This window comes from Sycon ciliatum, chromosome 4 (genome assembly GCF_964019385.1).
Source record: "Sycon ciliatum chromosome 4, ocSycCili1.1, whole genome shotgun sequence".
NCBI lineage: Eukaryota > Metazoa > Porifera > Calcarea > Leucosolenida > Sycettidae > Sycon > Sycon ciliatum.
Window position 1 is genome coordinate 26,878,951 of NC_088646.1, and position 62,158 is coordinate 26,941,108.

General features: G+C 46.9%; 4 protein-coding genes and 1 non-coding gene across 5 annotated transcripts; 2 read left to right on the forward strand and 3 right to left on the reverse strand.

The window, feature by feature from the left end:
- Window positions 1-4,294: 4,294 nt before the first annotated feature.
- LOC135815355 (solute carrier family 35 member B1-like) lies at window positions 4,295-13,425 on the reverse strand. Its single transcript, XM_065328636.1, has 9 exons — window positions 12,894-13,425; window positions 10,528-10,625; window positions 10,162-10,289; window positions 9,616-9,646; window positions 9,141-9,244; window positions 6,497-6,550; window positions 6,060-6,183; window positions 5,227-5,333; window positions 4,295-4,998 (listed from the first exon to the last, which is right to left on the reverse strand). The coding sequence occupies exons 1-9, from the start codon at window positions 13,073-13,075 to the stop codon at window positions 4,762-4,764; spliced, it is 1,065 nt and encodes a 354-aa protein (XP_065184708.1). The 5' UTR covers window positions 13,076-13,425; the 3' UTR covers window positions 4,295-4,761.
- Window positions 13,426-13,579: 154 nt separating this feature from the next.
- Window positions 13,580-32,784, reverse strand: LOC135815356 (cilia- and flagella-associated protein 99-like). Its single transcript, XM_065328637.1, has 24 exons — window positions 32,354-32,784; window positions 30,242-30,313; window positions 29,100-29,172; window positions 27,850-27,944; window positions 25,805-25,858; window positions 24,808-24,866; window positions 24,363-24,463; window positions 23,740-23,801; window positions 22,710-22,733; window positions 22,375-22,446; window positions 22,039-22,085; window positions 21,511-21,694; window positions 20,800-20,900; window positions 20,217-20,331; window positions 19,689-19,778; window positions 19,186-19,244; window positions 18,834-18,916; window positions 18,210-18,262; window positions 17,599-17,739; window positions 16,757-16,840; window positions 16,402-16,481; window positions 15,898-15,992; window positions 15,524-15,636; window positions 13,580-15,123 (listed from the first exon to the last, which is right to left on the reverse strand). Exons 1-24 carry the CDS (start codon window positions 32,492-32,494, stop codon window positions 14,836-14,838), a joined length of 2,286 nt encoding a protein of 761 aa, XP_065184709.1. The 5' UTR covers window positions 32,495-32,784; the 3' UTR covers window positions 13,580-14,835.
- Window positions 21,316-21,435, forward strand: Trnal-caa (transfer RNA leucine (anticodon CAA)). Its single transcript has 2 exons — window positions 21,316-21,353; window positions 21,390-21,435. It is a non-coding gene; the product is annotated as a tRNA-Leu (tRNA).
- A 1,613-nt stretch (window positions 32,785-34,397) lies between the features above and the next one.
- On the forward strand, window positions 34,398-42,384 carry LOC135815358 (uncharacterized). Its single transcript, XM_065328639.1, has 12 exons — window positions 34,398-35,332; window positions 36,034-36,137; window positions 36,412-36,497; window positions 36,910-37,026; window positions 37,663-37,763; window positions 38,167-38,257; window positions 38,589-38,628; window positions 38,797-38,857; window positions 39,747-39,860; window positions 40,184-40,240; window positions 40,766-40,816; window positions 41,027-42,384. The coding sequence occupies exons 1-12, from the start codon at window positions 34,859-34,861 to the stop codon at window positions 41,945-41,947; spliced, it is 2,217 nt and encodes a 738-aa protein (XP_065184711.1). The 5' UTR covers window positions 34,398-34,858; the 3' UTR covers window positions 41,948-42,384.
- A 1,323-nt stretch (window positions 42,385-43,707) lies between these two features.
- On the reverse strand, window positions 43,708-59,267 carry LOC135815357 (uncharacterized). The gene is made up of 14 exons (XM_065328638.1): window positions 59,056-59,267; window positions 57,008-57,290; window positions 55,288-55,343; window positions 54,365-54,467; window positions 52,828-53,058; window positions 52,236-52,463; window positions 51,282-51,434; window positions 50,191-50,504; window positions 49,708-49,986; window positions 48,340-48,649; window positions 47,761-47,860; window positions 47,161-47,428; window positions 45,653-45,760; window positions 43,708-44,926 (listed from the first exon to the last, which is right to left on the reverse strand). The coding sequence occupies exons 1-14, from the start codon at window positions 59,074-59,076 to the stop codon at window positions 44,828-44,830; spliced, it is 2,553 nt and encodes an 850-aa protein (XP_065184710.1). The 5' UTR covers window positions 59,077-59,267; the 3' UTR covers window positions 43,708-44,827.
- Between the last annotated feature and the right edge of the window lie 2,891 nt (window positions 59,268-62,158).

The window sequence follows — 62,158 nt, forward strand, 5'->3', positions numbered from 1 at the left end:
CACACACACACACACACACACACACACACACACACACACACACACACACACAGCTGCAGTGAGGCGCGACGCTCCTCCTGTCACTGCTTGCACTGCGGCGACCGCGCACCTGTCAGTGGGAGTGCCTTCAGCTGCCAACATGACAGGACACATGTTTTAAAACCCGTGGTCACGCATGAACGGTGTCTTTACTTGTGGCTCTACGTACACTCTACATATATGCACATGATTGTAATTGCCCTGCATTGCACAATATTGCTAGTAATGCTACACCTGCAGAGCTATTTCCATAGTGGGGGAAGAGATGGATAGATGGAAGGTGCTCGCCTCCACTCTAGTCTAACACTCTACGCTACAAGCCGAGGCTAAACCTCTCGGCTAGCATGCTGCAAACTCTGTTGTAGTGTATGTGTATCTTACTTCCAGTTCTTAGTGTTCCTGATTTCAGTGATGGACAGAAATGAACAATGGACTGATATGTTTCTCTTCTGTCAACAAAAAAAGCAAAAAAAGCAAAAAAAGCAGGTTGAAGCGCACAATGGGATGAGTAGCGTCTGTTCCTGCAGTTGTGTGTTCCTTGCGGCCCTGGAGAAAACAAAACTGGCGCATATCATTGTGCTCAGTGTACCACCCCGACGGTGACTTCTCCCATTCTCTTCAAAGTCTTCATGAAGGGTTGTTGACCTACTATAGGCTACATGTACAACGACTATGTCACCATGTATGGCTTAGTGCTATAGCGTTTGTACAGTGCGGTGCGTTTACTTTCCTCAAGAATCCCAAACCTTTTTCTCTGTGCTGCGCCACAAAGGACGACACAGTTCTGTCCGCAGATTGAGTCCCAACCCTTATGTACTCTAGCTTTCATTCGCCGACAAAGACTACTTGAAGTGAACGAACGATCTTTTACTTGTCTTGTGTTGCGATGGAGTCCTGGAAAGTCTGACACTGATCTCAGTGCAAGGTATGTGCACTTTAGGCAACACCGAGCTAAGTTACTTGGCTTTGTTCCATTACATTGTGCAGCATTGGCAGTGCACGTTGGTTGAGGCATTGACTATGTTCTTGGCTGGATGATGGGCAACGGGCTACATTGCCGATCAGCAGTGTAACAACAGCCGCGGTAAGAACTGCTTGGCCTAGGGTAAGGCTCGTACACTACAGGAGGAAGAACATTCGGATTCGTCTCCTACTTGCCTACCACGTGCATACAATCACATGTATGTCATATGAACGTTATACTCATACTCTGAAGTAGTTTACTTTAATATACTAGATTTACACTGGATGTCGGTGAACCAAATCACTTGCACCACTTGTGCATGCAGCAAGCTGCTAGAACAAATCAGACGCGCATCATTACTTACAGGGTACAGTACTGTCAGTAGTATCTGATGCAGTAGCTGAAGACTGCACTGCAAGCTTGTGCACAGTATTCATGGTATTACAGGTAGTACTACATGTAGTAGGTGAAGCGCGAATGCAACTTTCCAACCCTTTCTAAGTTAGTTTAACCGCATTCGAGACGATCAACAATCATGATTACTTGAGAATGGGTTTGTTGACAAACCGTGAAACCATGAAGGAGTGCTACTACAATGTTGTAGTAGATCTCCGAGGCCACTACATGACACACGTACCGGTAATAATTGTACTGTCATCATGAGCTGGATTAGTGGATAGTGAATTCAACTGGATAATAATTACATTGTATAGAGTGAATTGCCACACATAGCGGTATCTACAAAGTAGATCTACGACAAGAGAAGTGACGTGAATTCAGCACCTTTTCTTGCGCATAAACTACTTGACAAAGCCTGAAGCTCAAGAATAAAGTCAAACAAAGTCAAAGAGCTAGACTAGAGTGAAAGGGTGAGGTGACTGAAAGCACGTGCATTGACCAATGCGTCACTACCGGCTGCTCAGCCTCGGCTAGCCAGCCAAGCGAAAAGCACAGTCATACAGTCATGATGTAGATCTACACAGCAAGCGGATGGAGCATAAGACATAACACTTGAATGGATGAGGAGAACACCGCTTGTGTACAGCGGTTGCACAAGCTTATCCTTGCTTTCATCCAGGGCCCCTGCTGCAAGGCCTCGAAAAGCCGGCATTGAGCAGCGACTAACTAATACTTTACTTGCGGCAGTGGGTAGATGATCTACACCCTATACCCTGATAGAACTCGACCAGTGAAAGACCGAATCGCCTTCTGCAGTAAAGAATCAGTACGAGCGACCTTTCGCATTCTGCAGCGAAGGGAAGTGCCTGGACACTGAGTCTGTGGATTTCGTCGTCGTGGTTGTTGCGGTTGTGGTTGTTGTTGGCAGTGGTGGTGGTGGCAGCGGTGTTGTACATACACAGCTGAGCAAGACAGGTGAAGAGGTATGTACTCGAATAGACTAGGCCTTTTCGACAAACCTCTTATGAAACCTCGAAGGTCACTTGGATAGCGAACGAGAATTCGGCTCGGGCTCGGCTCTTACGGAAGTGCAGAAGGTCTCTCGTCTACAACAGAGTAAAACAGCTTGGGAGCTTATAATTATACTCTTGGTAGCATGGACTTATCTAAAATTTACATGCAACGCTTACTTTCAAACTAACACTAACAGTCAGTTAGTTCCCTGGCCATTACTCCCTCACTTTGACCTTGAGCCGGAACCGGGGCCCGGTCCCGGGCCTAGATGCAACTGCACGTCACGATAGCGGTGGCTGCTGGTCGGTCAGTGACACAGGGAAGCTAGGATAAAGCAATTAGTTTAACACTCCAGAAGGCAAGCAAGATTGATCATGGTCCTGGTTCCCAACATCATCTCGTTACTATAGGCCGCTAGCCATGATTCTTGGCATACAGGAACATTGTGCTGACGTCCCGTTGTTGGCGATCCGTTGCAGGTGTCGATGGTATTGCTGATCTACTGATCTGTCCCCGGGGAAAATCGCGGAAAAATCGCAAAAAAGGCGGCATAATATGGCATAATTTGCGGTAAATATGCGGTGAATATTATTGATATCATCTCGCGGCGGCAAGTTTGCAGTTGATATGAGGCAATTTCAGTGAGTATGTAGTGAAATCAATCAGTTACAAGTCTCTGGTGTAAGCGCTCGGCATATTTGAGTACAAAGCCGCCACCGGATGAGACGTTGCTGACCGAACAGTGCACTGTGTGTACGTGTAAAAAAAGTAAAAGTAAAGTAAATAATTAATTATCGTGTCCGTTCCCGAAGGGAACTCACGACGGCCGCTTACATGCATAACACCCGATAAACCCTAGCGGCAGATGCAGCGCCTAACGGTGGGGGTGAGTGGATAAGTCTCACAACCACTGTCACAAGTGCCGAAAACGACCCCATTACATTAGCTGCATCCATGTACCCCTTGTGCCTGGCCATAAGTTCCCAGTTGACTGTGGGTAGCAGCACGGCTTGAAAAACCGCTCCCGCTCCCGTGTAGTGCAACAGAAAAGTTAAAAAAAACGCAGGAAAATCGCGGAAAACGCGGTCTTTTAAAAAACGCGGCCACGGAATCGCGATTTTCCCCGGGGACAGACTGATACAGATGGCATTGGTGGTCTACTGATACTGCCAAGAGTAAATACGCTCCGGAGCTTATGTACTCTTGCTACTGATGGTATTGGTGATCATCCACTGCTACAGATCTCAGACATGCCCATCGCGGAAGCGATGATAGCGAACAGCTATGTTAGACATTGCAACTTGTGCCGGGATTACACCATTCAACAGCTTGCAAGGCTGATGAATTGACCGCCACTATTTTTAGCCTGGTATCCACCACACAGCTGTTTGAAGTGACTTTTTCTGGCCAGTGAATCCCTATTTTTCATTTTTCCATTTTTTTCTACACACACACACACACCACACCACATACTCCGGCATACACTGGCTGTTGGTAACCACCCAGGAGAATGAAAGAAAAGTCAGGAAGAGTCTGAGAAAGAGAAGAAAGACGTGTGTCACACACACACACACACACACACACACACACACACACACACACACACACACACACACACACACACACACACACACACACACACACTTGTACTTGCTCACTGCCAAAACTGGTCACGTGGGTCTCCCCGGGAGAGGGGAGAGAGACTCAAAAGGAATCTTGGAAAGATGACTCAATTGGCCATTGAACCACCCAGCGGCCGACACCCCCTGAACACACACACACACACACATACACACACACACACACACACACACACACACACACACACACACACACACACACACATAGCTGTTGAGAATCCACACACAACAAAATTAATCCAAACCGAGAAGATCAAGATTGTCAAGTACCTAGTGTTCATGTGTTCATACGCAAAGCTATACATGATAACATGTCCTAAAAATGTAAATCTTACTAAAGCTGGGAAAGCCATTATACACACTAAATCTCATCATAGTCGAAGCAAGGATGAGAACCTCGAATAAAGTTGAATAAAAAAAGTTATATAATAATACAACCTGATGTTACCAAAATACTACGGTAAAAATAAATACACATCTACATGCATGAAGAGAACAGGTGATGACTGGGGCGGAAATATAATACGTCAACATTTGAATGGTAGAGTGCTCGACCCACCTTTGGGTCAAAATTTGAACGTATAGGCAATCCTAGCTATGAGTATGGTGCTTGCGCTGTGCTGACATCAACACGCACAAGACAGGTATACGGCGATGGCCTGCATTTTGTCTAATACTCTCTCCATATTGAAACACGGTAATGTGTCACACCGAGGAGGTGGGCTGGTGCCCAGGTAAATGCGTGGCCGTTGCCTTCTTCCGTTTGGAAAGGCTCTCCAGCAGCAGGGCAAAGAAAACAATGAAAACCGCCAGCCACTGCCGGCCGATCAGATGGTTGCCGAAGAGAACAATGGACAGGAGGATTGTCGTGAACTTGCGCAGAGTCGTCGCCAGTGAACAGACCAGCGGTCCGAAGTTCGTTATCGTCAAGAAGACAAAGCTCTGGGCACATACAACGGAAGCACCATACTGCAATGAGAACATACTCACAGACTCAAACAGGGCTCGACAAACAAGTGGATCTCTATGGCAATGGCGCCCTGTGAAAACAGACCATATTGACTTTGAATAGAATTATTCCCTATTTGCCTCCTTCAAAAATCATTGGAAATTAATAATTATGCTAGTAAATTAGCACCATAAGTGCTCAACAATATCAACTTAACTCACCTGTCCAAGAGCACTAACAAAGCTGAAGCCAACAATATCCCATATTACATACGGGTAGCGAGCCAGGAAGCTTCCAAATGCGATGCCTTCTCCAGAAATCAGCAACGCTGAAACAATAACACGGAGAGCCACATCCAGGGAAATGCTGTGGCTCGTTATGCACGACACAGAGGTCCTTGCCCGCAATGCAGGCATAGCTCCTTCAGCCCTCCAATTTAGTTGGTGACATGACCGCATCTCCTTCCAAGCTTCTGTGTCTGCGATGCTCGTTTTTCAAATGCAAACAGCTCGTTCGGCATATGCAATTATCTCGCACAGTATGCTCTTTACAAAATTGGCCTGTGGACCACCGCACTAAAGTATTTTCTCTATTCTGCACACAGTCGCTCAGAGGCATACCTGTATTGTAAGTATGTCTTATTACAAATATACTTGCCGCTAGGAAATTGTAGCAGATTTTACAAGTAAAAACTTTTAAAAAAGGCCAAGCCAATGTGCCAAAATGGTCTGGGAGATTGAAAACAAAGAAAACATGCCTATAGCGGGAAAAAATACGGCAGTACAAACAACAACAACAACAACAACAACAACAGCAACATATCTTACTCGACACTGACAATCGTGAGAAAAACAATCAAAATACCTGCGCAAACCAATGTTTCAAAATTGCGCCGTAGCCGAGTCAAAGACAGTCGCATTGGGTGTCAGCAGAGACTCAGCACGTATCACGCAGCCGGAAGATCTGCAACGCAGTGTTGTGTACAGAAACTGCTGTCTACATACACATGTGTACTCTTGTGAACTTGACAACATGCATGATTGGAAACACTCACCAGCAAACAAGTAAGCAAAGCCGTACGCATTCGTTGCATACATCAGCTGAAATGAAGTCACCCGGAACACATTGATCTTTTCTTGTACAGCGCCAACCAGGCCGTCGAACACCAGAGACAATGCCTAAACCATAACGTGGTAAAAAGGCAGACACACAGGAAAAACGTATCAGTAATCATGCCTATTAAATCATGCTTATTTATCTTTAAAGGAAATATATAACAAAACATTATTCCTTGCATGAGAGTGAATTACAAAGACTTTCTGTACACACCACCCTCAAGGATAAAGGCGCAAACAAACCTCCTGCATGTTCATGTAAAATGCCATAAATCACCAATCAGGCTCTCAGTAAATAACTGAACAGGAGGCTGTTGACTGATCCGGAGAAACAACTGCAGTCAGAGAAGCACTGAAGTAAGAATCAACACCTTACCAACAATGCCACACCAAACGTCTCACTGCCAACTTCTTTGGGCGGCCTATCTTTCTGCACAGACATAGAGAAACAGACAAAGCACAAATTTCATTGCAAAACAAGAAGTGGACTTCTTCACTTCATGATCAGAACCATCGCCTCGTAGGCCTGGGTATAGAATGAGATACGCCTTACTACCTGCACAACACCATGGCCACCACATTGCACAATTGCTTCCCACCACACAAGTGAATGCAGCGAGTGCCCTTAGTACTTAAAGCAACCCGACACGTTAGTACCACAGTCAACTGTATTGAGTCTATTGCCTTGGCAGTCCGTCACCACAATGCCCATGCACCGAATTCGCTACAAGCAATTATCAAAGAGTTGGTGGACAAGCCGTTGATTATTCACTCTCATTGTAATATCAAAAAGTATTCTTTCTAGACCAAAGAGTGGTATATTTGATAACATTTAATAACGATAGAAATTTTTACGATACTTCTCCAGACGTTTCGTTGTTCTGAACAACATCGTCAGTGGATAAAGAATGGAGGGCTTTGGGTGGTGGCACGGGTTAATAGGGAGTGACGGTGGTGAGATGAGGTGAGGTGAGAAGGTGAAGGTGGGAAATACATGTATCTACTTCCTCCGTATACAAAAACTTCGTGACTTTTTTTGAAAGCTGCGCACAGCTCTGGAATTGTTCCGTTTGACTCGGAATAACACTTGTGGCATTGTCTAACCTGTTTACAAGCTATATACAAAGAAAAAAGCAACTCAGACGAATGAGATTGAGTTTTTTCAAAGTCTTCGTCGCTCATGTCATTGTCACCTGACGACCCTGACTCCGCATCGCCAACAGTCGCTGCTTGCGCTCGCATTTCGTTCAGATTCTTGTCACCTGCAGTGATGATCCGACTTTGGCTACGTCCTCTTCATCTCTAGAGCTGTGTACGAATCGGTGTCGACTATATTAAGTTGTTCCAACCTGCGACCTCCATTATGCCGTGAAACGAGTCGTACAAGCACATCCACACGCTTCGCATTTTCTCGCCAGGATAATCCTCCCAAGCATTCTACAATGGCTTCGAGGAGGTCCCTGCAATTCCCCTTGGCGACAAAGGAGACGTCTGACTGGAGAGAGGCGAAGAAAGCCAGGCCATCGACATTCTGATCCTGAGTCTGCGCTGGTTGCACGACGACTGAAAAGTTTCATCTTGCCGTGCGAGCGAAACAAATCTATGTTCTCATGCTGCGTAGATCTATGGGGCCGCGCACTGCAAGTACGAGCCTGGCCAGTTTCAGGGCAGCGAGTGCCGCGTGATTCCGTGTTCCATACCAGTGCAGCCACGAGCTACACTTCGTCACTGTGTCAGTTTCGAGCAAGTAAGTGTTAGTTTTTTTTCATTTGACTCTTTGAGTTTCTGTCGGCAACGTCCTCACACGCATGGTGTCCGTGGAGAATCTGTTCGGGATCAACCGAACTAAACTCGACATGGACGTGGGTTGTCGATGACAGCCTTTGGCGCCGTTCGTTGAGCAGGTTCTTGCTCAAAAACACTGTTAAAAAAAGTCACGAAGTTTTTGTATACGGAGGAAGTAAGTTAATGGTGAAGGTTAGGTGCGGGTCGATACAGGTGGGAAGGGGTACACCCTTCGGGTAGAAGTGTAGGTTGGTAGAAGGTGTTGGTGTGCGTAGAAGGTGGAGTGGCGTAATGGAAGTGTCGGGTTGATAAATGTGGGAGAGAGTCTAGGTAGGGTGTGGATCAGCAATAGGTGTTGGTGTATGTGGTGGGTAGAATTGGCAAGAGGTGTGTGTGTGTGTGTGTGTGTGTGTGTGTGTGTGTGTGTGTGTGTGTGTGTGTGTGTGTGTGTGTGTGTGCGAAAAAGAGTAAGGTAGTGAGTATTGGTATGCGTGGAAGGAAGATGTGACAGATACCAATAGATACCAATACTCACTACCTTACTCTTTTTCGCACACACACACACACACACACACACACACACACACACACACACACACACACACACACACACACACCTCTTGCCAATTCTACCCACCACATACACCAACACCTATTGCTGATCCACACCCTACCTAGACTCTCTCCCACATTTATCAACCCGACACTTCCATTACGCCACTCCACCTTCTACGCACACCAACACCTTCTACCAACCTACACTTCTACCCGAAGGGTGTACCCCTTCCCACCTGTATCGACCCGCACCTAACCTTCACCATTAACTTAGATACATGTATTTCCCACCTTCACCTTCTCACCTCACCTCATCTCACCACCATCACTCCCTATTAACCCGTGCCACCACCCAAAGCCCTCCATTCTTTATCCACTGACGATGTTGTTCAGAACAACGAAACGTCTGGAGAAGTATCGTAAAAATTTCTATCGTTATTAAATGTTATCAAATATACCACTCTTTGGTCTAGAAAGAATACTTTTTGATACAAGCAATTATGTAAGTACATTTTAACATACGTGCAAACACACACACACACACACACACACACGCACACACACACACATACACACACACATATACACACACTGTCACATACATACACATACACACACTCACACTCACACTCACACACACACACACACACATCACATACAATGTACACACACAAACTCACACTAGGATACATAAATATTCCCACGCCAATGACGATGAGGAAGACGCAGGCATAACGCTGCGCCGAGTAACGTTTGCCTGCTAGTAGGACACCGAGCAGGAGAACTTCAGTGGAGTGACGCCGTACCGTAAACAGAAGGAAAACAACGACGAAACAAGGACAGGGACTTTTCGTTAAGGAAAAAAAGTAACCTACAGCCAACATTTCTGACAATACGGCGCAAAAACTGAAAGGTTGCGTCAAAGGACACGGAGTCCCATCCCTTCTACCACACAAAGAACATATACTGGCAATACCTTCCGAAGCAGTGCAAGAAGTAGAGGATGAAACAGTATGTAGAAGGAGGGGAAGGGGGGGGGGGAGGCGTGAGAAGAAGGAGAGAGGGAGAAAGCACGGGAGCTGATGGACACAGAAGAGGTGATGGGTTACAAACAATCACACTGCAGAAATGAAAAACAGGCAAATTTGAATTTACCTGAAATGGGTTTACATGCCTTCAGTAGCACCTGTGCAGAGAGACACAGAGACATAGATACAGCGTGGGTGTCTAAGCTGCCACATGCGTACTATCAGCGTGCAGTAATGTGTAAGACCAAGAGGCTAAGCAGCGCCCATTCAGATCTCCAAACCTACGGTGCTGTTCAATGAAGTCAAGCTGCTGTGAGTCGGCTAGTGCCAGACGCTGCGTAGCCCCCGGACCTGCTAATACTACGCTGTGCACTAGTGCAGGGCGCTGACATATCCATGAGCCCAACGTGTACGCCGAGCTCGACTGTATATGCATGTGAGCAGGCTGAGAACATTGGATACGGCATTATGATCCAAACAACATGTGTATACCTGGACACTAACAACACGACTGTAGACCAGGTCACTTACAACACGACTGTAGACCAGGTCACTCACAACATGACCGTGTAGACCAGGTCCCTTACAACATGCGTAGACCAGGTCCCTTACAACATGACCGCGTAGACCAGGTCCCTTACAACATGACTGTGTAGATCAGGTCACTACTAACCTGCACAGGGTAGGCAATGTACTCCAGCGCCTTATTGCTGGTTATCATGGCCAACACATATGTACTGGAGCAGATCGCGAAGAGATGAGCTGGAGCGTTATTGGGAACATCGGGCTGGATCTGCAACACTGCAACAGAGAGCACCGCCATACCCATAACTCATTCGACATTACTGGCATACAGCATAAGCATCATGCTATGCCAGGCCAGTCTAATCCAGAGATACACGTTGTGACACAATATCACAAAGCAAAACGGTGTATCAAGCAGATAATGCACATCATGCCGCCGAGTAACTGTCTACTAGTTCTGGCACTAGCAATGCACAGCTGTATAATAATCTGTTCAGTGTGTTGCAACACTTACCACCACCAGCAAATAAGCATCCGACCAAACATTGGCAGAAAACCAGTCCGGTGGCATATGTAAACCGCTCATGGTGCTCGCCGAATGAACCTCGGGTTCTGGAGACGGGAAGGAAGAAAAAGCCAGGTAGGAACGGCATTGGTTAATGTTGTTTCAAACGGGACAGGCCAACAGGCATAGCATGTAGAGTGACATGAGTCACACGACACATGCAGAGCTGCCAACCAACTGGGGTAGGGTGCGTGAAATTCGAAAAATCTGCCATGATCATGCTGATCACAGTGAGTTTCTGCGAGAGAGTGCTTTTTTATTACTCCGCTGCTCGCTAAAACGGGCTGGGAACGTACAACTGGAACACTACACCACGTGGTGCGAGTTTTCGCCGTCGGTGTACCCCAGGGAGTCGTACTCAAACTAGGGAGGTGACACGGCACAGAAATCCGTGTCACAGGGGTTGACTCGCACCCGTAACCCCTTGTTGTTATTTTTGGAATAGTTCAGTCCAGTCCAGTCCGAAAGGTCATACTCGGATCGACTCGCCTTCTGTACTTCACCTCCAAGCGTGCCGCATGGGTGTCTAGTTTTTGAAATTTTTGAGGCAGCACATTTCGTTTACAGCCCATCACTCGCCAGTATTCTTTGAAAGACTACCAGCAATTGTTTAGCTCCTGCCATGTCCGAACTACTTGATAGCAGTGATGGCAACAGCAGCAGTTATGAGACGGCGCGTAGTGTTGCGGTAACATAATTTACTGTTCAGAACTGTTCAGAGTCGGATCCTAGGTTAATCCGAATACTAAAAATTGACCCAAATTGCAAATAACACGAAGCTGGTTTTTGAAAATTGTAAGTCGCGTATCTTCCCCATTTCTTCTTTATGGCTTGCACAATACACCAATCTGCCTAAATAACACATTTATAGCAGGGGTTAAGTACCATACAAGAGAAGTACAGCCAGTGATATTGTCATGTTGAAATACTACAATTTTGAAACAAATTACACATAACACGAAGCTGGTTTTTGAAAATTGTAAGTCGTGTATCTGCCCCATTTCTTCTTTATGACTTGCACAATACACCAGTCTTCCTAAACAACACATTTAAGTAAAAGTAAAAGTAAATTATCGTGTCCGTTCCCGAAGGGAACTCACGGCGGCCGCTAACACCCGATAAATCCTAGCGGCAGATGCAGCGCCTAACGGTGGGGGTGAGTGGATAAGTCTCACAACCACTGGCACAAGTGCCGAAAACGACCCCATTAGCTGCATCCACGTACCCCTTGTGCCTGGCCACAAGTTCCCAGTTGACTGTGGGTAGCAGCACGGCTGGAAAAAACGCTCCCAGGCAGGACTTGAACCAGGTACCTTTCGTATCTCAATCATAGTCTTTGACCAACCCACTGTGCCTGCCTGGTACAACACATTTATAGCAGGGGTTAAGTACCATACAAGAGAGCTACATTGTACATCTAGTCATACTGTCATAAACAGCCAGCATTTTTCCTGCAGCAGTCACACCACCATCATCATTATTTCCAGGGAAATCCTCTTACATTGTCAGCTCCTACGTCGTTAGATACAATGTAGGGGGCTGTAGGACCGGCTCGTCAAAAATAGAGAACCTGAACAAGCGTGCTCGGGAATCGTAGTATGCCTGAGCACTCCAAAGTCCAATAAAAACTTGATCAATGGCAAAATCGTTCCCCACAGAAAAATTATACTTTGCGGGTCTTGCGTTGCACGCTTGGAAGTGAAGTACAGAAGGCGAGTCGATCCGAGCACTGTATGACCTTTCGGACTGGACTGGACTGAACTATTCCAAAAATAACAACGAGGGGTTACGGGTGCGAGTCAACCCCTGTGACACGGATTTCTGTGCCGTGTCACCTCCCTAGTTTGAGTACGACTCCCTGGTGTACCCCATAGAAAGGGCATCAGGAGTTGCACACTCTTGGGAGCTTATATGCTCTTGATATAAGTTGTAGTCTTTTTTCCACTTGCGCCATTCCCTGTACTATCCTTGAAGAGAAGGAAACGAAAACGTTCGATACCATAATGAGAAGTGCCTTGTTGACTGGATGTGTAAAATAATAGTGAATGCTTGCGAACCTATCTTCGTTTAGAAATAATGTAATTGTTGTTGTAGCAGTACTGTATCTATGCCAACAAACCTATAGGCCTAGTACATCAAGAACCATGTTCAGGCAGAAGAGTGTGCCATGTGAATACACAGCTACAGAACATGTCCAAAACAATTATTGTTTTTTGTTTTTGCTTTTTTCTTCTTCAGTTTTTCACTCAAACTCAAACTCGATCAATACCCTAGACTGATATACCAGGGTGCAAAACAGACACCAGACAACTTACACTTTCTCTTGGAAGATTCCAAACACCAGGTAGCACACGAATATCCCAGCTACACACAGCACCAGTCGTGCTGTCTCTGGGAGTCGACTGAGGCGATCTAAACACGACAGCATCTGGAGAGATATCCATGAGCCCCCAGAAGGAGCACCTCCACCATTACTACTGCCAACCGAAGTCATCATCACAATTCTGCCTTCAGTGATATCACGAACACTACTGAGAAAGTCCTACATGGGCTATAGGTTCAAAAGAAGAACTCATTGTGTCTTTGTTGATGCACACGTGTGTTTATCAAGGGCAAGTCAATCATGACCTCTACCGGCGAGTACGGCAGTAAACACTTCTACTACTACAACTATAGCTAGCCCAGCAACAGATAGGCAATGAGGTGGCCGGTATTTGGTGGCTGCAACTCCACCTCTGGATTTCGTATGTGTTGTTGAAAAGGCCAAAGAGAAGGTCAGTCGATCACTCCTTGAGTCCTTCCTACATCTCGCAGGTTCAGCTGATGTCGAGCTTTTGATTCATTTCTGTTACCAGCTACATTTTTCACTTTCCAAACCACGTGCCGTGGGAAACGTGTGGCATGGCATGTCGCAAAATAATTATTATTTAAAAAAGGGACAAAGTACAAAAGTATTTTTTCAATACTTTTCAACTCACTGCACATGTTTTGTTTGAAAACAGAAAAGAGAACTGCTGACGAGAAACGTATTGCTGAAAATGGCTGGGAAAGTGAAGACCGTGCTCAGAGAAGAGCTTGAGGATATGGAAGAAGATCCATTTGATACGATGCTGCAGCGTTCGGGCTGCTCAGAGTTCCACTTCAAGCTCCAGGACTGTATGTTTGAAAAGAAAGATTGGCGAGCTTGTCAAGAGGAAGTAAAGCAATTCAAAGCTTGCATGGATGAGCAGAGCAAAGAGAAAGCGACGCCAAACAGCGGAAAAGCCTAGGAAGAACCATGTACCTCATTACATTGTCGTAACCAGACCGCCGGGCAGAGATTGGAGGAACAATTGATAGTGGGATTGTTTTCAGTGACCTAACTACCAGCATGTGTTAATGATCAGTTCATCTGTGTCCTCGCATCATGCGCTACTGGGGACTTTGCAAGGTCTGAATTTGTATCAGAGAATGCCATTCAGTGCGTGCGATGGGACAATGAGGATGAAATCGAGCTTTCCCTCTTGGTTCTGGCACCACAAAAGGCTGGCGGCCGTATGTTGCACCAGACTGGACTGAACCCTCTCATCCAGTCATGCATTCAGGTCAACCCATTGCTTGATCACATCTCATACTCCGCTAGTGTGTGTGCGCTGGAGGCATTCTGCTGCGGTATGAGTCCTGTGCCAGGAGGCGCATTCGGCATGGAGCGAGAGCAAATGTGACTGCTCTATGATCACGGCCCAGAATGTCGGAAGCTGCTCAGGCAAGTGATCCAACCTGAACAAGCTTCTGTCGTCAGTAAGTCTGATTGACTGCACTAGAGCTTGGCTATACATTTAGGTACTGGTTCGGAGTCTACAACTCATGCACATACATTCACTCGCATACTAGCAGATCAGTGAAGCACAACACTTGTCAGCGGCTATACATGCATCGCTGTCGATGATGACAGACCTTACAGCAGTGACACTATTGACTCTTGATGGTTATTGCCGTTGAATTGTGATCAATCGTGTTTTTCATTAGTTTGAGGGAGGTTTTTTTAAACATTATGGAACATTTTCAATAAAACTTAAAAGGACTGATCAGACACACTATGCTTGTCTCAATTGAAGTATAACCATAACATGAAATGACTAAGGAAACTCAACGGGAGAATCAAGAGAGGAAATCAAGGCTGGGTTGCTACGAGTACGATGCATCATGCGTAGGAATGGTATAGCCATGTCTTGGGTATCGTAACAGCTAAACAAGCGCAGTATTCATGGCCGTATCCTAGCGGACTTTATAGCTAGATAGACGCTTTGTTGCAAGCGGCCGGGCTGGCGGTTGTAGCGCCTGAGTCTGATCTCGCCGCTGTCCCCTGTCTCTGGTGAGCCCTGCTTTGCTCTGCGAGGTGGGAAAGAGGTCGGTGTGTGTCGCCAAGGCGTGATTGGCGACGTGGCCGGTGCTGGCCTCTCGGGTTAGCTCGACTGCGGATGATGACCGTGCCCAGCTGCTGTTGCTGCCTATTCTCTGTTGGCTTGCTCCCAGGCTCGTTGGCCGACGAACTGATGACGTATTCTGTAGCAAAGTAAACATAGACGCAAAGGAAGAAAGTGTTGTCTTTGCTTGTACACTCCTCTCGGTCGACTGAAGTATTTTAACTATTTTTGCAGCTGGCTGCTCGCAGAACAGCTTGCGTTACTGACGATGGCATGGGAATCAGTTGTCACCTTCGTTTCTGCACCTAGCATTTGGTGCTTGTCATCTTCCTCATGCTTATTGGCCTGTGACCAATCGTATTTCCTTCTCGACATCGTCATTGTTCGTCATTGATCCCATCCTTAGCCCGGTCTGCACGCAACTTTGCCATCTCTGTCAGTGATCCAACCCCTATAGCTCAGTCTGCATGCGGCTAGCGCGGGGCACAGTTATCTTAAATTGAGTTGTTGAAGTGAGGATTAGGTAACCTGTCCCGTACCAGTGCCAACGGCTGTGGTGCTTGTTCCGTGTCCGGTAAGTCTGCCAGCTTCGATCCCCGGTTCCTTGACTGCACAGAGACTGCCTTCACCTCATCTCTCAGTCTTTCTTTCTCTGCGGAGCATAAAACACGAGCAGTGCACACAAACATATAGAGAAGGTCTAGAAGAGAGTTTTCTTCAGGCACGTACTTGGGAGCAGGGTACAGTAGGCAAGTGCAACACCCCAAAATACCTCACAGCATACAATGTGCAATGTGCGGGAATTTGAACACCTGTGCACGTCTTGGGCCGAAAATGAACCACTTGAAGGTCTTATCTCCAGTAGAAATATGTGTGTGTGTGTGTGGTGGTGGGGGGGGGGGGGGGTACTCACGGCGTCTCCTTTGCTCAAGCTGCTGCTGGAGGCTAGATACACCGTCATCATTGATCTCTGCTGCTTTCTTGCGTAATGCCTTTCTTTGCTGCTTTCTGTGGCCCAAAGAAAGAGTAGAAATTGTTTTGTGACAGCGCAGTGTATGGTTCACACATACATGTAGGCACAGGGCCATAGCACTGGGGTTCAGGTGCTCCGGCAAAATGGGATGTACTTGACTGGAACTGAACGTTGTTATTGACAACAGAACACTGTTTTGCACGAACCCGGTAGGTCAAACTATTTGAAAGAAGATCTGCCTATGGCCGGACCGGATACTACGGACCTGAGGCATGATCCTGAAGATCAGTGCAATATCAATATAAATGCAAACTATGATTGCAACAAGACTCCAAGCCCAGCAGAAAGGGACAGTTTTGGCCAACAGCATCTCCAATAGCCAGTGTTGCCTATCTACAAGCCCCGGGAGAGTGGAGGTCAACACAGCTAGCCGATAGTACTCACCTGTAGTTCTCTGCTCTGTTGTACTCCTCGAGATGCATGATTGCAGCTTGCTCCGTTTCTTTCAGCATGGCCGTCTTTTTCTATCCAACACCACAGAACAATAGTCGAGCTACTTGTAGACGTTGTACTTCAACGTACTTAGAGTATGGAACGAAACATACACTCAACATCATGCTGCTAAGCAAGGAAGGAACATTCCCTTTCTATTCAATTTTACAGAGATATGCCGGGAAAGACCATGAGACCTTACACTGGACACGATGCGTGCATATGTCCATGTGTGCTCATCAATAGTTTGTCGACTACGCAACACTGTGCCATGTTGTTCCCTGTGCAGTGTGCGTAATCGGCTTACCTCTTTGTCCTCTTTGATTGTATGCCGCCGCTGTTCCTCTTCGTGCTGAGCGACCAACTTCAGCTCACCGAGTCTCTCTTGCAGCTGTGAACACACCATGGAGGAGGATACAGATAGGCTTATTAATGGGTTCATTTTCTCGCTAGAACTTTCGTTCGTCAATCAACTACTTCAAAGAAGTATTACTTAGAGCATCCTCCTTCTCAAGTCACTCTGGAGATGAAATTAGGAGTAGCACCCCCTCATTGGATTTCTTTGTATTCTGTATCTCGTTATCGTTATATTTTCCTCTAGCCCTCTCGCTTAGGATGAGCTTTCTTTTTTATGGCAGCTTAAGCGAAGGCTATATACCTGCTTTATGCAGGTTGATGCCAACGCGAACAAGCAAAATAATAATAATAATAACCCCCTCATGGCGACGAGACTTGCAAAGTTCAAGTTAGCAAGGGACTATCAAAAAGACTCGAATCACACCGGCAGAAAACTGAGGGCTTGTCATTGTGCCTGGTAGAGTCTCAAGGAGAAGAAGACTATCGGCTTAGCACAGTCAGGGAATGGTGTGTGGCCGATGCTTCGTTATTCAATGCCATGAATGGTGTTTGATTGTGAACCCTTCATCCCAGAAGCAAATGCTGGTTTTCGTACATCGTGTAATTACTCAGCGTTATCAGCATTAATAGTACATGTAATATCAGCTTAGCACGGTCACGTAATGTGGCGTAGGACCCATGCTTAGCACAGTCAGGTAATGTGGCGTAGGACCCATGCTTAGCACGGTCACGTAATGTGGCGTAGGACCCATGCTTAGCACAGTCAGGTAATGGTGTGTAAACCATGCTTACCCCTGCCACGGACATCTCAATCAGTAGGCCATGATCTCCGGACGTTAGCCGATCAAATTCCTTGAAGCGCTCGACGGGGACACTCTCCATCGCCCTGATCTGCATGATCAGGTCCACGCGACGTTTCCGCTCTGCTTCGGCCTGAGCACACGCGTGTGGGTACATAGAAACAATCACAGCAGCAACAGCATGATGAGTCATTTGTGACATCCGGCTATCTTGCATGCCACTGGTGGTAAAGTGTATGGGTATGTAGACTGGGAATATCAGGTCCACGTGCTTGTTCATGAACTTCATACAAGTATGACCTACAGATTTAAAGTATATACATGTACTGGCATACCAGAACAAATGTTGGCGGCAAACACAGTAGCCCAGTACAATAGGCTCATACAATATGCGCTCTTGTACCGTACAGAATCAAGCGAGCATCATGCAGAAATGCACAGAGCCTATTGCCACATGCAAGGAGGAGCAACGTGCGGCAATCTACTGACATGAACCTGAAAGTACGCATCATAGAAGTATTGTGGCGAGCAATGAGCACAGGCATGCAAAAACGGATCCAGCAATACAATGTACACTATAGCACAAGTGAAGATGTTACACACCTCTTCCTTTGCTTTCTGCAGCAGCTCTTCATTTTCCTGGCTGAACTTCTTCACTATGGAGCACAACAGACAAGGAAAGAAAGGACATCAGTATACTCAGCAGAGCACGTCAGTGCAGCATTTCGAATTACATGACGTGTAGTGTATTGCAATGTACCAAGATTGAACATGACCAGGTTGTAGGCTCAAGGGTACCATCCCATGCACTGCAAGTTTGTTGAGAACTCAGCACAGCACCTAGAACATGGTACATTACAATCATATCTGTGTACAGTGCATTTCAAAACTATAGACGCGTAGGGTTTTTGAAATATTTCAAATTTGGCTGGACCTTTTTGAGAATAGTTTTCGGAATATTGCTCAGGATCGCTCCACAATTACTCTCATATAGTTTCTAAAGGATTGGATAACAGACGCCCAATTTGGAAAAAATTATGCACAAAGTGATCACAGATTTTATGTGGTATAGATGCTGGCATAACGGTTTTTGCCTAGGTACGCGTCTATAGTTTTGAAATGGACTGTAGCCCTGTAGTGATTGGGCTACACACAGTCATCATCTTATATAATGTACATACATGACCGCACTTGAAGTACAATCACTGGAGTGGCGGCGGTACTCACCGACTTCCTTGTTGTCCTGCTCCAGCTTTACCCTTGCCTCTCGCGCATGCTCATGCCCTTCCAGTATGGTGTCCACAATGCGCCTGCGTATCACAGCAATACCAAGAGAAGTTGCGGCGTTTTCGCAGTATCAAATCCTAATTCGTAAATCTTAGGTCAGTGAGGACTGGCTGCTCAATCCTACATGAATATAGGGAAAACTCAGTGTATTGTAGAGTACCCCAAGCAGCTTCAGTTGTGTTGCAATATTTTTTTTAAACAACAACGTAGTTCCAGTTCAAGGGTGGGTGTTCCGCTTCAGGTTTACTACACAGTACACAATATGCGTTCCTCGTAAACTGGATCCACACACCTCATTTCCTCTTCCTCTTCCATGCGCTTCAGTGCCATCTGGTGAAGGAGCTCTTCAGACTACACAAGAAAAGGAGGACAAGCAGAGGTTGGCAGTGTCAAGATCGACGGCAACAGCAACAGTGTTCAGAGCACAACCAAGTTCACATATCATGGAACTACAGTGTGTCGCTGATATACATTGGCCCAGTATGTCGTGAAATACCATATTTCACCGGTAGCAAGTCGACCTTATAATAATATTATGACTTGAAACCAAATTAGAAAGGGGGTAGTCGACTTACAGCCGGGGTTTAACCACCATTGAACGGGGAAGCCCCACTGAAGTATGAGTGATTGACTAATAACGGGTAAAATAGGCTGGCATTCCAGCTAAGCAGCATCGCAGCACCACTGACCAACAAGGATCATTGCTGCTGACTCTGGATGTCTTCAGGATCTCCTTGTTTATGCTGCACAATGGCTGTAGTCAGCATGCATCCTGCGTGGCTTATTAGTTATTACCTCGGCTTTGAGCGTGTCCGCAAGGTGATGGCGGTCCAGCTTCAATGTCTCCTGAGCGATAACAGCCTGCTCGAAACTGAGCAATCCTTCCTATAGTGCAGCACACAGATATAAGAACATATTTACTCAGAGCAAAAAGGCGTGTGCGTGTAAATGTGTGTATGAAATTCAGCCGCCCCATGAAGACTGCAGTCAAAGTACAGCTGCTGGGCACAGCATTCACAACCCAATATGGCATAGTAATCAATGCGTCCTCCGGAAACAGTCCAGATAATCATCAAATGATCAAGTGTGTCACTCGTCAGGCTACCACATGTAATGTGGTTTCAGGGTTCCTAGAACACGACAGCTAGTCTCAGCCAGCATTGTTCAGAGCACGGATGCCCTTCATCAACATGACTTCCATGCTGTCCTCATCTTCACTCATGTCCAGCACAACAGCATGCAGATCCTCAGCAGCGTAGCGGTCCTTTGAGACCACTGACCATGCCACTCCGGTGCATCGTGTATATAGCGTGCACACCTTACCAAGTGCTTCTTCTCGATGTCAGTCAGTCGCTGGTGAAGCTCCTGTGCTTCCTTCTCCATCATCAGCCGTTGGAAGCCCTCATCATCAACCCCACCTGCAGCTAGATCAGCAAACCTGTCAAAAGAAAAGGAGTTTCGAGATCAAAGAGATCAGAGAGACTGAATATGCAGCTTTCCATACAGTTTGCATGACAGCACACTATACCGTGACACACATCAAGTACTCTGCATGCCATGTATGTATGTATGTACTCTGCATGCCATACACGAATCAAATACACTACATGCACTTCCTGATAAATAACACCATGCGGACATACAAGACGGATAACCCCCTCCCTGTTCCCTCCAATCCCACCACAATGCACACACACACACACACACACACACACACACACACACACACACACACACACACACACACGTGCATGAAGGGCCACACTGCCAGGCTTATTCAGCAGCGACCGGACTACAGCCAAACTACACGTGAAATGAACTGAGTACAGCCCATGCAACTGATCAGTCTTAGTATGCTCCCTCGGCAGCAACAGCTAGAGCACACTGCCTTGCTTTTGCCACATACTTCTTTGCTTGCTCCTTCTCTCGCCGCATTGCTAATGCACCGCTTCGCATTATGGATGCTGCTGTTGACTTCACCGGATGCTCTGGGTTGAGGTTGGGGATCTAGGTCAAGAGAAGCCGGAAAAGAACACTGGAAATGAGAACGCGCCCTAACATAGGACTGAGCCGGTTTTTGTGGACCTCAGTAATTCATCTACTTCCCCGCGCAACTGCCGCCCCATCCAGGATTCGTATGCACACTTTTATGGGGAGGACCTCGTACACTGATGTCTATAACACATGCAGGATCTCACTTTATCCACTCAAAGCCGGGTGCTGACGATCAGTGAGCCGACTGAAATTGCACATCAAAGAGCAGTCAGCACTGAAAATCACTTTCAGGGTTGCTTGCAATGTCCAGGAGTCGGTTTACTGTTATCCTCAGTTCCAGACTTGATCCGTCATCATCACTGTCACACAGACACACAGCTACACAGTACATTGGTCTGGATGATCCTGGGCATGATAGAATGTGACTGTCAGGATGGCCGAGCGGTCTAAGGCGCCAGACTCAAGGTCTTGTACCTTCTGCAGTCAATGCAGATTGGAGCCTTCTGGTCCACGTATGTGGGCGTGGGTTCGAATCCCACTTCTGACAGATTTTTTTGTTGAATACGGAGCCAATGAAGAACAGGAAACATGCGATCGGTTTTGTAACAGAATACCGACTCACCTTTTGCGCTTTGAAGTTTGCTGGGACGTCTCGTGTCGTGACGTTTGTCCAGCCTTCTTTTGGTTTGCTTTGGCTACTGGCCTCTGCGACCCTGCCAATGTTACCGCCAGCTTTGCCATTCTTCCTGACATCTCTTGCACTGGATTTTCCAACATCCTTTGTTGTAGAACTCTGCTTTGCAGGTCTGCAAGACAAAAACAAAAACAAAGGACACCAATATGAACACCAGCTACTCCAGGCAAAGGAACAATATGAACACCAGCTACTCCAGGCACAGGAACACCAGCTACTCCAGGCACAGGAAGGTTGTCTGCATATAGAAGCTAAAGAAAGCTGCGCCTCACACCCTTTCTATGCCCCGGAGGCATCCCTGATCAATCTCTACCGCAACCATCCAACACATCATTGAATACTACTGCAGAAGCTCTTTTTGTTGAGGTGAGTTTCAGATGACATGTTTTAAACTGAGCAATATTGAGCACACTGATACAGAGAGGCAATGGGTGCAATCCGTACAACTACAAGTACCTGTGTAGGTCAGAACCAACAGATGTTTTTACTCTGAATGCCCCTTCCTGTCGGCACACAACAGAAGAGAACAAACACAAGCTACATGATCACATTACTCCAGGCTACAATGACAGCCATACTCTGCAAGCTACGGTACTCGGCATTCTTCCGTGTGTGCAGTGCTACTGAAGTACATGTATAAAGGATCACGTTTGAAACAAACAACTTTCTTTCGTCATGCAGGCACGCAATGCATGGCTGTGAGCACAAACTGCTGCAGAACACGGACCATTAGCACGGAGACGGGCAGTGGGCGAACAAATACGACGGCCAGCTCTAGAAGTAACTACGAACCTGGGCCCCGGCGATTCCCTTTGATTTTGCGTTCACCAGTACAAACTTGGTTGCATGGGTGCTGGCGGGAACCTGCAGCAAGGACCAAATCAGACTTGATGGTGAAGAGAGATACAACAGCTTACAGTACACCATATACTATAGATAATCATACTGACATGATTATCGTTTGTGTGCCGACCAAGTACTATCTGTGTACATGTACTGTGACAGTCATGTTGAAGAAACAGGGTAACCATGGTAACCCCGGTTGATGAGAGATACCAACGGTTACATGTAGTGAGGGACGGACACGGCCTTGCCACTTGCTAAGCTCCAAATATGTGTCAACTTACGGGATTGCAGTAAGAGCGCTTCTCCTGCACAGATCAAGCACAAAAATACAGCCCATGGATTATCAATAGGGAGGTTTAGTTAAACGCAAAGTTCATGCAATGGACCCACGTTCGCAATGTTAAGTTTAGTCACACGGAACAAACAAAAGCATGAAACGAAAGGCCCGCCTTTGGCAAAAGACAAAGCTTCGAAGCTCGCCGAATATTTTTCGTGCTTCGAAAACTTCTTCAGCTGAGCACCCTCACGGCTTACACAATGCGCTCCATTCTGATTTTCACCCACGTTCTGGCGGAATGTGGGTGAGCCTCAATACATGGTATGTCGTGAATCAGAAAACGGCTGTATGTGGGTCACTGAGTATCATCACGTGGTACACACACGTCAAGTACACACGGACTACGCGGGACTAAACCTCCATAATACGAGAGAGATCGTGTATGTACATGTATCACGACACACAAACCGCATCGAGCACTCCCACATGCATCAAGCACTCCCACATGCGGCACGAGATCAACATGTCACAAGATGAAAAACTTAGATCAGCATCCGTTCAAATAGGCAAGGATGTTCAACTCTGAATGCACAACAGCAAACCTTGGTGCATGCATTGACGTTAACACACAAAATTCAGATCCCATTTCATCTCTCGCTGCCCTCTGTGTAATCTGCTATCATCTCGAACAAAGTCGCCGGACTTGAACACACATGTAGTAACTGGCCTTTCTCCACCTGCTCCCAGTCCCGTGCCATCTCCACACTTATTCCAAGGGACGACGATAACTACATTTAGAAGACTTTATTGACACGACGACGAAACACAACTAGACAAGACGAACTCAAGACGAAGACTACTTTTTACACTACAGCAACACGCGCATGCATGATTGTACACGCGACGTACACAAAATAACGTACTATACGGTAGAAAGTCCGTCTACTACAACACAATTCTAACCAAATCCGTAAATAATTCGAGCCATATCTTAGTTCTGAAATCAGTTGCACAGTGCAATGACGCATACTCACGTATTGATCCGCCACCATTGTCGGCCTTGGCCGTGGCTGGGTTAGATTGAACGGCTCAGGCTCTGCAGGGACAGCACACGTGAATAACAAGAGCAGGTGTCACAGACACCACCTGGTCTGCTAGACCGGCGCTATTGTTTGGAATCAGACACATGTGTGGAATGTGCAAGGATCACTCTCATTTTCGAGACCACCTACTTTCACAGATCGCGATAGGCCATTTTCATTGCATGGGTGGGTGGAGGAAGCCGGATATCATCTGTGCTATTAACCATATAGTACGCGATGCTGAATCCTCACTCCCCCCCCCCCCCCCCCCCGTTACTCTGCAGCACTATTTCCTCATGATTGTTATCTGGTCAACACAGTATGGAACAAATTAGAGAGGTGAACTGCATGTGACATCATGCCGAAAGTCTAACCTGGCCATGCCCACAAAGGTTAGCTTTTTCTTTAAAAACCGTGCAAAAAACAAGATACATCAGTACCAATTCGAGATCACGACTGCAGAATGAATGGACAGTCCTATTGTTTGCTCCATCCAAGCATATCCTCGCATGTCACAATGCTGTATGAAATATACCCTCAGTATGAAAGAGGCAGCGCATGATCACAGAGCTTACTGGTGGGTACCGTTGCCTTCGTCGAATGATGAACAGACTTGTGAGACCTGTCCTGCTCCTCTTGCATCTTCTTGGCAACACCTTGGCCACTAGTCTTCCATCTATCAGATACAGATCAAAGACATTCATGGATGCAGTGGTTGGTCAGCACCGGAGCACCATGTAATTGTTACACTTGCCAGTCTTTCATTTGGGGGGGGGGGCACTTGCACCCCCCCCCCCCCTAAACATTTCGACCCAGGTTCAGCATGCACATAACGACTATGAATGACATGCACCAGCCATCCTACACATATGCGGCACGCACCCCCTAAAAGGGGGACCAGCTACGCCCCTGGCACTGTACTAATGCGCCGCTGCATTACTCAGTAACTGATTGCAATTCCAACCGGGAATCCCGCCCCCACCGTGGCACCAGCCCCACTAATTGATGGAGATGACTTACTCTTCGAGTGCTGGCATCAAGGACTCTGCCACGTACTGCTCATCAAAGTGCCGACACAGCTGCAGAGCATAACACAGTCATGTCCACTTTATCTTACAGCAAAAGGTACCACTAACATTGATTGATTGATAGATTTTTATTTAAGGATTGTCCAAAGGCCACAGAGGCCTATCGAGGGGCTCTCCTGTGTATTCACCAGGAGCATGTACATGCACTGTAAAGTGGTGATGCACACTGTGACAGTATCTTGCGGTACCAGGGTGTGACCGTCTACAGTATGGATATTCCAACCTTGTGCAGGGTTCACATTAATGATAGCTTGCATAGACCTCGGTCCTACCGGTAGGACCTACCGGTAGGACCATCATACACAGACATGCTGCATGGCCTCTGTTCTAACATTGACCAAAAACTTGATTCTTAACTGTTGCTCAGGGGCTAATGAAGGAGTCCACAAATTTTAGACGTGATCGCACAAGGCATACTACGAAATTCCATGGTAACAGCCCATGGTAACCATGGAAACGGTGTATGGAATTATGCATTCCACTGCCTTGGCAGACTAATAAAAACATTAGTACCTCACCACGATGTGTCATGGTCAAAATTCACTTTGGACAGAGTTGTTAGCGCTCTGACAGGAGTATGTGCGGCCATTTTGACAATTGATAAAATTGCGCGTATGCAATGCACTGGGCATAGCCTTGCATTTTGCGCCATTACTTTGCCTGACAAAGACCTCATCTCAACAATTGTTTCAAGAAATTTCTCAACCAAAAGCACTTTTGCAGCGCGATTTCTTGGGTCCTACCGGTAGGACGGCATGCAAGCTATCATTAAATAGCCCGATGGCAACAAGGATAGAGTTGTTGCCAGGTGAATATCATTGCTTTGAATTACGTACTGCAAGGCAGGTCATGGCCAAAGGGAAGGTGCAGCAGCTATGAGGCACACTAGACTGGAGACTTCACACATGCCTTACTATGGTTAAACATACCACGCTTTCCAGCCAATTCTCATCATCACCCATCAGAAATATCTCTGCCAGAAACTGGAAAGAAAAAATACAGACATGCATACACACACACACGCACGCAGTGCGCACACACACGCACAAATACACACACATATAAATATGCGCGCATGCATACCCACCCTCAGATGGCATTGAAAAACAGCAAAGCAGCGGATTAGTCCATCGCGTAGGAATGCTCGGTCCGACAACTCCAGATAGTGCACACTGGCTACTTCTCTAGCTCAGGCACGCCATAGCCACACATCGACGCATGCAAATAGACGTGGCACTACCCGTTTCATAGCCCAGGGTCAGAGCCAGAACTAGGGGAATGACCAGCGCCGGGGCACGTGCCAGAATATGTACAAAGACCTGATGCTCCCCCTGGTTGGGTGCCTCGCCGTGGCGTGGTAGGGCATACACCACCAAGTTCCGGGCCTTCGTCTTCCAAATGATGGCACATCTAACACAGGAGTTACTCAGGTGTCTGTTCCTGCCTCTGCATCCGCGGCAGTATCTTCAACCGAAGTGGAAAGTCCTTGCGAGTGGATTTGCGGTGTTCGGGTGCAAGTATTTCAACCAAGCCCCAGTTTCTCATCTCCACGGGTGTCTTCTTTGGCTGCTGGCAGGGACTGCTCCGTGGGCAGTGGGGACAGAGAAGATCATAATGTCATTATGATGGCTGCTGCCGACCATGGTCGCCCTGTGCGGACTGGAGATGGTGAAGGCCGTGTTGTTGTGGGGGTTGCTGATGCTCCCCTAGTTGCCTTTCTGTGGTCACTGCATGCAAAATTGGCCAATAGGTTGCAGACTGCGTATAGACAGGTTGGGTGCTTGCAGCGAAATCTTTCTATGGCCCCCTCTGGTTCTACTGGCAAGCGGTTCGTGAACATTATTACGGATTTCACGAAGGCGTTTGCATCTGATGGTCCAACTGCCTGTGTCGCTTGGGAGTGTGTGGCCGTTGCTGGTTACCTCTTGCTTCAGCTGCTTGAGCCGCACAGCAGAAGGAAGGAAAACACTGAACATCTGCAGCAGCACATAGACATGTGGGCTGCTGGTGACTTGAAGTCACTGTTGGAGGAGGCTCGTCGCATCCAGGCTCACCCGCCTTCCTGCTCTGGCTCCGCTGGTCCAACAGGGGCAACCCTAGTCTGTGCCGTAACTAGATTCGGGACCTGTTGGCGGAGGTGTTTTTGGCCGTCATTCCAGATGTTAAGATAGAGCCCACGCCGTTGCCTTTGACTGACGAGTCACTGGGTGGCATCACTGCCAATCTTTCTGCTGAGGCTCGTTTGGACATCTCTGCAAGGGGCATCTGGTCTCGACAGCAAGATGCATTTTTTTGATGTTAGAAGGGTCACCACTACTCAGCATCCTTGCTGTTGAGATCGGATGTGCTTGCCCAGTTGTCTCGTAATGAAGCACAGAAGAAATGGGCCTCCCTACAACATGTGATTGATGTTGAGCGAGGCACCTTCACGCCTTTGGTTTTCGCAACCAATTTTATGTGCATTTCAGAATGTTCCCGTGCTTTAAAAAATGTTCAACTCATTGTCGAGAAGCAGCCATAGCTTAATTATCTAATAGCAATGTCGTATTTGCGCTGCAGGATCTTATTTATTTTTACTCCGCTGGCTGATAACTTGCTTTCGTGGGTGCAGAGCTTCATACTGCCGAAAGCGTGTAGCAATTTCATTTCTGGATCAATGCTGTTTGCTCCAGTTGTGAGTGGAAATTGGTAATTTCAATATCTTCCTGCTGTGGGTATGTAATACAATATTTGCCTGCACCTTTGTGGGCTAATACATGACTTAATAATAGCCAGTTGGCATGGTATAATAACCTTTTTTCATATTTACAATCATGAATGGCTATTTTCCTCAAATGGCTCTTCACTTTTGGTATGACACACTGTGGACTAAACAATGTAGATGACTGCATATCATGTACTCGTACAGGGACACGCATACACACAGTCACATACACATGACCTACAAGCACAGACAACACCTCCTGGACCTTACTTTCATGGTCTTGTACGGACGCGTTGTGGCGACGATCTTCTGGAAGTATTCGAAAGACGTCTTTCCGCAGTGGTCCAACACGATAGCAAGCAGAGCTGTGGAACATGTCGGGATCATTCCAAATTTGGATTAGTGATGTCTACTAGATCCAATATCTCATATGCATTAGTGCCTATGAAAAGACAGCCGGGAAGGCTAATGAAGCAGTATTGTGATAACTATGAGCATGCAGAAGCGATCGTCAGACAGCCTCACGGACAATGTGCAATGGATGTGCTTGATATGGGCTGCTGCAGGTGTGGGTGATTGAGCGCAAGTGAGTATGTCTCACAACACACACGCGCTACAATGCAGGTGAAGTGAAAACCGAATAGGATGACTGGCAAACGAAGTGTCAATGCACTCATACACTGCAGGGCATATCACTACCTCGTCTGCAGGTTTTAGTTCATGTGACAGATGAGAGGTGAGGTGAGCTGAAGGTTGTACATGTACCAGAATGGAGAAGGCTATAGATTTGGCCAGCACCAACAGCATTAAAACAATAGTGCCCGTGTGAGTGGTACCAACCCTAGCACTCCACAGGCCTCCAAAGGTCTATTTCCTCACTGCATGTCCGTCAGTTCCCCTCCCACCTACCTACTCTACTAGTGGAGAAAATGTAGCATAGCCGTAAAGAGGTGAGTGAAAGGGGTTAGCACATGCAGTTGGGTATGCATCCCTCTGGTGACAGGTCATCCTTGACGCCCAACAATTATGTGGATACATTATGATTGTGTCGAAACTTTGGCAACATAGCGTGCTGAAGCACCGGCAAACTTTAGCCATGTCAAGCATTTATCGGATTTTGAAAGCCAAATGATGCCATTGTACTTCTGAGTGCAAGCAAATAAAAACTGCAAAGTAATGCTTTGCTTCAAAGTAAAAAAGAGAAGAAACACATGAGAACGAGTTATGCAGCAACTATCCACGACTGTAACAAGATGATAAACGGTCAGAAAGTGCGATTCGTTCTCATGTGTTTCGTCTGGCGCAGTATCCGAGTTTAAATTTTGCCTCAAAGTGTAAAAAATAAAGGCGGTATATTACATGTATATCAGCGTGGGTTTGACCCCTGAGAACACGGTATCCAAGTGATCTTTACAAGTAGCAGTCACCTTTTGTACCGATGAAAATGTATACTTGAGGCAGCATGGTCACGAGCCGAAGGTGAAGATGGAGTATTTAAAGACCAGTGGCCATGCTCTTACCTATGTACATGAAGTAGTCGGCGCGTGATGCTAGGCGACCAGCTTCCAATGTGTAAAATGTATCCACAACGGCCTACATGGCAAACACACACACAAACTTGAGTGTATGGCGATGCACTATGACCAATGGTATATGCAAGTACAGTCGTCCCTCTCTAATCCGGCACTTTATAATCCAGCACCCTCGATAAACCAGCACAATTTTCAGTAGCCAAAATGTCCTCTTCATGTACATTGCAGCAGTAAATCAGATTCGTTAATCCAGCACCCTCCCTTATCCAGCAGATTTTCGTGGCACAAATGGTGCCGGATTATAGAGGGACCACTGTACAAGTTAACTGTTAAATATTTGATGAAGACATTATTCACGCACACAGGGATTTGTAGCAGCCAGGGAAATGACCTAAGACCATAGCAGCCGGAATGATGTGTCTGTTTCGACCCCGGATTTGATTACTTCACATGATCCGTGGTCTAGGCAAAGCGTGGCTTTGACCAAACTCCAAGCATGATCACACCAACGATGCCCTATGCACGAGAGCTTGCATAAATCAACCCTGACCCAAGCGCAATTGGAACGGGTGCCCCCAGAGTGAACCCACACCGTTTGACGTTCCACATGCTTCCGTCACGTTCGTACTTCAAAGTAGATGCTACGACTCCCTGCCCACCACAGAAACCAGTGGGAGTGATTGGTCATAGGGCAACGCCGCAGCATGCATATGTGCTGTCTTGATCGGTGGAATTCATACTCCTAGAACGGCCAATCATAGTCTGACTCTAGCAATATACATGTACTGAAATCTTAGCTATATTTTTATAGGCAGTAAGTTAACAATAACATCAAGTTAAAAAACCGAGGCGCACATACAGGTTATTCCTATAAAAAGGTGGGACGGCAAACCTAGGAGCCGCATATGATCATGAGCTGCTAAGTGCAGTGCAGTGCAGTGCAGTGTAGTGTAGTGCAGTGTAGTGCAGTGCAGTGTAGTGTAGTGCAGTGTAGTGTAGTGCAGTGTAGTGTAGTGCAGTGTAGTGTAGTGCAGTGTAGTGTAGTGCAGTGCAATGAGACATACACCGTTATAGTGTGAGGCTAGGTTCCCCGAAAGTGAGGCACAGCTCACACTTCATACTGCTCTTACATTCATTGCCGGACGATGGCGCTCGTAGAACTTGCCACATCCATGCACAATACTCCTTTCCGCGCTGCTCAGCTTCAAGAAACGGACACGCAACAAAACACGACAAAGCAACGGATGTGGTACTTTGGACATCAGATGGACTGACACTGGATTGAGCACAACCCTGCTGCACAATGACCTACAGTCTAACGATATCCAGGTGGGAGACGTTCACACTAGCACTGCTAGATACCAGGTGGGAGACGTTCACACTAGCACTGCTAGATACCGGGTGGGAGACGTTCACACTAGCACTGCTAGATACCGGGTGGGAGACGTTCACACTAGCACTGCTAGATACCGGTGGGAGACGTTCACACTAGCACTGCTAGATACCGGGTGGGAGACGTTCACACTAGCACTGCTAGATACCGGGTGGGAGACGTTCACACTAGCACTGCTAGATACCGGGTGGGAGACGTTCACACTAGCACTGCTAGATACCGGGTGGGAGACGTTCACACTAGCACTGCTAGATACCGGGTGGGAGACGTTCACACTAGCACTGCTAGATACCGGGTGGGAGACGTTCACACTAGCACTGCTAGATACCGGGTGGGAGACGTTCACACTAGCACTGCTAGATACCGGGTGGGAGACGTTCACACTAGCACTGCTAGATACCGGGTGACGCACATTACAGTAGTTAACGAAAGCCTTGCCTGATAGGCTGATAGGCTGATAGGCTGATAGGTAACATGTTTTCACGGTGACAGCGTGAACAAGGCGTTTCCCATACAGTGCGTCTTCGCCTTGTTCACGCTGGCACTGTGAAAACATATTACGGTACTTGTATGTAAGAATCTGTCTTGGGAGCTGTCCATACTCACCTCACCGGTATAGGTATCATGGTGCATTGTGCACATGCCTCATGCATAATCAGACTGAGTCTGTACATCACCGTGTGGTCAATGTTATGCAAACTCCCCCCCCCCCTCTCCTCCTCCTCCTCACCCCCCCCCCCCCGACCCCGCCACAGCTGCTGCATCACACCCAGTTTGCAGTCCAGCTTGCAAAGGAAAGGTTTCAGGCGAGGGGGGGGGGGGGGGGGCACGCAATGCTGAACACCAGCGCTCTACAAAAGTCGCACTTGCAAGTACGGTACAAGGGTGTTTCCTGGGCAGTTCTAGACTAGCTTACAGCCCGGCAGGCTTCTGACTTGATTCCAGGAATATGTCGACCTAAGAATGATCAGATCCTTATGGAGCGGGGGTGATTTAAGCGTGCGTCCATACGCCCAAAACTTGTGTCAAGGGACGCACAGAACATACCGTAAAGTCGCAGATAAAAGCCGGGCTTATAAGGACATAAGCCGCTTTCTGCATCAGGCTTTAATGCAAACCAGGCTTGTATGCAAACCATGCTTATATGCACCACTGATATTTTTGCCAGGCTTGTATGCCAGGCTTCTACGCGCGACATGCGTAGATCTACCACTGACTACCGGTATGGCGGCAGTTTTACCATGCACCGTACATAGCGCATGCACTCTTGACCCACCTGATCCGCGCTTGCATAGAAGCCAGGCTTCTACGCGCGACACGCGTAGATCTACCACTGACTACCGGTATGGCGGCAGTTTTACCATGCACCGTACATAGCGCATGCACTCTTGACCCACCCGATCCGCTCTTGCATAGAAGCCAGGCTTCTTCGCGCGACAGGCTTATATGCATTTGACCCGTTTGATTTTCAGGCTTCTATCCGCGATGTGCTCGTATGCAAACCCGGCTTTTATCTGCGACTTTACGGTAATAGGAACTAGGAAGAACCCTGGGACATGAGTGTACATCTTCCAGGGCTGCGGGCATCACTAATACTACTGGTACATGGTCGTATAGTGGTAACCAATGATACCTGGCTTGGAGTCATCTTTAGCCACAGTACCGTGCACACCACGATATTGTTGGGCTGCATGCAGTACACCACGCAGTTTGTCTTGTGAGTGTGCTACCACAGTGTACAGTCACAATGATCCCACCCAGTGAACTTTCAACGGCTTGCAACTACATATAGCCAATACAGGATGGCGAGCCAATGCAATAATGTTATGTGTTGCGTGTGATCACCTACCTGGCTGAGCGCCAGTTGGTCCGACAGAACTTTCTCCATGTCACGCTCGACGGGAGTCTGGCGCTCGAATGTCGCCGCTACGTCCGTACAGATGCGCAGGCAAGTGGCTGGCGAAGTGGTGCACTTGCCGGATAGCGACATGGCGACGCTGCTGCTGCACCGCTGGGTGTCGTCGCCTCCTTCGCCCAGCAACTAATGCAAGCACTGGTAGTGGTAGTAATTGCTAACTGTATTGGCCTTCAATGGGCGATGGTGCAAACGAACAGCGGGATGTGCCTCTTCTGCTTGGTCTCTACCTATTTCATCTTAGCTGTTTACTGGAGTTTACTCCGACTCAGATCACTTTTCACCTTGAAGCTTGACAAACAATACTCTAATGTTAGTCCCGGCCTATTTCAAATTATTTACTTTTTCTCTTTACTTTAGTCATGGTCCCATGAAAAAGTCTCGTGCTATCAAAACTTTGCTGCAGAGATTGACCAGTGTCGTGGCTATTCTGACTGCGAGTGCAGAGTACAGACTCAGTACGACTCCGAGTCAGTACACTCATCTTTTGCTTTTTCGATCGCTGTCGCGTTACCAGGATACAGCTGTGGTAACTATGGACTGTTGCTATCCTCTTCTCATGCACGTGCAGATAGTCGTGCATGCATGCGCAGGACTCGACTCGAGATCGATCGAGGAGATCTACCCAGCTCAGGCCATGCATGCATGGCATTCACTTGGCAGCCTGGACTCTACCCAGATTCGCCAGAACTGGCAGAAGGCAAAACACTGAGAACACCTGGATGTTCCCGTCGATCGCCCAGAATCAGAGGCAGATGCGGCTTCTTATGCAAAACAGCCTGACTTGTTGCAGCAGCTGGCATGAGAAGCAGAAGAAACTGCAGTACTCGTACAATGAGCGGATTGTTATTGCAAAACCTCACTACAATTATAAAGTAAGCTTAGTTGTCGACTACACTGGGGAGTCATACCCTAACGTGGTTTGGGCACGACTCCCTGACCTAGTAGTAGTAGTACTAACTTAGTAGTAAGGCTGACAAGTGATATCAACAGGTCAAGTGATGTCTGTATTGTCATGTGCCTAACGTGGAATGTTGGTGCAGCATGATGCCTTGATGGTATTGCCAATACATGTACCATCATGCTGCGCCAACATTCCGCATAACATAATTCGACTTCACTTGACCTGTTGACGACTTACCAATAGTAATGCCACTAATGCCGTAATACTATTACTAATGGTAGGTATCGCCTGTCCTTTGCGCTGCTTCGAGCGGCAGTACATGTGTGTACATGTATGTTCAGTCATTGTTCACTGATCAGAGGAGCAAGATCATCGTCCAATCAGCGCCTTTGTGTCCATTGCGGCTATGGCGAGGGACGCGGTTATGACAACAATTGTGATGACGTTGGGCTGTGCTATTTGCTTTTTGACAGTTTTCGTGTTTTATATTTCGTATTTTTTGAAGACGGATTGATTGGTGAAGTGTAGTAAAATATGTCATTGTGCACTTGTGTTTATTGTCTTAGAGTTAGAGGTTCAGAACGATCCGTTCACTTTTATTTGCCGCTGGGAAGGTTCAGTCCATGGGCGGGCCGGGCGCTATGGATGTTTGTTCTCTATGGTATTTTACAGTCCGTAATTGACCTTCAGTCCTTAGTTCGGCCACCAAGCAAATATTCACCTGTTATGTGCTCCCCTCTGGACCCGAGGCACACAAGTAACTATATTATTAGTAGTGCCTATACTGGCTATACTAATACTATAGCATTTCACTGTCACCATGGTCACACGTGCACGGCAGCATCATGCACGTGCAACTGTTACTCGTACTCGGTAGATCTACTCCACGTATATACGTATATCCATGATATCTACGTAGCTAGATCATAGAGTAATTACATGTCGCGTCGGTCTCCGCGCGACGACATACGCAGGTAGACCATGGTAGACCAGGTAGACTGACTTCGCCGCTTCGGTCCTCTACACCACACTGCCTACACTTGCTACAGGCTACAATGCTACATGGCCGGATCAGGACATCTTCGAAGTAAGTCTTTGTGGTACTTATCGCTATCAGCTAATCTGGCGATCAGGCCTGCCTAGCCTGTGTCTGTCTGGTGAATGGCAATGGCGAGACTTTGTTGGGGTCATGCCGAACCTGTCACTTGACGGAGGAGCTGTCAAAAACGTCGCATCGCCCGTCTTCTCCGGTGTTTTGCTCGTAGATCTACGGAGGCTCATTTTTAATTCATTGTCCACGAGATCCTCTAAAGTTTAGTGATGTTATGATTGTTTGCTTCCCACCAAAAAAGCGACGGGTGACCGATGCAGCTGGTATAGAAGCAGCATGCACACTAACTCTTCGTGGTCTGCAATGCTAGCCGGATCTATTCTAATTTAGAGTGAGTAACGACGTTGTGCAACTGGTAAAATAATCCGCTTTGCATCGTTTGTTAGTTTTCTTGATCACTTGACGTGACCGTCTCCAGTTCACAATGGACCATCGCCAACTCGTCTTGCAGCCAGTAACACCACTAGTCCATTGCAATGCGCCCATTCGTCCCGTTCCTCCAGGAGATGGTAGTGCTCGTGCTCCGACCACGCACCCTGGATTCTCATTGATCTCGCCGGAGCAAGTATTAGTTACCTCGCCGCCACGCGTTCACACTTCGAGTTCTCCGGCAACGACCCATCCGATAGCGGTAGCGAATGGTTGGTCTCCGCATCAGCAGCGTGGGTTGGCAACTACGACAACAAGACTTACTGACGTTCCTGCCGGAAGCCAGCACTCGCTGTCGTTGGCAATGAGCGGCAACGCCAGTGTCAGTGGCGGTGGTGATGGGTTCCCCATTACTGGCATTAGACACACAGGCAGTAGCAGCGTTGGCCTGAGTTCATTCGGGACGTGTTTTGATCGGGAAGGTCGATGTGTCAACGAGTATGAGCTACACAAGATAATCTACATACATGTGAGTACAGTCATGTACGCAGCCACTCTGACTCAGAGCGGAAATAATTATACTGTGTGACAGTGTGACCACTACTGTAATACAGTCGTCCCTCTCTAATCCGGCACTTTATAATCCAACACCCTCGATAAACCAGCACAAATTTCAGTAGCCAAAATATCCTCTTCATGCACATTGCAGCAGTAAATCAGATTTGTTAATCCAGCACCCTCCCTAATCCAGCAGATATTCGTGGCACAAATGGTGCCGGATTATAGAGGGACCACTGTAATAATTATTATGTCTGTATACTTTGAAGTACATCACGTGCTCAGCACAATTGCCCTATATCCAAACAATGCATGTAATCCAGATTCAAAACTATTACTTACTGGATCACATTTGCCCCCCACCTCTTGCTACCTTGCACTACCTTGCACTAACCAGACAACGTGGCTCATGAGCAAACCCCTTCCTAACGTGAGAATGGTAGCTGCCACAGCAAAAGCAGCACAATGTGAACATTGTCAGTCTTGCTATTCGTCTATACGCACACGGGCACGGGCACACACATACACACACACACACATACACACACACACACACGGGCACACACACACATACACACACACACCTACCTGCATGTCCCGGCAACTGCAGCATCCCTCATACAATATCTACGTGTGCATTCACTTGAGTCTTGATACCTGCGTTGTTCACAGGGAATTGAGAGCAGTGCCCGTCCTGTTGTCTGGCCATGCTTGCTGGGAGTTTACACAGCGGAGATGACCATCGATCAGCGGCAGAAACACCTTGCCACACTAAGGTATTACCAATGAACATGATGGCACATGCAATCACTACTTATCATCGGACCATCTCCGCTACTAGAGCTATGCTTGCTAACACTTGCCGTGGTCATTGCTTATCATAGCCACCGGGGCATGCACACAATCCACATGTGCGTGTACATGTATAATGATTCCAATATGCTTGCAGGATGTGGCCTAAAACTGTGAATGTGGTTTCTGTAGCTACATCATCATTGCCGCTCTGTTCGGTGTGCCATACTTCCCTCTCCCTCTCGGCATGTGCCATAGGACCGAGTACAACCAGCTGGTCAAGCAAGTGGAACGGCCTCAGTTTTCCAGTGGACAAGACTTAGCAGCACGCATCAAAGACATTGGTAAGCACTACTGAGACTGGCACTGGGATGGGGCTGAGCTGTGACAAAACGGTGTGCTCTCTCTCTCTCTCTCTCTCTCTCCTGTGGAGTCTTCTATCAGGAAGTGAATATTCTTAGCCGTAGTCAAGATAGATGGCGATGTACCGGTAGGTGGAATGGTTGACTATGAGGAAATCTGTGTGTAGTCGTATCTACAGCCAAACGACGAGCAGAGCAAGCAGAAAAAGTGGAAATCCCAAGCCCTCAAGGGCAGTGCTGCACTGTCCAATATGAAAAGGGCCTATCTCTCCAGCACGGTATCCTATAGATAGGTTCTACTCAGTCTAGTCTGACTTAGCATTGTGAATCACGCATCGCTCTGCAAGAGGTGAAGTCATTGCACACGTGTGTTGTGTTGTGTTCTACTTGACAGAGAAGGATGTCCCTCGCACCGACCGCCACGTCGCATTCTATGCCAAGGAAGATGGTGATGAGTTGGCTGCGCTGCGACGCATCCTTGCTAGCTATGCCGCATACAACCCAGGACTAGGTAAGAGAAATTTCTTGTGATTGCCTTGCAAGAGATTTTTAAAAGCACCAGTCCCCGGTCCTTAGTGCAGAGCCTCATGTACAGGAGACATGAATTTGCCCGTTCTTACTTGTATACCGCTGTATGCTTACTAGGTTATTGGACTTTGGGATCTGGATTCCACTGCACCCCCAACCTATCCAGTCAATGCATTTACTAAACCCAATGCAGGTAGGTCATCAGTGCCGGCACTCATCAGGAGAATGGCGCATGCCTTACGATAATAACCACCATATGAGAGATGCAGTAGAGCTCTGATAGACGCCCCCCCCCAGATAGACGCCCCCCCCCCCCCAGATAGACGCCCCCCCCCAGATAGACGCCCCCCCCAGATAGACGCCCCCCCCCCCAATGGGCAGCAGGACAGTGTACTTGGTATCCAATGTACCCGTCTTATAATCCAAACATACATCAGTATGGATCGGCAATACAGTCATACGTGCTCTAGATAGTGTCCGTACTAAGCAAGAGTATGTCTTATCAGAGTACTTGTAGTATAAGTATGTACTAGGTGAGTTGCACAGTAATTCAGTATTATTATTATATTATTATTATTATCCCACCTGTAAATGTGCTGTGCTGTCCGTTACTGCGCAGGCTATGTGCAAGGTATGAATGATGTAGCGGCGGTCGTGCAGCTAGTGATGAGAGATGAAGTGCTGACCTTCTGGTGCTTTGTGAAAGTGATGGAGAGAATGGTAAGAGATGTGTGCCTGCACTTGCTACCAACACTACCTCGCAGACATTCGGGGGACTGATGGTGATTGGGATTTTGCACTGGTTCTGTTGTAATTATTGTCTGTATGCCTGTAGCAAATGCTGTCATGTGGTGACAATATGTACAGTCACCTTCGCCAATAACGACTGCGGATATAACGACAATTCGCGAATAACGACAGAATTTCCATGCCCAGAGCGAAGTCCCATCCCACTGTAATACATAAAATGAGACTTCGGGTATAACGACACTTCGCGAATATGGACACCTTTTTGATGCCCCGCCGAGTGTCGTTATAAGCGAATATGTACATGTACGTAGCTTGTGACTGATAGTTATCAAAAGCCGGCGTGTATTTGTGTTGTGCTTGTTTCGATGTCCAGGGCTGTACCTTTGTGGACCTGGCCTGCGGCACACTCAATGAACTAGCCATGCTGATGGAGCACGTTGATCCTCAACTACACCAGCATTTGAGTAAGAGGAGCACTGCTTGCATGCAGCCAGCTTGCTTAGTGCAGTCAATCCGCTGTGCATTGCTAAACCCGGTTATATCTGATTGCAACCATGCAGACACCAGGCAGTACACTGAACATCATGGCAATGGTAAGCAGTGCAGTGCCGCTGTGTCTAGCCGTACGGAAGAGCAACGATGCAGTGCCTATGTGCTAGCGCAACTCAGCGCAGTCACTCGCCCACCTTCCCAGTCATTATTCCCGGCAGGGCCGTGCCTCCAACACTGTGGCACTGCCGGAGCTATCAGCAATAAAAGACTTGATTTCTTTCTATGTGGTTCTTTGCACTACAGCTTGGCTGTCTGGTGGCAATATCTGGAAGTTCTGCCTGCGGTAAGTGCACTAGCTAGCATAACATTGTAGACTTAAGGATACACTCTGCGTTTGAAATACATGTATGCTAGTACTTCAACATTCGTTGCACTGCGCCTGCAATAGTTAAGTCTTGTAAATGCTGTTTTCATCAATTCAAGACACTGTGGTCTGCGTTCTGGTGTGCAGGTGGGTGCTGCTGGGCTTCAAGCGAGAGTTGCCCATGAATGATGTCATAGATCTGTGGGAGGTAAGGCTTGCTCGTTTGTTCGGGGCCTGGAACTAGCTATTAGTTACCAGCACGTGTATGAAATTTAAGTGTAGCACAGTTGCTGACCGCACGTTGAATGTCACGGTGATCCGGTGATGTCACAGTCTTGGGAACAGGCACACTGATATCAGTTTTATATCAATACCTACTTACAGTATCGCCTCTACACTAAGTCTTCAACCGCATGCGCTCAGTGGCACTAAACAAGTCACGAAACCGTAGTACAGTCACGGGGCTTGTTCTCAGGCTGCCTGGTATGAGATTAACACTAACTTCAGCGATTATTTGAGCTGAAGATGTGGACGCAATAATTACAGCAATGAATAAGGAAATGTGCACGCTTATATAGACAAAGAAGTGAAGGTTGAGCTCCAGAGCGTGTTCTTGTCACAAAACTTTCAGCAATAATCCTTTGCTATGTTGGTTGTCATCCCCTGCTAGCTACACATGGGAAGGTGTGGCCCTGGCACAGGTGCGGTCCTGGCGGCCTTGTTGGATCATGAGTGTGTAGAGAGATTGCTTGTTCCTACATCAGGCGCGTAGCACCGCCGTTGGAGGTGGTCTGGTTGTAGGGGGTCTGGGGGTGTCCCCCGGGGAAATTTTTGAAATTAGAGTGCAAAATCCTGCATTCTGGGCACTTCTGGGCGAAAAAGTGGTCCGGCCAAAGCGGGACCGGCCTGACCGGCTGCTACCCCCCCTCCCCCTGTACATGTACACAGAGTGTACGTCCAGCGCACTGAGGCCGGGAGATTCTGCTTGTGCAAAAATCTGTTTGACCCTTGCCAGTGTAAAGGATGATGTTGAGAGCAGAGCATGCCACTGTCTGCCCATCTTATACATGTATGTGTGCACATTCCTGTTTCTGCAGCGGGTTTGGTCTCGGCACACCACGGTCAACCTACTGGTCTACATAGTCGCTGCACTTCTCCAACAGAACCGCTTCACGCTCATGTCGCACCGTTCCGAGGAGGACCTGCATCAGGTCAGTGGACTGTCACTGCTGCTGCCATTGCCACTGCCACTGCTGCTGCTGCTGCTAGTGCTGCTAGTGCACCGCATACTGCTCAGCGGTCACGGGATAAGGATCATGTGTGAGGTTACCATGGATACTGTGACATTCTGCCCGGGGAGCCCTACACAGACATAGCTCAACAACGATTTTAAAATGTGCTGCTTGGCGATTGCTTTCAAGAGGCTATGTAATGTGCTTGTTATAAGTGCTGCTTCTTCGTTTGACACCGTCACCGGGCCACCACACATTCATGTCAGACATGTGTCTGACTTTTGGTTTCCTGTGCTTCATAGTTTGCAGTTCACATTGGAAGTCGGCTGCACGTGAAGAATCTCATTCAGAGTGGTCAGGTAAGTACAATGCCATTGGCAGTGTACTTACGCGTTCGGGCTTGTTTCTCTTCTTTTGAAAATGTATCGTGTTATTCTGCTGCCAGTTTGGCTTTGTACGGCCCACTATTAAAGGGGCCGTATTACCGTAATTATTACAGATCTTCTACACGAAACGAATAAGTTTCGTTTGTGGGTGGGTCGAGGAGAGTTTCGTTTTTTGTCTCAATTTTGATAACTGAAACATCAATTCATTCTAGCTGTGAATGCAATTATACATTTCGTTCAGGAGGAGTGTCATAACTTAACTTTTTTGTTCCGTGAAAAGTATCGAAAATGCCAGATGGCCCCTAACGTTATTGCACATGCTTTCAGCCCCCTTGCACTAAACGGCTGCATTCATCAGGAGAACATAGCGTTCTTTTAGGTTACAGCATACAGTGTGTGCAAGGTATGTTGTCTCCAGAGTATTTGCTCCTGACATCCGATATGAAAGTTGATAATTAATTATAATGAAACTGTTCTCTTCCTGTTTGTAATGTGCAGGCGCTTGTGTTGGAGTTCAAACCGCCCTCTAGGCATGCCAGTGGTAGCGAGGTGAGTTCAAACTTTAGCAAATCCAGACGTACTTCAAAGGATTATAATGGTGACAGTTGGCTAAATTGCCAATTTGCAATGTGCAATGTTGAATGTTGCCTTTGCTAGGTCATGAGCAGGTAGTCGTAAAATGCCGAAACATCAGCACTTTCTGGCAATTCGCTTCAGGACTAAAACAAAAACCCTCTCCGATCACTGTTTTTTTTGCAGGAACTACCGCCGAGCCAGGAGATTGCACTGGCTCCGCCGAGAAATGGATTTGTGCCGCGGGCAGACTCCTCCGCTCAGCAGCGCCACGCACAGGTGAAGTCCGCACTGACACTGTCTGATCCAGCCACACACTACTCCAACCGGACACATGCCAGCAACACCAGTGCCGTAGCCGCTCCAATGCTACCGGGAACACAGTCGCCAGTGTCACCAGTCACCAGTCTGGCGAGCCACGCTGCAATGTCCGATCACGGCCGGCTTGCATCAATGGCTGGCAACAGTCACAACCCACTGCAGTCTATGCCAGGGAATACACCCTCTCCCAGTACTGCAGTTCAGTTTGACCTGGTTACTGTCCCTCCCGAGTCCAAGCCGCATAGCACAACATCTTCATCACATTGGTTACCCGGTAGTGGATCTGCGCCGGTGTTAGTCTCGCCAACATATCCTCGCACAGTCAGCACAGAGCTTAACATGCCAAGTCAGTCCCTTGGTGTGGCGGCCAGTAATGCTGTGTCTATGCAGGGGAGTTACACTCAAGCTGGTGGAGCTCACTATGCATACACTGATACCAGTGGCACAGCAGCTCCAATCAGTGAACCAGGGGCCGCGGGTTCTGCCCGGGACCAGCACGCCAGCATACAGATCACGCCAGGCAACAACTACAGCTTCGGAGGCCCCCAGCAGTCGACACAGTACACCTCTCCACCAACAAATGCCACAGATGCGTACAGTCCCATGTTGGACGGTGCTAAAAGTCAACTGTCTCAAAGACTGCTGCAAGGGCCATCAACCACAGGTTTGACGGAGCTGCTAGAAAAGATCGATTTGTCGGGACTCTCTAACATGTTCTACTCCAAGCCTGGCAGCAGCCATGGACACAGCTCCAGCCGTGCGCCAGGAGACATGAACTTTGTGTGAGTGGATCAGTGAGCACGGTGGTACTGTGCAGCTGGACAGTAGAGCTGTATTCACTGTATGCAGTGCCCGCCTTACTTTACTTAGATTAGAATGTCACTGGCCAGCATCTCAACAAACTGGCTGATTAGCTGCTGGTGCGTATGTGAAGAGTTTATAAAAATTAATGCAAAATGCGACATATTCATTTTCATCACTTTTCGGATACTGTATTGACCAAAAAAGCATTCATCAATTTTATGTGCTGTTTGTGACGTATCCAAACTAAATCCATATCTGGCCACCAATTTTGAAGGGGTTCTATCCGGTCAGATTTTGAATGTGAAATTTTGCCTGAAGGTGCCTTTGTAGAGTGTTAGCTAATCAGGTCCAGGACGCATGTTTACCCTCCATTGCTCTGCTTCGACTACCATATTCCTGCAATCCACTGGTATACGTTCTTTGTCCTTCGATCTCTGGCTATGCATGATGGTTAAGAGTCAAATGGCTGCTAATTCCGCCGTAGGCGGGGGGATTATCGAGTTGTACACTCGTGCATGTCGAAAGGACGACGGACAGTGTAAAGAAGGCAAATAGAGCAGAGAATCTAATACGGGTCAAGCCGGCTGGACAGAGACAAGGATGGAATGGAGTGACACTGTTGCCACAGTAACCCGAATGGGTTAATGATGATGACGATGATGACACTCTTGCATGGTAATAAATAGGGGTGAAAGTTGGCATTGAGATCCCGAGTTCGAGTACTCTGATTTTCTCCGATCGAATATTCGAGTATTCGAGTATTCTTCATCTCCTAAAAATTGCACATCGAGGGCCTTAAAATCACATGATACAACCCTGATTGAACTGAGTGGCAGTCATTTTTCTCTGGTATATTGGTTGGTGGGTCATTTGGGCTCTCTCTACTCGTGAACAAATGTTCACCACACAGTCTGCACACCAATATCTGCCGACTGCTGCTCTGAAACTGCAGATTTCTGTGGTAAATGCATGTACAATGTATGAACGAGTACTCTGATTTATTCCGAGTACGATTATTTCTGAAAAAACCGAGCGAGTACTCGAGTATTCGGTATAATTGTTTCACCCCTAGTAATAAACAAAGGGGCACATGGCACATGTACAGAGTTGCAACAAGCACTATAGAGTACAGACACACATTCCATTCAGCTGTCCCCCGTGAATTCCGCGGATTGCAGAATTTCCGCAGAATTCAGAAAACCACGCGGAATATTACAGAAAAAAGAGAAATACTGCTTTTTTCTGGAGACTTTCGATGGATTTTCACAGCCAAACCAAGCTGCTTATGACTGTCAAAATGAACTTGCAGTATATTTTGGAGCCTTCAATTTTTTTTGACCAGGATTTTGCATAATTTTGGTTCAGAACTTATTATTATTATGAAAGGACCCAAAGGCAATATGCCTATGGAGGGGTATAGCTTACACGGGCTTGGGACAACCTGAACAAACTTCAGTGGGGTGGCGGAAATTCGATCTGTTTTTACGCTCATTTTCCTTACAAAATCGCCGCAGAATGCACAGTCATGTAGAAGGATTTGAAGAATCAGCGCAGAATTTCTGATATTCTGCCGCGGAACTCACGGGGGACAGTTCCATGCACTGTGGCAGTCTGGGCTGGCCTTGCAATTGCAGTAGAGCTTGATCGCGCATTCTGACCTGACCGGAGCAAGTACAGAGAACATTATGTTACCACTCGCTGCCGCAAGTACACACCCGGTCCCAGAAACCAGAACAAGACAATTCTCGCCAGAAGCTTGAAAAGCATTGTGTTATAGAGCAGACTTATAGGTAGTCAATTCTCAGAGCATTAGAGCCAGGGTAAAGGGGAACAAAACACAAATAGTTTTTTTTCTTTCAATTGCAGTCCACGCAGGAGTCAGCGCGTATCAAGCTAAACACTAGACACATGCCACGGCATATGGCTGAAAGGAAGACCAGGATGTTAGAAAACACTAACAAGAACAAAAAGCCAAGAAAGAGTTGAGAAGCACATACAGCGCGGAAGATCAGAAAGTAAGAACAAAGTAGTGGAAAGAAACACCACGCCTAAACAACAACACACACGACCTGAGCGAGCAGAAAGCTAGAAACACCGAGGGAACTAATAACGGAGTGCAAAACTGCCGGTCCAGGTCTACACAAATGGAACTAGAAGACCATGGTGTATACGAAGAATTAAGTCATAGTTGGAACGATTACACACAAAGCTGAGCCGACTGAGTAGTACTGCCAAGAATATACCGAATAAAAAAGGTGTAAAAATGTCAAAAGCAGTACGAAACAGGCACTCGATCATTCACTAAATGTGGTTGCATCATTACGTAAACGCAAACCTCTTCCTCTGCAACAGTTGATCAACAGTATGCGCATGCATGCTGTGCTGTACGAGACATAGTTCTTTCAGCCGCTCACACACACACACACACGCTTTCTCACACACACACGCACACACTGAAACATACGCATACAAATCAAGTCCACTAGAATGACCCCATCCGGTCCACACAGAAATATACAAAAACATCGGGTCTCGAGTGGACACACCAAATCCCTTACATTCTAACTAAACGCAGACACACCAAGTCAACCTTACATCTCACATCGCAGCATGTCGAGGATAGAAAGATACGTTGCAAGAACGCAACCTTCCAACTCGTGCGCTACGCAGGAGAACCAGTAGTGGGTGCATTACTAGATGTAGCAGTTGAGCATGAGGAGGCAACGCAGTAGCTGCTGAAACGGTGTGTTTCCAAGCTGTGACGAGAACAATCAGGATGTGGACCAGCAACATGTACTAACAGCACGCCAATGTAGGACTGAATATCATCGTTGGGCTGGCCGTGCAATGCTGGGGGGCAGCTCACCAATCAAAATCACCGCTGCCGCCGCCGCCACCACTTCCACCACCGAAGTCTCCCTGTCCTCCTCCAAAGCCGCCACCGCCGCCGCCGCCACCGCGCTGCAAAACAAGGGCACACGACACGGAATGGCACGGTTTACTATTATCTTTAAATTGCAGAAAAAACGGATTATACTTCATTCTCACATAACACTCCTGTTAAGAAAAGACCAGAAATAGTCACCGCTTAGACGAGGAGGAGCTTCGCCTGCTTTCCTTGGCACCTGGAAATGAAAAGCGCACTTTCACCGCGATTGTACTTCATACTCGCCACCCACCCATATCATACACTAGGATTTTTAGTGGGATCTCAGCTGCCCAGCGCACAAACCACGAATCAATGAAAGCAAGGACGGTGCCAAAAGGTACGATGAAGCGCAGCATGGCAAACTGCAACGCACTTGCGGTTCGAAAGGGGGCGATTGCACAAACCTGTATTGTACTATGTGTAAAGAGAAGTCTGGCTTGTGAAGTCTTTGAGCCCTACCCTCTCGTTTCTGGTTGAGAGTTTAAAGTTCTGGGTTTTCTTGCTGTGATCAAGAAAGAACAGACCGTATTTTCTGGAAGGGGGGGGGGGAGGGTCTTTATTACCGCCAGTCTGAAATAAGTCCCACGCCATTTCAGGGTTTTTGCGGGGATTTTTCAAATTGGGCGAAATTTTAGGGCTCGCAAACTACTACTAAAGCGCCTCAGCCAGTATTGCCGAAATATACATGTAGAAAGAACCCTCACCACAAAATCACTGATCGGCAGCAGCAGCAACACTCCACTATGATACACACTCACCTCACGGACATCCTGGCCTCCAAAGCCGCCGCCACCACCACGGCCATATGCAGAGCCAGTGGCAGAATCAGCAGCACCCTCCAGCCACTCTGGGACTTCCTGGGAGGCCTGGAAAAGCCAAGAACACAAGAACAGCCAGTTATGACCATCATCATTGCAATGATTGCCAAACCAAGCAGCTAGATATGCACAGTCAGCCGAGAAAATAATACAGACATGCACTCACGAATGTGTGTGCACCCACTTACACACACATATACATACTGGTCGAAGCCCTTCACACAATACGAATACGAGTGATGCAAGATGGTGGCAAGGATCACCACCAGCACTGGTGCTGAATGCAGTGGACAAGGACCACCACTAGTACCAAGAGTACATAAACCAGAGTGTGCAACTCGGGATGGTTCCTGTGGGAGCGTAATTCGTGCAGTACGTCATTTCTGACGGCATGGTAAGCCACAGGTACAGTGAAAAGTTCCGTAACCAGTCACAGTGGTGCAAGGTCACTGAGTTTGTCCTGATTTCGGTTTTTTTCGATACGGATAGCATGGTGAATTTACTTGCCAGCGGATGTACACATCGTACACAGTCACACAAAAACACCGAAATCCTAAAACAGGAGGTCTAAATCATGCAACCTTGGCTGATTTCCGGACTGTGAAACACGAAAATTTGAGCTGTACGAGGTGAATAGCAATTTCTGGACATGAAAATAAAATAGAGGCCCACTGGCTGTGTGTTTTACATTTTTCATATCTTTTTGTATCTATTGTATGGCCTAATCCTTCATCTTTCCAAATATGTGACAATTGCTCATGCTGTGATCCCAGAGACTTTATAGCAAGATGTTTTCGACAGGCCAATTTTTTGGCCTAAATTTCAGTGTTTCGAATTCTGGACATGAAAATAAAATAGCGTCAATAGGCATCCTATACTGCACCATTTTTGTTATTTTTTCTATTGGTGGACTGCAGTTGGCCTCTTCACACTTCCAGCTAACAGGTCCAAGACTATACAGCGTCTGAAGTGAGGTGCACATGGGGAAGCCAACAATTCGTCCATTACTTCTTATTTTACTCAAAATTCAAAATTCTCATGCGACATAGTACCACAAAACTCGTTGAAATGCCTCCCAAGAAAAGGCTATCAACAAGGCACTGACACGAGGAGAAACTACAACAGCCCAGCTGTCAACTACAACAAGAAAAATCTTCATCAACCTGACTGACTTGACTCTACACGCGACGAAAAATTATTTTACTCGAAATGTCCAGAAATAGCAATTCACCTCGTACGCAAGTCGCAGCTTGGCTGACCTCACCAGGGTGACGTAGTGCACGAACTGCGCTGTTTCAGATCTGCTATGCACAGTTGGACACTCTGGTTTATGTACTCTTGCTAGTACCAGTACCAGTACAAAAATACGGCAGACAAGCTGCCATCTTCCTAGATCACTTGCTTCAGAGCAAAGCAAAGACACAAAGCATTCTCAGATTTGTACATACATCTGAAAGAACCTTCACAAGACCACGCGCAATTCTGGAGTCCTTGTCTGAGAAGAACGAAGTAGCCTTTCCGGTATGACCAATACGACCAGTACGGCCAATACGATGGACATAATCGTCGATCTCCGATGGCAGGTCATAGTTGATGACATGGCAAACATTGCTGATGTCCAACCCACGGGAAGCCACGGAGGTGGCGACGAGGAAAGGGTGCTCACCACGCTTAAACGAGGACAGAGCTGCTTCACGTTCCCGCTGCTCACGGTCACTGCAAGACATCAAGACATGCAGACACACCAGCATGCAGGTCACTAGGGCTAGCACGTCAAACAGAAATAGACTCACACTATACCAGCAACATGTCAAACCTGGCATGCTGCCCATGCTGGATGAGTGCACTTGATTACAAACTTACAAGCTCCCCAACAAGACATGGACTGTAATAAGTCAACACAGTTTGCTACAACGGGTCAATTCCGTAAAGGGCTAAAACAGGGACATGGACAATGGTTCGCTTTACCATGAAATCTGCTGCATTCGAGTCTGTTAAAAGTGGTGTTGACTGTACAAACCTACGTGTGACACTAATATCAGTCTTACCCATGAATGCTGGTTGTAGGGAAGCCTTGCTGCGAAAGGAAAGATGCGAGAAAGTCTGCGCTGCGCTTCGTTTCAACGAATATCATGGTTCGGTCAGTACCTGAACAAGGAAACACATACACACGGAGGCTCTACTGGAATACAAATACAAACACCACCACTACCACAGCAGGCACAGATACAGCACAGTGGTTTTTTGGCCGAGGAGCGTTTAACACTCAGCGACAAAGCCTGCTGACACGGAGAGGAAAGAAAAGGAAAGGAAAGGAAAGGAAAGGAGAGAGAGAGAGAGAGAGAGAGAGAGAGAGAGAGAGAGAGAGAGAGAGAGAGAGAGAGAGAGAGAGAGAGAGAGAGTATAAGCCAGATAGTGAAAGTGTGAAACTCTCGAGTAGCCACAGACCGGGAACGGTTCATTACTAAACACCCTGGATCGTCGCTCGGCACTGAGACAAATGACAAGCACGTCCAACAAAAGTAAGGTGAACAAATGCCATGCCAGTGACATCATTCAACAAGTAGCCCAAAAAGAAGAGAGATAGTTTCAAGACTTGCACTCAGCAGAACAGCACTAGTACGTACCGCTGGCACTCATGATTTCAACCAGCTTGTCGCGCTTCTCACTGTCTGCGGTGCGCACCATGGTCTGTTTGACATCGGATGCAGCACTGCCCAGTACACCCACCGTCAAGAACAGGTAGTCGTGCAAGAACTCGCGAGCCAGCTGTTGTACCTCCACAGGGAAAGTGGCGGAAAACATGAGTGTCTGCCGATCGCCAGCCCTTGGCATGCCACAGTCGTTGACGATTTGGCGAATGGCGCCGATGAAACCCATGTCCAGCATACGATCAGCTTCGTCCAAGATCAGGAACTTCAGTTTTGACAGGCTGATCTACATCAACACATACAACCATGTCCAGAGAAGATGCACAAGTCGTATGGAAACAAGTCTGCCATAAATACAGTACAGCACCACATCACTGTAGACCTTAGCATAGGAATGCATGTCTAGAAAATGACCCATACCAATACTTGGGGTGCCGTGCACAGCTGTATTCGAAAAACCCAAAGGCAAACTGTATTAACTCTTTCCGGGTTTATGACGAGTATAAGCGTCATGCAGACCCCATCGCGTCTGGGCAATGCGAGTATACCCGCGCTATACTTTTGTACAGTGCACATACCGTACGTGCCGGATAGATCACTGTACAAGCAGCCATAACTCTGGAACGGAATATCGCATCGCCATGATCAATAGCTCATTGGAACGGTCTTGGAGAGGGCTTTCCAGGTGTTTTCGGTGTGATCATAGCTCAATAAAAAACCGAGCGGCGATAAATTGAATGCGCAATTTCGATCTGAACATTTTTCTTACTTTTTGCCCCGGCGATTTTTTTGCGACTTTCAAGGCATTCAAGGGGATTTCCCTACGACGTGTCAAAGGCAACAGGCCATAGGTGTACATCGTTCGAATCGCTTGAATCTCACAAGTTCGGTGCAGTCTGAATCGTAGTGCTACGCTGAGGATGAGCACCGAACCGAAGGAAATTTTTGTGCATGGTCTTGATGCCAAACTGGAGTACGATAGACACATGGTTGGCGAGGCTAGGGGCGTCGTTGGGGTGCTGTATGCTCTGAAAGCATGTGGAAGATGACGAGCAGGAAAGGAGCTTTCCAGTAAGCCATCCATTAAGAAAATCCGTTGAGAAACAATACTGCTGTGACAATTTGTTTGTTGCTATCTCCACAATTGTACTGATGCACTGAATCACAGTGCCCAGACGCAGTAAATGCACTGTGACGCTGAAAGGGTTAGCCAAAGACGGATGCTAGGAAATGGCCACTATGATACCGGTATGCACAAGACACTACACAGAGATGCATGTACGCCGTTTGAAAACATACTATTGCTTACTTCAGCTAAGTATACATACATCCTAATGCACCCACCTTGCCACGGCCGATCATGTCGATGAGACGGCCAGGCGTGCCGACAACCATGTGACAGCCACGCTCAAGCTGGGCTATCTGATGGCCAGTGGCCACACCACCATACACGGCGACGGACTTGATGCCGGCCCGGTATGAAAACTTGACGCACTCCTTTTGGATCTGATCGGCCAATTCACGCACAGGCGCTATGATGAGTGTGTGAACAGGTTCACCGAGTTGTGGCGATCGCAAACCTTCACTTAGCATGTTCTGCATAGCAGGCAGCAGGTAAGCAGCCTGGAAGAAGACGAGCATCACCAAGAGGCAACGAACAACAGCAGCAGCAGAAAATGAATAGTTAACAGTAGCCAATTGGAAATACGATAAGGCATGGAAGGTCAACAGAGTATTGCCTACACCCACAGCCGCAGTCTTATCGAGAACATATATATTAAAGTAATCAAAAAACAATAATAATTCCAACGGTGCAAGAGTGCTTACGGTCTTTCCTGAACCAGTCTGGGCACATGCCATCAAGTCACGACCCTGGATGCCAGCAGGGATTGCATACTTCTGCACTGGTGTGGGGCGTTCGTAGTTGGCCTTGTTCAAGTTGTCCATCAGCATCTGGTTCAGACCGGACTCAGTGAACAAGTTAATTGGTTCATTTGGATTCTCTCCAGTGAACTTGACAGCAATGTGATCGTATTTATCAAAGTTGATACCGGTTGCAATCTTCCTGAAGATCTCTTCTTCGCCGTCAGGCGGAGGAGGGGGGACATAAGTCACAGGCGCCGCGGGGCGGTCCGAATCTCCTAAAAAAAGAAGGGAAAATACAAGGCCATTGGGTTACAGGCACAGCCGAAAATGAAAAACAAAGTAAATACATGTAGATTCCTGGGAGACAAAACATATCACACTTAGAAAGAGGACACATTTTAGTTTCTTCAACAGCAGCATTTTGAAAGATTTCAACGAGAATAGTACAGCAGAGAGGTGAAAGAACAGCGCAAAGAATAACAGCTAAAAAATACCATACAAACATGTGACCCATACACATAGAAAGAATGACACAAACGTTCTGGTTTCTTTTTCTCTTGCCAATAAGCCACCTGAAGAGAAGGCTTGAAAGTATACTCATGGAAACCTTTTAGAATGTTGCCAGTGAAGAGCCTGAAGTGTGTCTGTCCTCTTTCTAGTTGTAATGAAGATATGTCCAAGGATATTGTGCTTGTACTTAGCTGGCGTGCAATCCCAATCCCGTAAACCAAATGGCCAGAACTTGATTAGACAGATGAAAAGGAGGATTATAACTTTGGCTGAGAGCGAATGATTTTACAGTTCACGCTATTTTCGACGGTCTGCCCATACCGTAACTATTAACCGCATGGTCAACATTTACCATTCATAAAAAGGGCCCCGGTAAGCGAAAACACCCCTGGAACATGAACAAGTATATACGCACGTACACGCATAGATTATAACAAGGGACCGAGTGTTCGCCTCGGCTTTATCTTGGTCTGAGCACTTTTATACTGGTGTGAGCACGAACACGTTGACCGTGTGTATTCAAATCCTAAGTATATACTGACCAATGATGGACATAATAGTGGCCTTGGCTTTCTGGCACGCATCGTCATCTCCTTCCAACGTGACTTTGGTAGTTTCGCCTTCGCTGTCCTTGTCAATGTTGATGTGGGCACCACTCTCCTCTTGGATCTCCTGAATACGTGAGCCTCCCTTACCTGAGGCGTGCATATATAAGGAAAAAAAGAGGAGCAACCCAATTTAAGAAAAAAGAAGACTATTTTGTGTGCCTTCTAATGATAAGCGGGGCGGAGACGAAGAAGATCTTTATTATAGCAATCAGAAGAATTGGCGAATCAGTATACCCATTTCTTATTCTTATATGTTGTTATTGCTACGGACAATGTCCGATTCGCAAATTCTTTTGATTGCCATTGTAATGATCCATAGAATATGCGCTCGCTTTAATACCATGTGAAATCAAAATACATACGAAATTACCTGTGATGGCATTTCATTTTACTTCAAATGAACAGGCACCGATGTCGTCTCAACAGACCATTCGCTAGGCTCCCACAATGGTGTGTGGCACTTATACTGATATACTCATACTTCGGTTATCCAGACCCCAAAGTTACGGGCACCCTTTGGGCGAGCCTCAGTGCAAATATCTCTACTCTGTTGTCACTTTTTGTGGAAATAGTGATGCCATGTGCCATCGCTATTTCCTTTCACATCACAATGTGTGTGTGTGTTTCGGAGTTACTGACAAGCTACGGGCAGTGCCCGGCACCGGACTGCCCGGATAATCCACGTATGAGTGTAGTGCTTCACCTCTACAAATACATTGAGCATATGAATCAGAATGGCTCTGGACGATCAAAGTACGATATTGTTCAGCACAAATATTTCTGGATTTCCAGAAGGTCCACTGTAGTGAAGCCGGTACATGTACAATGTATTCAACGCAATCCCGCTGGAGAGGAAGAAAGGGTTAACACAAGTGTGGCAGCGCTTACCGATAATCCTGGCAACTCGGTCAGATGGAACATCCAGAGACACGGATGCACCGCCGCCACCACCGGATCCACCACCAAATCCGCCGTCACCAGATCCGCCACCAAATCCACTACCGGTACCTGCTCCAAAAGAACTGCCGGTACTTGCTCCAAAGGAACTGCCGGTACTTGCTCCAAAGGAACTTGTGCCACCAAAGCCGCCACTGTCACCACCAGTGCTCTTGTAAGCTGCGGAAGAGAACATGACAAGCAATACCACAGAGATCCATTTTTTTCTCATATGGGATAGATTTGTCATAAATACAGGTTTCCCCTCACACACACACACACACCTAAGGCCGCGGTCACACCGAGCTCGATTCAGCCATTCAGCCGAAAAAAGTGCTTGTTTACCATGGAAATGGCTGAAAATTTTGTCATAAATATAGGTTTCCCCTCAAACACACACACATGAATCTTCCTGATGCTTTGAGTGGCGACATCTTCCGACCTCGGGAGTCAGTATAGTAGGCAGGTCCTAGCCATTCCATGATACAGGACCAGGCGATATGCTTCTACAGAATACAAGGTATGATCATCAGAGAGAACTTACTTCCAGCAAGAACTTGCTGGATGGCCTCCTTTGCCTTGGCAGTGGAGTCAGTCGATCCCTTCAGCTCAACCTCAACGGTATCACCCTCGGCGTCCTTTTGGATGTTGATTCGAGCACCACTGTTATCTTGCAGCTCACGAATCATGCTACCGCCGCGACCAATGAGCTTTCTTACATCACCGGCAGGGACGTTCATGATGACTGGCTCACCATAGCTTCCACCGCCACCACCTATTAAACACCACAGGAAAGAGTACAAGTAAAGGTAGCAGGAAAGAGTGAATGGAACGAATTACTTGTGAACGGAAATGACATTGTTGAATTCGCCGTGGAGTTTTTGTCTTCGCTACAGCATTTTCGTTTATGTAGGTTTGCCATGTAGGGCAAGCCGTAGTTGTCAACGACAACCGGGCAGGCTGGCGGTACCAACACACCCAGGGGCCTCCTTGGCTGCACCATTGCAGTGCTGATGCAGCAGGGTATGCATGCTGCTTGGCTAACAGGAATGTCCTTTCGGTAGTGAAAGCCTGGCGCAAGGCTTGCCTCACATATGGGCTTACAAGCCATATTAGTGCTAAATAGTACAAGGCTGATCTGGCACCTATCAAGTGGGTCCCCGAACCCTTTAGCGCGCATGGTTCGAAATCGAACTATAGAAACGTGGGCACTTACACATGTACTCTATTGATTGTAACTCAAATCTCAACCGAATTTCAAAATCGAAACACCTAGCAAGTAGCGGAGAGTCTCAGCTGTCAGCTCGAACAACTCCCAGCTCTGTACGGTGAAGTTTGAGCGAACTGCGCGTGCGATCAAAATTTCACATTTTTTGGCGCAGAACAGGGGTTTCCCTGTACGTGCCACGGCTGAGTGTTACATCACTCCCAAAGAAGATGGCCACGGATGTTTAGCATGTACTCGAAAAAATTGAGGATTTTTGACTGAAGGAAAGTGAAATGGCAGGACGACCGTGTTTCACGACTTGACCTGGACGTGTTGTGGCGTTCCTGGAGTTGTAGCGGCGGAGAGTGATGGATCCTCTTGATGAGCTTGAGATCGTTGTTCGCCTCTCTCCAAGAGCTTTCCAGCGAGCCCAAGATCATGAAAATCGTTGAAGTACAAGTGATGTTATGGTGGAAAATCGAACGATTAGTAATCACAGTACGAAGTAGTGTATCGTGTGGCCATGTTTTTTTCTTCTCTGAATGCTTGCAAAGGTACTTATACCATGGGGTTGATCATGTATTCTCATGATGGTGTAACTCTAAAAAATGAGCAAAATCAGACCGAAAACAGTTTCTGACTTCCAATATTTACCAGAGTTCGAAGTGACTTCCAGAAGGTCGAAAAGGCGAAACGTTCGAAATAATGCAGAGTATTCAAATTAGAGAGAGAGAGAGAGAGAGAGAGAGAGAGAGAGAGAGAGAGAGAGAGAGAGAGAGAGAGAGAGAGAGAGAGAGAGAGAGAGAGAGAGAAGTCTGCCTGCACATACATATACAAAAACCAACAGGCCCTTGGAGAAAACAAACATACGTACCTCCAGCAATGCAGGCCTGGATGAGTTCCTTCGCCTTAGCAACCTGGTCATCATCACCTTCCAACTCAACATCCGTCATTTCACCAGCCGAGTCTTTCTTGATCTGGAGCACAAACAACCAAGAGCAAACGACATCACTCTCCCGCTCAATCTGATATTAGTCTAACATCACTGGATGTGCCAGTTTTCAACTCCTCACAGAAGACCAAGTGAAGTGGTGGCTCGGTCCTCTACACTATAAACAGGCTACAAAAACAATGAATCATTTAACACTGCGCAAACCAGCAGATAACATTTCAAAGAAAACACTTCCTCGCCATACCATACTCGTGTTTACCGGCATATTCGGATTTAATACGAGTCGTGTTTCCTCTCAGAAGCTCAAGAGATATGGGCACACTTCAAGAGAACCAACGCCGTTGTACTGGCCAAAATACTAATAGTTATTGTGTGTCGTAAATACCGGTCTCTTCCCCGACTGATCCTTTGAAGTTCAACGGTATAATTATTCGGATTTAAGCACACATGCTTTTGTGCGTAGAAGTACTGGAAGTAAATTGTTGGCGCGTGATCATGAAACCTGTCGACATTATCTAAGCTATTGAAGGGCAGCACATGGATTGTGTTTCTTCTCAGCAGCTCCGGAGATATGGACAACCTTCAAGAGAACCAACGCTGTTGTACTGGCCAAAATGTTAATTGTCTTGGGCCGAATGTTTCGTTTAGATTATGTGTGTTTATACAAAGTGCTTGGAATTTACATTCTTTCCTGTGGGGACAAAGAATACCTCAGGATAGGATCACAATCTCCTATATAATGCAAAAGAATTTTCCCTCCAAAAACGGCCCGGGTCCTCACACGACTTGAGTGGAAATCAAACGATGGTCAAACTTCAAAAAAAGAACTTTCTCTAGATACTTACATTCACGTGGGCACCGCTAGTATCCTGGATTTCCTTGATCTTACTACCGCCCTTGCCTATGAACATGCACAAAAGCAAGAAGCAAACAGGAGTACACTCGAGATGATTTCCTAGCAGAGCAGATCATAGGTACTGTACAAGCAGAAATATTCGTCTGGAATTTAATTTCGCCCGACTAATATTGATTTGTCCAGCTTTTCAATACACTCTTATGATCCATGGACGAAATTTACAACCGGACGAACTCCCTTTCTTTGGAGTTGGACGGAATTATTGACCGACGAAATTTTCTACTTATACAGTATACAACAATGGTGAATGTCACCGGCTATACACCATTAACTCTTATCCGTCCAACAAATAATTGGATAAATTCCCAGTCCCAGCGACACACCGCGTCCTGGGCTTCGTGAGTTTTGGGTCCAGATTTCTACGCACACCTCTGCGTTGTGGCACACGCAAAGAAATTACATACGGATCTGCTGCGTAGCATTCAAATTAGGGAGCAGATCGTAAAAAAAACTGCTAAATTTGGACGGGAAATTCCTTCTTCTTTGTGCTACATGAAGGCTAAGAACGCAAGTGCTCATATCTTCATGTTCCCGCCGTGCTATTGCCAAAGTTACATAATGGTAAAAGTTGTTTCGTACAAGGTGTGAAAGGACCTCCTTCAGAGACTTATAGCTTCTCTCTGGAGCATGACATCACACTCCGTAATATCAAGAGTACATGAAAACCAGAGTGTGCAGCTCGGATGAGTTGCTGTCACGGCGAAATTCCGTGATTACATCATTTTAGTGATGTAGTGCGTACAAGCAGGATTCAAGCAGGTCTCTTTCTGCACAACTGCAGCTCAGTTGTACGCACTACGCCATTTCCCGCCTAGATCTGGGCCAAATATGATGTAATCACGGAATTTCGCCGTGACAGACACCCATAGCAGAAAAGGCCCCAAGCTGCACACTCTGGTTTTCATGTAGTCTTGGTAATATATGCAAGCGAGAGGTACTGAAGTAGGTCTTGCCCGCTTTCGCCGAGCCAAAATTGGTGCAGACGGGATAACTGAGATCGTTAAATTCATCTGCATGCGGTCGTCAATATTGGACTGCACAGACGCATAAAGGTTCAAGGACTGTTATACTCATAGACCGTGTCATCTGCAGTAGAATATCTCATTACATGTATTACAAACAAAAGTGGACAAGACACTTGTGCGCTGAACGGGGAGGCGTCCAGAGTACAACACGTGATGGAGAACATTCGGGAGTGAAGAGGGCGAAATAGAGAGGTTGCACATACTGTTTCGTAGCTCTTGTTGGAGAAAGACAAGGACGAAAATGACTACTAAAACCGGTTCAATCCGAGAACAACGGGTCTTGGCAGTCACACTGCATAGTAACTGTGCTGCAGTGCGGTGCGCACTACGAAAATAGCGCTTTGTCGCTAAGCTCCCTTTTGGTCGAAACGTCCAAATCTCACAAATACCCGCTGTGCGCAACCCCTCTAATGGGCTCTGAATGTGGAGGTGTCCGCCAAGGGAGCTTCTACTGTATAGCGTTCCTCAACAAAACCAAAACCTGGGAACAAGTCCCCGCTTTCCAACCGTGCCTAGCCTGGTGTTCACAGGTCTGAGGATTCACAGCACCCGTATTTCATCGAGCAGCACTGCAGCATGTAGCGGCCTGGCAAGACTAGGCTACTGCTAACTTATTGGACTTACCAATGATCTTGCGAACATCACCTGACGGAACCTGGACAATATTGTCACCACCAGCAGAGCTGCTGCCACCACCACCAAATCCACCTGAGCTACTGCCACCGCCGAAGCCACCATCGCCACCGCCGAATCCATTGGAGTCGCCACCTCGACCACCGCCACGGCTACCTCCACGGCCGCGACCTCTTCCACGTCCTCCGCCGCCGAAGCCACCATCACCTCCGAAACCGCCATCGGTTCCTCCAAAACCACTGTCATTACCGCTGCTACCGAAGCCGCCGCCTCCCTGGACATAAGGAATTGCAGAAACATTGAGTTCAGTTCACACAACACACAGAAAAGTAATTCATCTTCGGAACCGCACATTGGAGCGTTTCGGGTTATTATTAATATTATTTTGTTGCAATGGACAGGTCGGAGTTTTCTCTTTGACCTGCATATTTTAGTCTTTGAAAATAATCCAGAAATGACCGAGTTACGATCAGTTGAAAAGACATGTACATTGCACATACAAAATATGTGTACATCATTTTGCAGTAAACAACTTCAAAAAATTACAAGAAATCCGTTGAATCGTTACATTTAAATGACCGTTAATAAAACTGGTCTTGCAGTGTTCCAACAGGCAGTCTCAACGCAGAATGTTGTTTGGGAGTAATTTTAATCTACAGACCAGTGCTCGGTGTTGGGGCAATTCTCTAAATGGTGGGAATTTTCATTGTTCGTGGTACTCAAGTGCTCAAACGCCTTCCTTGGTAGACAAAAAACGTCATATATCAATGGTTTTCTTTTCAGAGGAAGGCCAGGAGATAAATGTTACTTGTACAGTATTGTAAAACCTGGAATTTCCGGTTGTGTAATATTTTCGGTATTTCCCAAAATCAACGGTTTAGTAGAGCTAAAATTTCGGTAAACCAGTTTTCCAGATTCAAAAATGCATTCTGCACACTGTGTGGCATTGCATTGTTGAATTTTAGGTCGCGTTTTATTTTAGGTAAAAACGGAAACAAGGAAAACGGCGGGGCACAAGTTCCAACTAAACCAGTTTTTGAACAGACAGACGTGCACAAGGTAGCACCAGATTGACAACGCATAACGTGGGGCAAATCGTTTTCCTTGTTTCCATTTAATATTTTCCTTGGCTAGCCATCTGAGTACATGTACTTACTGTACCGAAGTTACCCAAAATAAATCTCAAACGAAATTTTCCGGTTTTTACATTATGCAGAGTGTGTACAGTCGCGTTGAAGACCTAAGCCCGGTTTTGGTGTTTGAAAAAGACGTTCAACTCACGTGCACGAACAAAACAAGTACTCTAATTTCAGAAATTTTCGGTGCTCAATATTTTCGGTATGAGGGCAAAAGGCCAGGTTAGGTGAACAGAAATTTTCGGTACAGGGAAGCTGTTCCCTATTGGATTATGTGTGTTAGTGTTTGTTCGGTGTATTGAAATTTTAGGTATGAAGCAGATGCACCGAAAGTACCGAAAATAAAAGTACACCGAAAATTTGTGAAGTTAGAGTAGACTACAGTACTACATCCAAAGCAACTACAACAGTAGACTAGAAACAGTGCACGCTGGCGATGAAAATGAGTTTCACGTTTCATTCGCATTGGAAACATGTGAACTCCAGTATTCGGGAATGTAATTTATGGTCGAACGTCCAACACGGCATGTAGAATGTATAACATCATCACGACCGTGATGATAGATGCATGTAGTTAGTGGAACCAACAACGTTCAAGAGCGACTTTGCGAAGTACTGTTGCGAGTTGTGAGAAAAACTTAGCATGCAAATTTTGGGCAATGAGCAACAACTGCAATTGATATAATATATTATAAAAGGACGAAAAGAAAGAAAGGCCACCAATGCAGTGCAGAAACTTCCATGCCAGTCAAGCTAGCAATAACTACTACAAGTACAGACAGTGATGGATGAAGTAGTGTTTACAATTCCTCAAACAGCCAATGAGATATAAAGACCGAAATATACAGAACAAAACTATTAAAAAAAAGGGACAAACAAGCACCACAAACAAGCAAGACTTACGGAACCCCACTCGTCACCCATTGCCTCCGCTTAAAGTAGCCGAAAACAACTGAATAAGATGTAACTCAAGCACAATGTGCAAGGAGCCAAAGTGCAGCCCAGCGTGTGGGAAAGATGGAACAGAAACAGACTGGGAAGGGGCCAACAACAGTGTGACCGCACGTGGAAAGGACTGAGCTACTGCGCATGTAGAAGAAGGGAACCAAATCCCGATTCATCAAAACAACACCAGCATGCAAAATCGCTACAGTGCGAAAAAATAAAAAGTCTTCCGCGCATAGCCGCCATATTGTTGCACGTGATGACTGGCACACCGGGTGTTAGCTGGCTAGGCCTAGGCGCTAGCGCGAGCGCTAGGTCTAGCGTCTTGCCACTCGTAGACAGAGTCTATCGACTATCGATGTCGTAGACCTACTGTTTTGTCTAGGACAAGGCGTCATCATGTCATGTAGTTCTAGAAAAACTCCATGCAGACGTTCCTTCTTGTGTTCCCCACGTGTTTCGATTCCGTTCGATCACGAAGTTGACACTATGGCCTATGCTATGACAGGAGCTCGAGCCAAGTGTTGACACCATGCCATGGCATGGGTGTCGTCTTTCTCCTCAACTTGGCTCAAGTCATGACTGAGGAAACGTTTTAAAAATTCAACCCCAATGGCCAAGTTCTAAACAAGTTCCACCAAAGAAAGGCGTAGACTGTGCGAGTCTGCGACAGCGCGGGAGGGTTCTCTCTTCTCATGCAGATTCTGCTTGGAAGAGGTTCCAGCACCCTTGGTGGACTTGTTACGGATTTGTGGTCAGCGTGAGTGTGCCTGTGGTCACCTCATGTGTCACGCCACTGCACCAGCCTGGTGAATCTATCAACTACTGCCTACTGGTATGTAGCATTACTGAATCGTGGCGTAGATGTGTGGCAGGAAAAAAAAGGTGACGATCAATAATGAATAAGAAAGCAAAGTGAAAAGAGAAAAAATAATGTTCATGAAGACATGAACTCAGCTACAATTGTAGCTTTTTCAGCCTCCACCCTCCACTCTAGCTCCTACTACAGACTATGGCATGAATGGCATACCGGTAGCTACTACTAAGCTTATAAGGTAGCAGACTGGTTCGTGAACCATGTGAACTGAGTAACATGCATGGCCCTGCTCCGGCACATATTGGTAGGGCGGTACTCACCGCAAACTCAGTTGCACTGCATGCACTGCACTCACGATCGATCACACAGTCGACCATTAGCCCTTTCCCAAAGGTGCTACTGGTATGAGCTTTTCGCACTTACAGTTTGTTGTTGTACTTGTAGTGCTTTTCGCGTCCCTCAAAATATGCTGAAAAAGTGCTCTTTTTTCAGTGAAAACCAGGGAGTAGTACAATACCTGGTGAAAACAGGCAAAAAGTGCTCTTTTTTCAGTGAAGCATAGCCATGATTAGCCCTTTCCCAAAGGTGCTCTTTTTAATTCGCACTTAGTGCTTTTCGCGTCCCTCAAAATATGCTGAAAAAGTGCTCTTTTTTCAGTGAAGCATAGCCATGATTAGCCCTTTCCCAAAGGTGCTCTTTTAATTCGCACTTAGTGCTTTTCGCGTCCCTCAAAATATGCTGAAAAGTGCTCTTTTTTCAGTGAAAACAGGCAAAAAGAGCTCTTTTTTCAGTGAAGCATAGCCATGGTACATTTTTTATAATAGATATGAACCCAAGATGAGATGTGAATACGCACTCTTCCATTTATCCTGTTTATGGGTCCTAGAAAGGCACACCATGTAGTAAAGTTCAAAAAACCCACTGTTTACAGCATTGTAATATTGTGTACACCTGGTACAAGCTTCACCAGCGTGTTACCCCCCGAAAAAGCGGCGTGCACGCGTGCCAAGGCCCATCGCGATACTGTATATGGATATCGAGCACTCGGAAACTGTGATCGTATGCATGAGCAAACAGATTTTAGCACTTTTTCATCTAAAAAAGCTCAAAAAGGGCGATAGGGCCCTTTAAAAAGGACGTTTAGCAATGCGAAAACGAGAGAGCTTGGAAGCTCAGGGCCCTACGCTATGCTTTTTTGCCTTGATGACCTAGACAAAAAAAAGCATAGGGATGTTATAAATTCTTTAAAAAATTCCTTTTTTTAGACATAACCTGGGATTCGAACCCGCACTATCGCGCGCCCTGCATTCATCCCCCGATGCACTTCGCATACATACTAATTCTTCCAAGTTGTTTCACATTGTGATCTTGCATTTGAAAGCCCTATTTGAGTTATATGCATTGTGGCCAGCCGTCTTTGATGGCACGGTACGGTAGGGGATAGGGACGGGACAGGTACGATCGAGGGTAATACGACACCGTCTCCCGTACCGTACCGTACCATCAAACACAGCTGGCCACATACAGCTTCCGGTTCCCGCAATATTCAAATAGGGCTTTCAAACGCAAGATAATAACGTAACGCAACTTGGAAGAATGGGTATGAATGCGAAGTGTATGGGGGAATGCATGTAGGGCGATAGTGCGGGTTCGAATCCCAGGATATGGAGAATTGAAAAATTTATAACATCCTATGCTTTTTTGCCGTCAGATACGGATAGCGCCAGGCGTGACACAAACAAAAACACAAACAAACACCAAACGAGAGAGCTTGGAAGCTCAGGGCCCTGCGCTATGCTTTGTTGCCTAGCTCATCGTGCATGTTGTTAGAACTGATGGAAATGCTTTTTCCTTTGACTAGCTACATCATTGTACTGCAAAAACGCTTCAATGAGTTACTGAAGTAACGTCTTCTGCATAGCTATGGGACCGACGCTGACTCTTCCGATCACGGGCGTTCTGGAGTCGACGGGATGTCTGTCCTGACGTTCCCTGGGACCAGCGCTGACTCTGCCCATCACGGGCGGTCTTCTTCTTATTATACTGACGGCAACTAACATCCATTCTGATTGCATTTACTCGTCTCCCTACTTCGTATTTCTTTCCAGAAAATCTCCCCATACAGCAGGGAGTCGTTTACATAATATGACTCCCTGCTATACATCTACATGGCTGTATATACGGTAAAATTATTATGCTATCGGCCTACATGCGATTCACAGGCTGGTCGACAGGCGGCCCAGC

Excerpts from the sequence above, each read along its gene's own strand:
- LOC135815355 (XM_065328636.1), bottom strand. The coding sequence starts at position 13,075 with ATGATGACTTCGGTTGGCAGTAGTAATGGTGGAGGTGCTCCTTCTGGG. Across the intron at positions 10,626-12,893 it reads GGAATCTTCCAAGAGAAAGT|AACCCGAGGTTCATTCGGCG; the intron begins GTAAGTTGTCTG and ends TCCCGTCTCCAG. Across the intron at positions 4,999-5,226 it reads TTGTTAGTGCTCTTGGACAG|AGCTTTGTCTTCTTGACGAT; the intron begins GTGAGTTAAGTT and ends GTATGTGCCCAG.
- LOC135815357 (XM_065328638.1), bottom strand. The coding sequence starts at position 59,076 with ATGGGTGACGAGTGGGGTTCC. Across the intron at positions 49,987-50,190 it reads AGACTGGTTCAGGAAAGACC|GCTGCTTACCTGCTGCCTGC; the intron begins GTAAGCACTCTT and ends GTCTTCTTCCAG. Across the intron at positions 47,429-47,760 it reads CCTACAACCAGCATTCATGG|TGACCGTGAGCAGCGGGAAC; the intron begins GTAAGACTGATA and ends GATGTCTTGCAG.
- LOC135815358 (XM_065328639.1), top strand. The coding sequence starts at position 34,859 with ATGGACCATCGCCAACTCGTCTTGCAGCCAGTAACACCACTAGTCCAT. Across the intron at positions 36,138-36,411 it reads AAACACCTTGCCACACTAAG|GACCGAGTACAACCAGCTGG; the intron begins GTATTACCAATG and ends CATGTGCCATAG. Across the intron at positions 38,629-38,796 it reads ATCTGGAAGTTCTGCCTGCG|GTGGGTGCTGCTGGGCTTCA; the intron begins GTAAGTGCACTA and ends TCTGGTGTGCAG.
- LOC135815356 (XM_065328637.1), bottom strand. The coding sequence starts at position 32,494 with ATGTCGCTATCCGGCAAGTGCACCACTTCGCCAGCCACTTGCCTGCGC. Across the intron at positions 17,740-18,209 it reads TGCAGAAAGCAAAGGAAGAG|GCCGAAGCAGAGCGGAAACG; the intron begins GTGTGTAACATC and ends GCGTGTGCTCAG. Across the intron at positions 15,124-15,523 it reads CACCACAGCCGTTGGCACTG|AATACGTCATCAGTTCGTCG; the intron begins GTACGGGACAGG and ends ACTTTGCTACAG.